This window comes from Spinacia oleracea, chromosome 3 (genome assembly GCF_020520425.1).
Source record: "Spinacia oleracea cultivar Varoflay chromosome 3, BTI_SOV_V1, whole genome shotgun sequence".
Taxonomy (NCBI): Eukaryota; Viridiplantae; Streptophyta; class Magnoliopsida; order Caryophyllales; family Amaranthaceae; genus Spinacia; species Spinacia oleracea.
In genome coordinates this window covers 66675366-66747454 of record NC_079489.1, presented here as the reverse complement: position 1 = coordinate 66747454, position 72089 = coordinate 66675366, and the positions used below count along the sequence as shown (strand labels likewise).

The 72089-nt window shown below is 36.9% G+C and overlaps 6 protein-coding genes across 9 annotated transcripts in view; 2 read left to right on the top strand and 4 right to left on the bottom strand.

Moving 5' to 3' along the window:
- LOC110783480 (DNA mismatch repair protein MSH7-like) overlaps positions 1–980 on the bottom strand; it is a 1299-nt gene extending 319 nt beyond the window's left edge. The window contains exons 1-2 of the mRNA XM_056838072.1: positions 791–980; positions 92–502 (exon numbers count right to left, since the gene is read on the bottom strand). Coding sequence (XP_056694050.1) covers positions 92–502; positions 791–943 — 564 coding nt within the window. The 5' untranslated portion in view covers positions 944–980. The remainder of the gene's footprint in view (positions 1–91; positions 503–790) is intronic.
- Positions 981–9388: 8408 nt separating this feature from the next.
- Positions 9389–14720, top strand: LOC110783508 (uncharacterized). The gene is given in 8 exon segments (XM_021987854.2): positions 9389–9522; positions 9925–9986; positions 10700–10818; positions 11168–11225; positions 11228–11303; positions 12362–12509; positions 12633–12792; positions 14374–14720. Coding segments are annotated over 7 exon segments (672 nt in total). The 5' UTR covers positions 9389–9522; positions 9925–9967; the 3' UTR covers positions 14466–14720.
- Positions 14721–15077: 357 nt separating this feature from the next.
- LOC110783507 (cytochrome P450 89A2-like) lies at positions 15078–19715 on the top strand. 3 transcript variants are annotated; one of them, XM_056840429.1, is made up of 3 exons: positions 15078–15411; positions 17023–18620; positions 19303–19715. In XM_056840429.1, the coding sequence occupies exons 2-3, from the start codon at positions 17065–17067 to the stop codon at positions 19436–19438; spliced, it is 1692 nt and encodes a 563-aa protein (XP_056696407.1). In that variant the 5' UTR covers positions 15078–15411; positions 17023–17064; the 3' UTR covers positions 19439–19715. The 3 variants fall into 3 exon arrangements, with proteins under 3 accessions (XP_056696407.1, XP_056696408.1, XP_056696409.1); XM_056840430.1 differs by having other exon boundaries at positions 15082–15411; positions 19177–19715; XM_056840431.1 differs by having other exon boundaries at positions 15086–15411; positions 19260–19715.
- Positions 19716–19759: 44 nt separating this feature from the next.
- On the bottom strand, positions 19760–23177 carry LOC110783481 (protein GAMETE EXPRESSED 1-like). Its single transcript, XM_021987821.2, has 7 exons — positions 23028–23177; positions 21800–22328; positions 20907–21494; positions 20678–20804; positions 20389–20575; positions 20157–20304; positions 19760–20036 (listed from the first exon to the last, which is right to left on the bottom strand). The coding sequence occupies exons 2-7, from the start codon at positions 22309–22311 to the stop codon at positions 19760–19762; spliced, it is 1839 nt and encodes a 612-aa protein (XP_021843513.2). The 5' UTR covers positions 22312–22328; positions 23028–23177.
- A 2659-nt stretch (positions 23178–25836) lies between these two features.
- Positions 25837–31749, bottom strand: LOC110783509 (serine/threonine-protein kinase BRI1-like 2). The gene has a single exon (XM_021987855.2). The coding sequence runs from the start codon at positions 29635–29637 to the stop codon at positions 26068–26070; it is 3570 nt and encodes a 1189-aa protein (XP_021843547.2). The 5' UTR covers positions 29638–31749; the 3' UTR covers positions 25837–26067.
- A 2816-nt stretch (positions 31750–34565) lies between these two features.
- On the bottom strand, positions 34566–42137 carry LOC110783510 (uncharacterized). 2 transcript variants are annotated; one of them, XR_008930583.1, is made up of 8 exons: positions 41341–42137; positions 38456–38599; positions 37874–37946; positions 36936–37041; positions 36759–36855; positions 35861–35956; positions 34876–35057; positions 34566–34841 (listed from the first exon to the last, which is right to left on the bottom strand). XR_008930583.1 is itself a non-coding variant. In XM_021987856.2 (7 exons), exons 1-7 carry the CDS (start codon positions 42058–42060, stop codon positions 34926–34928), a joined length of 1368 nt encoding a protein of 455 aa, XP_021843548.2. In that variant the 5' UTR covers positions 42061–42136; the 3' UTR covers positions 34566–34925. The 2 variants fall into 2 exon arrangements, 1 of the variants encoding a protein (XP_021843548.2); XM_021987856.2 differs by having other exon boundaries at positions 34566–35057; positions 41341–42136.
- Between the last annotated feature and the right edge of the window lie 29952 nt (positions 42138–72089).

Genomic DNA, 72089 nt, shown 5'->3' with positions numbered 1-72089 from the left:
AGATATGTATAACCATCCAGAAAATGACAGCTCATAATAGATTGGATATAGGCAGTCTTTTTCTCTATTCAAAAGAAGAAGAAAAAAGAACCTGTGCCAATATAACTGCTAGACAGGCAGCACGCAAGAGAGTTGATTTTCCCCCCATGTTTGGTCCAGTCAACAGCAGAGTCCGGGGATGATGGCCATTTGTACCCTCTCCCAGTATCATATCATTTGGGACAGGAACTCCATTTTCTCTTAGAGCAAATGGATGCCACAATCCTTTAATATTCAGTATAGGTCCTTTGCTATTTTGGCAAACCGTATTAGAAGTAGATTGTGGTAGAATAGAAGGCCGGCACATAGATCCACTTGAATCAATTGCGATGGCAGAAAACGATCTTAGTACATCTATGCAACATAGGGCAAATATTACTTGAGACCATTGACTAGCTTTCTCAACAAACAACTCAATCAAAATAGAAAGTGTCTCAGCATCGGCTTCTGTTGCATCATGGTCCTGAACAATTTGATAAAGTTTTTATTAATCCCTAAAGATGTATGAACAGAACTGATTTCAGGCAAATAGACAAGATATATTATGCATTATGAAATTCCTGAGGAAGCATAGCAGTCAAGGTGACTTGTTCTGCTATATGTATGATGATGGCATAGGTATTGCAAAATTGGAATATTTCTAAACTTAAAGCAGGCAAGCATTTTGGAGACCATTCTTGTTTTTCATGGCTCAAGCACCTAAAGCAAAATTTTCAAAATAATCATATGCAGCAATCTGAAAGAAGCTGACCTGATATTTGGGGAAGTCACTGTCAATAGCCGCTTCAAACTGGCTAAGAAACTCACTAAGGGCATTATGCTCACTAAGCTGCGGGATGTCCAGGACTTTTGATAGCAACGACATGAGATGCTCGTCATTGTGTAGCAAAATAAGTAAGTTCATCCCAATTCGAAAACCTTTTACAATCGATCCAAATACTTTCACCTTCTACTAGTGTATAGACGAAAAAATAATGAGTAAGCCAAAACCCAAAGGAAAAGGGCACTACATTTCTTGCTTTCTTTTTAGAATGGAGAAAGGGGAAAGAAGAAGAAGTATAAACCTAGTAAAGCAAGAGTGAATAACCACCTATATATACTCAAGAGGAAAGTAAAGGGAACAAACAAGTGTAGGACAAAAGAGGATATTTGAAAAAGGAAAAAGGGAAAAATAAAAGTAATAAGGCACATTGGGCCTGGGGCTCTATAATAACAGGTACAAAAATAGCTAAACATAAAAGTTGTCTTTTTAAAATTAACAAAAATGTAAATACAACAAGAAAAGAGTTTGCAGGACAATGACCACTATATACTTAACCATAAATGAGGGCTACTTTGTCTACAAACCACAAATAGCCATCGAAAGAATAGAAAGTAAAACAAAAGCTGAGGAAAATAAAAGGAACAAAAACTAAGGAAAATAAAAGTAAACAATTGCACATGAGTAAGACATGACTGTAACATTAACTAAGACATAAGTGTTACAGGAATATCAAGAACACTAATCACCCTAATGAATTAAAAACAAGAATATTAAGACCATAACCCTAACTGAGGATGAAATTAATTGAAACAAGGCAAAAAAAACTTTAACAGGTTTAGTACATTAATAAACGGCATCAATAAACCTGTTTATTAATGTACTAAACCTATTTCCCATTTCCAGAATGATAATCTGATTACCATTTTCAGACGTGATATGGTAAAGAGAAATGTGCATTCATAAAGTTGGCACTCACTTGTATTTTGTGGTAGAAGAGGGACTCAAGACAAGCCAAATCCACCTAAAGTATAAGCCATTCATCAAAAGGACTCCAGACAAGCCAAAGCCACATTTTTTGCACCCTTCAGAGCAATTTTGTGTGTCAGTCGATACACTGTACAATTATTTCTTTCAAGCATAATATTCACGGTAATGACATCTAACATCAACTACAGCTACACTGTACAAGTAAAGTAAAGTAATTAGCAGTCGAAAGGCATGATAAACATGTATAAGTAAAGTAATTAGGAGATGTAAGGTAGGGGTGCTAAACGAAGAGCTCTTCCAATTAAGAATGGAATTATTCCCTGTAGAGACAAAACATATATCTTATGATCAATTATACACTGAGTACAAAAATAACAACAGTACGACTTAATTTCCCTCTGATGCATCCATTAACCACAAAACATCTTATACGCGACTTTTAGATCGGTTTTTAACAAGTTCGTGTACATCTAGAGCATATAAACTCGGACCACCTGATTAAGGCTAACCACTTATATTATTTCGAAAGACGTTATGTCTTTTAAGGTTCTTGCCAAAATTGAAGAACACATTCAAGAGTCGTATGTTGAAATCAAATCGAAGAACAAAAGCAAGCATACTGAAGAACATAAGCAAGCATACTGAAGAACACCCAAAGAAACCTGTATCCTGATGAACAAAATCTTTTTCTGGTTGAAACTAAGTGCATCAATCTCATGTAGTTGGCCAAATTCTACACAAATATAGAAGCATCCAACAACAAATCATACCATTGTTTTAATCTGACAACCACAAACACAGAAGGTCCTTGCCAAATTAAACGGGAAATCTAAATCAAAACACATAACAAATCATACATCTAAACCAAAACGTAAGGCTATAAAAAAATAAAAAATACACAACCACTGTTCATTTATCGTAAATCCAGAATGTAAATAAAGAAAAATAAAAAAAAACATCACATTTATCTGGCAAAATTGAAAAAGTCAACCATTAACAGGAAAAAAAGCAAAGCACAAAATAATCATGGTTTTGAATCAAAACTAAGCCCATAACTAAATGGAAATGAACAACCCCTATTCATTAAGAAAAAGAACCTAGAAATATAAATAAAAAACAAAAAAAATGTATTTGCCCAAATTGAAGAACACAAAAAAGTCTAAACACGTAAATATTCATGGATCTACATCAAAACTAAACCACAATTAAATGAAAATAAACAAGCACTGTTCAACAGATCGAAAACCCAGAAATCAAAGCAAGAAATCGAAGATTGAAACCACTGTCCATCAACCGGAAAGCATACCATTATCTTTAATCTGACAATCACAAACGCAGAAGGTTCTTGCCATATTGAAAACTCAGACATCTAAATCAAAACGAAGCCCATTAAAAAAAATGGACAACCACTGTTCATCAACCGAGAACCCAGGACGGCAACAAATAGAACAAATCACATGCATCTGGCTAAATTGAAGAAGACAACCATAAACAGGAAAAAATCGAAGACATTCAGAAACAAATGGAAAACCAGGAAATGAAAGCAAGTTAAACAGATCGAAAACCCATAAATCAAAGCAAGCTCAATAGATCAAAGACTATCACAAACAAATCGAGAACAAAAGAATGAAAAAACAAAGACAATCACAAACAAATCGGAAGCCCAGAAACCAAAGCAACCTGAACAGATCGAAAACCCAGAAATCAAAGAAAAAAAAAATCAAAGCAAGCTTAACAGATCGAAGACAATCACAAACAAATCGAAAACAAAAGAACGAAAAAGCAAAGACAATCACAAACAAATCAGAAACCCAGAAACCAAAGCTCAAAAACCCAGAAATCAAAGCAAGAAATCGAAGTTTATAACGAATCGAACGAAAACAAAAGAATTACCGTAGTTGAAATCAAAGCAAGAAATCGAAGTTTAAAACGAATCGAACGAAAAAGAATTACCGTAGTTGATGGAGACGACTGAATCAAAAGAACACCATAAATTTTGTATCCCTATAACACATTAGATACTCTAAGGCAAAACAAATGCTTTGCATGTGGGTTTTGCATTAGAAGCACCTAAGGTATTATCGGAATACCTAAAATGTCGACAGCAGCAGATCGGTTGCCGTTAAAAGGAGAAGGATACCTATAACACCTTCGATGCTCCAAGGCAAAACAACGCAAGACAAATGGTCTGCATGTGGGTTTTTCCTTAGAAGCATCAAAGGTGTTATCAGAATACCTTATTGGAATACCTAAAAAAGCCCCACAGACACAGATCGGAGAAGGAGAGGGCCTTGGTTCACGAGATCGGAAAAGGTCGCACTTGAGGGCAGTTGGTGGATCGAAAAAGGCTTGCCCATAAGAGGAGTGAGGAAAGAAAACAGAGGAAAGAATTGAAGAAGTGCTTTTGAAGTATCTATGGTGAAGAAAACCAAACAAAAAGAACGGAAGGAAGAAGATGAAGAAAGTGAGAAAGGGTGAATCAATGAGAAAGTGATAAAAGAGGTAGGGTGGAATCAGTTTTAGTTGAAGTGGGAAGGATTTAAGGGTCATTACTCTATTGTTAAAAATAAGACAAAAAAAACGAAGAAGGAATTTAGGGGTATTTAGGTCACTCTACTATTGGGTGAATAATAAGACATGTTTAAGGCTTTATAAGTGTAAAGATTTGCCAAAAATAAATTGTGGTTTTGTGGAGGGGCAAAAAAGAGCGATTTCCTTCAATATTGGTTAAAGAACGTCAAATTCCCAAAATGCGCCACTTTCTAACTTAATTCCCACCATACCGTCCACGCCAGCATTAAAATCGGTCTATTTTTTTTAACAAAGCGGCACTAAACCTCTATCTCAGATAGCGGTTGACATAAGTAAACCGCCATCTGAGATAGCGGTTTATGTAAACCGCTATCTGATAAACCGCTACCTCAGATAGCGGTTTATATATTCCCTAAATCAAAACTTACAGTGAGCTTCCAAAACAAAAACTTACCGTACCCCCGTTATGTTTTAAAGCAAACCGACATCTGAGATAGAGGTTTTGTTTTAAAGCAAACAATAGCGGTTTATAACATTGAACCGCCATCTGAGATGGCGGTTTTCTTTAAAATAAAACCGCTATCTCAGATGGCAGTTCAACGCTGAACCGCAAAAAAAAAAATTACTTCCCTTTCTCTCTTGCTGACGTGGGCGGTATGGTGAGAATTAACTAAGAAAGTAACGTATTTTGGGAATTATTAGATCTTTATTAGACATGTCAAACGGGTCGGTCGGGTCGGGTCGGGTTGTAAAAAATTATTTCGGGTTCGGGTTGTATTGGGTCGGTCTCTTTCGGGTTCGGGTTTACAAATGCTTGTTAGAACTTTCGGGTTTGGGTCGACCCAACGGGTTGAGAGAATTTGAAACGCGCATTATATTTTCATTAATTTAGGTGATAAATATACAAAATATGGGCACAAATTAACAAAATTTCCTACACAAGTTTATATTTATTCAAATACAACCATAAAATGGCGTATAATTCAAATTAAATTCATATTACACAGAACAATAGTAAAAGAAACGTGTCTATTTGTAATACCTCGTATTTTTATAATATTTATAAATATAATTTATTATATTTATGAAGCATTTTACGATTTTTAGAATTTATTTCGCATTTAAATATTATTTAAATGTATTTTAATTAATTAGAATATTTATTGTTTTAATTAATTACGAAACGAATTTAATTTTCGAGTCGGGAAATTTAATGGGTCGCAAGTAATTTTAAAAGGTTTGGGTTTTATTAAACGAGCCCTATCAAAAGAATTAATTCAAAGCCCTAAGCTAGCCCAATCATTTAATTCCCTAAGCCCAATACTAATTTCCTGAGCCTAGCCCATTAGAAATTTGGGAGCCTATAAATGGAAAATTTGGTAATATTAATCCAACCTTTGACCGATTTTCTTTTATTAAGCCCACCTACGACATATTTTTTAATAATCCCACCTTTATTACCCAACAACTTTTATTGGGCCCAACAGGTCATAAAACTGTTGTAAGCGGCATTATTTCTCTACATGGCAGTACTCTCTCTCGATATATTCAGTCATCATCATCAATTCATCACCATCTCGTTGACTTTTTCACCGATTACCGGCCACTTAAGCCCAATAAAAGTCGTCGGGTAGTAAAGGTGGGATTATTAAAAAATATGTCGTAGGTGGGATTAATAAAAGAAAATCGGCCAAAGGTTGGATTAATATTACCAAATTTTCCCCTATAAATAGGACTCCCCTCATTAAATGATCCCCTTATTTCGCCTAAACCCTTTTTCCTCTCTTGCTTACCCCTCACTCTTCCTCTCTCCTCCTTGCTCGTCCAGCCCTCGTCCCGCACACGAGTGACTGTTGCTGCTCGTGCCCCTTGCACGGCACATCACCCCTTCCCCCCTTGTGCGCGTGTTGTTGTTGTTGTTGTTGTTGTTGTGTGGTGCTGCCTTGCCCAGCCGCACGCCCACACTCCCTCTCTCTCCCCCTCACGCCCACACTCCCTCACTCTCTTCGCCCGCGCCCAGCGCGCTGCCCCTCCTCTCGCTCAGCGCTGCTGCGCGCCCCCCTGCTGCCCGTTCCTCTTCGTCGCTACACACACACACACACGCCCACGAGTAGTGCGTTGTGTGTTGACGTTGTTGCTTGTTCGTTCGTTGTTCAATCTTTTTTCGCCCAATCACAATAATTCGTGGTTGTTCCGTGCTATAGGCCGGATTGGTATAATTCTCTTCGTCCTTACCTATTCTATTTCAATTCCGTATTTTAAATTATATTATTATTATTGTTTTGAATAATTAAAATGTTGGGAATCGGTTATGAACACCGTACTTTGAGGATTTATATGTTGTGATTCATGAGGCTTGTTTTAATTATTAAAGCATGAATTTTCAGATTCGTTTATTTAATAAAGAATTGATTTTTATGATGTTAAATTGGTTTTATTGGGAATTTCAAGTTAGGGTTTTAACCTAGACCTAATGAGTCAATTGATTAGCATAATTAGGTGATGAATTTAATTATGATAATCAATTATATTTTCAGATTTATAAAAAGGTCTAAAGTGTTGATTTTTATCGATTTTAAGGGTGGAAAAAGTATGTTTTCATACTAGGGATTAGTTTTTCAAATTGAGACGATTATTTTATTAAAGAACGATTGAATTCTAAAGTTTAAACAAGGTTGGCAAATTTGCCAAAAAGGACCTTTTATAACTCAAATTTTGCGAGAAAGGACCTTATATAATTTTTTTTTGTGAAAACACACCTTAAAGTAAATTTTTTTGCGAGAAAGGACCTAAGGGAAGTTTCCGGCATTGACTGAGCTTTTCCGGCCATTGACTTGCACGTGAGCAGCATGTGTGGCTTACGTTGGCTAAAGACGTTGATTTTCCCGAATCTTGAATTTTCAAACGTGATTTTATTTCGATTTTTTTTTCAACTTTAGGTTTTAAAACTTGAATTTTGGAGGAAAATTGGGTGTGATTAGCAAAATAATGTCACACGTGCTTCTCACGTACAAGTCAATGGCCGAAAAATCTCAGTCAATGCCGAAAATTTACTTTTAGTTGTCTTTCGCAAAAAAAATTATATTAAATTGTGATTTCACAAAAAAAATTATATAAGGTCCTTTCTCGCAAAAAAATTTACATTAAGGTGTGATTTCGCAAAAAAAATTATATAAGGTCCTTTCTCGCAAAATTTGGATTATAAAAGGTCCTTTTTAACAAATTTCCCAACAAGGTTTAATATTTTATAAAGTTGCTGGAAATTTAATGAACATGGAAATAATTTAAGTTTCATTATTTTGATGATAGGAGGTGATTTCTAAGTGAGTGCTCGTTATTGCAAAGTGGCCCCTACGCTTAGAAAAATATTCAAGGTACGTACAAGTCTAGGGCGACCACACCATTTGTCAAGGACATTACATGATTGTTGTTGATGTGAATTATATTATGTGGATTCATATTTGTTTTGGTGAACGATCATGTGGATTATTATATTGGCATTATTGAATTATTGGTTGAACAAGCATGTTGGGATTATTATGAGTATGGATTTCATTGTCAATCATGTTGTTCAATATTTATGCATGTATGGTTTGGTTTCACATGCAAGGGATGAATTATTTATTGTTATGCTATTGTACGGGATGTCTAGCATACTTTTGAGCCAATTATTCGTACCACGTTGTACTATTTATTTTACCACATGTGAAGGGTTAGCTCACGTAAGCCACCGCACATGTAGGGTTCAGTTGGGAATATTGTGTTTGAAATGAATTAGGATTTGTCGTGCAAGGGCACAACCCTCATGTTAATAGGCATGATGTGGAATCTCACCTTTTGTGAGAAGGAACCTGGTAGTAATTTCACAGTGTCTTGCTTTGTTGATCACAAGTCCTAAAGCATTAAAATAAGATTATTTTGGTTGTTGTTTATTAATTGTATGTGTGTATGTTTGTTGAGTCTTGAGTTCGCTTTTAATAAAATATTAATAAACGTAAAGTGCAACCAGAACAAGCTTCAAAACTCTTGGAACGTATATACCTTGAGTATGAACAATGGGGGGAGTCTTGCCGGAAAGCTCATTCTCATACTAATGATACAAGACGTTGTTTCATTTAAATTATGCGCTGGAATTCCGTCGGTATGGCCCGACACTCGGTATGACCCGATATTTATTATTTATTATGGTGTTTGGTTGGCTCCCAACACCCTTCCTTTTATGGAATATTCTTTTGGCCCGTTCGAAGCTTATTCTAATTAAATTGTGAGTCAAGAGTCGAGTCAAGTGTCGAGTCTTGTATTCATGATTTACTTGTTATTTATTAAATGGCTTTTGCATGTTGATTAGTACTTAGTGAGTGACGCATGTTTATAGTTTTGTTTCACTCTATTCTTGTAAGTACTCAGCTTTTGCTGACTACGTGCTTTGTGTCTTTTGGTCATGACCTTCGCCTTAATGACCCTATGATGATCCATCATTTGCACTTGCATTGTTGGGGAGTAGAATAATATAGCAGGTTGGTAGATCGAAGTACGATCGAAATCATGTGGCTTGGGATGATTGAGAGAGTTGCATGCTTTCGTACTTTAAAACATTTTCTTTATTTATACTTTAATTATGTTTTGATTTCGTTCAACTTTTAATACTTTGGTTTTTGGGCCATTACGGTTCCAATTTGTAGGAGGCCTCGATAATTTATTATTTATGTTTTTGAAAAGTTAGTTGACATTAAATTCCGCTGCGTAATTCTGGTAATAGCCTTAACCGTTATCACGGTGGCGGTAATACTTTAGTAATTCCTTTATTTTAAGTTGGAAAATGGTTTTATAAAAGCAAGGAATTATTAGGGTGTTACACTATTATGCTTAATTTTCTCATAATCTCATTTATTACAATAAATACAATGATTTTCAATCGGTCGGGTCCAAAACGGGTTCGGTCGGGTTTTGACCCATTCCTTTTCGGGTTGTTTGGGTTCGGATACAATCGGATTACGGGTCAAAAAATCTTATTTCAGGACCCAGTATTTTAGGGTTGGGTTCGGATCGGGTCGGTTTTTGACAGATCTAGATTCTTTATGCAATATTGAAGGAAATCAAATTCCCAACATTAAACTCGATCCATCATTTCCCACCACTTTCTCGGGCTTTTGTCGCTGACTCGCTGCTGCATCTTACAATCAACTTCGCCGTCGTCAGAGGTTCCTCTCTCTCTCTCCTTCTCTCTCTATCTCCATCTAGTTTGCTCGTTGTAAATTACGTAACCGAACTCTCGATTTGATTGAACTTTTGCGATTCATTAATCAGTGATGATTTTAGGGTTTTTGAGCTGCACTCAGTTAAGTTAGCTCAGTCAATTGAATTACTATATAGATGGGACTTTAGAGTTAAGTTTCCGAATCAATTATCTAATTTTATTTATGCGGATAATTTACTGAGTTGTAGCATAGGTTTTTGAAAGATTGGGAGTTCGGGATTCCTTAAATAAATTCAGTGCTCTGTAATTGCAGTATTTAAATCCTCGAGTTGGTTGTTTTCTTTTGTTTATGTTTTCAGTTATACCAAACAGCAGTATGTATTGATTTCTGTATCTGCTAATTCAGGAATTCGCCTGTTCGATGATCTGCTAATCTGCTAAACGAGCATATGAACATGGAGGACAGGGGTAAGATTTTTACGATTTAGAGTACGTAATGCTGATGATCTTGAGTCGGTTTTGATACTATATTTTCTGAATTGAGCAGTGATAGCATCAGTAAGTGCTGAAAGCCGAATCAGTCATAATTCAAATGTGTTGATAGCAACATTACCTAATTCTTTAATCACCCAGCGAACCGAAAAGGTGAATTATAACATGAAAATGGTACAATTTGGTCTAATTTAGCAAATTAGTTAGCGAATTGTGTACCCGTACCGAATCTCCTACAGTCCTACTAGTGAATCATGTAACAGTGGTTGATAGTATAGAATCGAATTTTCCTGAGGATGTTTGTTGGTCAATGGTAAAATTGGTAATAGTTATCATACAAGACATAAGTATGTAGGCATTGGATTTTCTGTAAGGAGTGACTCTGATGATTGTTCAAGTTTTTGAGTTGTAGCATAAGTTGAATTATATGTTCAACATGGATGAATACTTCAAATTCAAACAGCTACTCAGCACTAGGGTGTGTTTGTCTATGTTTGTATGTGTGTGTGAACTGTTCCGTTGAGAAATCGAGAGAACGACGTAGAATCCTTTTGCATTAAAGGTTTTTGGAAATAGGATTTTCAAATTGGGTTCTTCTTGTACAAAACATAACATTACTCTTGTTCGTACGGCTTGGGTTTTTGTTGGATTCGTGGCCAAGTATAATAAAATGTATGATTTTGATTCAGAGGATGAAGCAGTGCCACAACTTCTCATAAAGAATCAACCGATAAGTAGTTGGGATGATGAAGATGTTGATGATGACGATGTGAAAGAATCTTGGGAGGAGGATGATGAACCCAAACCGGTATGTTTTCAGTGGTGATGTCTTGTTATTCTGTGCCAATTTTGAACAGTGCCGTCGACAACATGTCACTACTCATCAGCCCTTTTGAGCTTTTTTTTTATTTTATTTTTTTTTTTATGTCTGTTCACGTTTTGAACTAACCACATTTGTTTCGACCGTGGTTTACTATCTCAATCACATTATCTGGTTGGAGACTATGACAAGTAGTGTGTTCTCTGATGACTAATCTATCATTTTAGTTTAAGGGTTGTTGTCTTTTTATGTTCTGAGTCATCTCATTTGATCGGCATCCTCCAGTTCTACTCATGGTTCGGTTTCCTTTCCTGCCCTCGTCTGCGATGTTTCTCAGGCACCGTCACCAGCAAAAGCATCTGAAAAGCCTGTCAAGAAAGCTGTATCAAAGGAAACTGGAAAAAAGGAAAAGATGTAGAGTTAACTAAAGAAACAGCACTGGATCCGGTAGCAGAAAAATTGCGTCAGCAAAGGTCAATTTCCGGGTCATACCACCATATACAGTTGATAAGGATTTAAGAGGAATGTCTAGCTTCAGCTGTGTTTCTAGCCATATAATTTTCTTTGTTTCTTGGCGTCTAATACGGTGGACATGCTTACAGATCCCACTACAAGAACACTTGGATGGAGGAAGTGTTGGGGCTAGTATTGATTTCGTACTCAGTATTATAATATCAAGTAGGCTAAGAAATAAGGATTTCCTGCTTTTTTATTGGTTAAGTAGAACAAAGAGAAGGTTAGTGTTCTTCAGCAGCGCTTAGGTTTATCCCTTCGATTTAATTATTAGCACTATGTTTATTCTTCTTTTTTTTAAAGGAGTCATCCATTTTTATACACATCGATTATCATTTGCTGAAACCTGAAAGATATTGCTTCTCCAAGCAGAAATTAGAGTTCCAATGTTCTGTTTTATTCCTATGTTCGTAATAATATGCTTTAGTTGACGAGGCAGTTTTCGACATATCTACCACCCTGGTAAGTTGGTTTGTTGCACCAAGACCAATACTGTTGTGTGTAACATCGGAATCATTGATATTGGGCTCACTGGACTAAGAAATTTAAACAAATTACGGGAAAGATGTATAATAGTATAATACCAGTAAATTACCTTTCCTACGACCCACCTTGCTAAGTTCGAGAAGATAGAATAGCTTTTCATGAATTTAGGAATAGTAATTTCTTTATTACTGGATGCTGGTATTCGGAGTTAAGAAGGCCAGAAGAGGTCTGGAGACTAAATGTGGAGAAGTTTGTTAGGCTTTTCTTTAGGGCTTTCGCGGTGGTTGTTTTTTCTTTAGACTAGTTTGTGTCTGCTACTGCCATTGTCAGTTAACTTATATTAGCAATATTGCCAAGATAGAAAAACCTGCAATATAGACTTCTTGGTGTCCTGTATGCATTTTCATTTAGTGTCTTAGAAGTTCTTGGGAAAGACTGCAAACTAATTGTAGGCTCCTTAGCAGCTGAGGGTAGTGATAGAATTAGATTTATTTTGGGACTGCTGGTTTCATTTAATTCTTTGTGGTTGCAGGCTAGTGGAGGAAGCGGATTATAAGTCGACAACAGAGCTGTTTTCTAGAAAGAGTGATGAGAGGACCCTGTACAATTTCATACCTAAATCTGAAAGTGACTTTTTAGAATATGCTGAACTAATTTCTTACAAACTTCGTCCATATGAGGTGTGTTCTTATCAGCTCATTTCATTCCTTTTCTTCATATTGTTTACTTATATCTTCTCTTGTTGTTGATGGATGTTACAATGCTCATAATTCAACTTAAGATTGACTTCTTACTCAATGCAGAAAAGTTACCATTATATTGGGTTGCTTAAAGCAGTGATGAGACTGTCAATTACTTCTTTAACAGCTGATGATGCAAAGGAAGTTGCCTTCTTGGTTACAGCGATTGCAAATGAAAAGCTGAAGGCAGAGAAAGAGGCTAATGCTGGTAAAAAGGAAACAGGTAGTCTTCCATGTAAAAGCTGAGTATAAAGTTTTGTGGCATATTGTTTATATTCCAAATTTCTGTTTCACTGATTAGTTTATATGGAAGAACTTAGAGCTTTAACCAGCATAAATTTACCATACCAAAAATCAATACCACCACCAAGGGGATATAGAAATTATGTAATTCATGCCTAAGCATATGAAGGGTCTCAATTTTATCACTTCCTTGAATAGTTGAATGTATGAATATGGTAATTCTGATGCTGTTATTATGGTAAGATTAGGAATTTGTTTTGTGATGTGTTGGTTATATTCGTGTTTGTACTCTTTAATTGGTGAAATAAAAGATTTATTTGCCAAAAAATAATAATAAATAGGAGATACCGTGTGATGAGAATATAAAACAAGTCAACATGTTTCCGATTGAGTGCAAACAGGTGGCATGGTATGAATTCTGTAGCCAAATATCAGAGTCCCTGATGCTATATAAGATTTATTAAGTTTGTGGGTGATAAATGAAACTGTTCAACAATTTAGTGACTGTTTGTCCTGTAAATGCCTTCAAGTAAAAGTGACTTAAATAGTTAAATGCTTGAATCTGCAAGGATTTCTAGAAGTTCCCTAGCTTCTTTTCCAAGGCAAACCAAAACACTGATAAAAGAAGTAGCTTCTGCTCTTTAGAAGTTCATTTGTCCTTTCAACCCTCTCTTCAAATCTACAAATGCCTCTTCAATGTTTCAAGTTGTCCCCTGCCAACACCAAAGGAAGGTAAACTAAAAGGGTACAAGAAGAGTACCTAGAATGTAGAAGTGTTGCTTATTGTGTGCTATCCATATCTCTATACAGCCAATGTCTTAGACTTGGAGTTGGGACTTCCATACTTTGAGTAGACTGTATTTTTCTTCTTCATATCCTCCTCCATAGTATCTTATGATCTTATCCTACAGTGTCGCTAATTTTGTCTGTACCCCCTCATTTCTTTCTTGGAGAATACGCCCTTCTAAGTGGAACTAGCAGTTAAGATGCAATAGATTGAGCCGGGAACTAAGAAGGCTGTTGCTAGTACAATGCCTTGGATTCATGATTATTTTCTCTTTTGTTGTTAAGTTGATTCACAAGTTAGTCCGTTGTAGAGTATGTGACAATCGTCAGAGGTTATTTTATTCCTCAAGTACTTGCCAACATGCTGGTTAGGTAAGATGTGGAAGAGGCAACAGAACTAGTGAACTTTTTGGCTGTTGATGTAAGGGTTTTTCATCCTTGACTTTGACATTATCTTATGCTAAATTTTGTTGGATTACTTTGTTTTTGGCCAATCTAATTCATTTTTACATTGTGTGGGTAATTTCTGTGTTGCTAGGCTTGAATTTATGTTAGAACTAGAGAATCTGCTCTATCCCACCTTAGAATCACCTTTGCGTTGCCTTTTGTGTAGTCAGTTTTCCATGTTCCTATTGATCATTTCAGTTCACTATCATATTATTGAATTTCTTGTTAACAGGAGGTTAAGTATTCATATTAGTACCCCGTCCTCTTCAGTTGTTCACGTTTTGAGATTTTTATTTTTTACGAACAACCTTTGGATTCGCTCTTGCAGGGCTAAAAAAGAAGCAGCTTCATGTTGATAACGCTGATGATGATTTGGCTGTTGCTGGCTATGATGATAATGATGATTACGATTTTATGTGAACTCGTAATGATCTATATTTTCAAGCATTTCAACTCAAAGTACTGTATGTTCTTTGCATTTTGATGTAGTTTATCGATGTATCAGTGTATGTGCGGCTGAATCTAGCAGAACTTTTAGTCTTTTGTGGTAGAGACTGAATAGTGTAGAAACCCAATTGTTGCAATAAATAAACAACAGAGGAAGTACTTCGTATATGTTTGTTCTACTAACTCTCAAAATTTTATTCAACGAATTAAGTTTAGTTCCAAAAATAATGATTTTGCACTCAGGATTAGACTCCAAATTCTTGAGCAGCGACGACGACGACAACAACAACAACAATACTTAATTACTAATCACGTCAAAATCCAGATTGTTTAAATAAGTTAATGTTGCAATTAATTAACTTATCTGCTAGTTTCAAAAAAATAATAAAAAAGTAATTAACTTATCTGCTTCCTTTTCGTTCGTTGCAAGCAAGTTTGTTTGCGTTGTACTTGTACTCCGTATCACTTGTGTGGTTCAAATCTAATATTGTTAAATTATTATTCTTGTATTTTGTTATTTTAGACTTTCAGTTGGAGACGCAGCTGCCGACGTTTGCCAAAATGTCATTATTTTCAAGTACTTCTTTTGGTTCGGATTTAATTTTTAAATAATTTTTTTTTATTTATTTAGAAATTAGGCACGAATTTACTAAAATGATCCTCTAAGAAAAGTCTACCGCTATGTGTTTTCATTCTTAAAATTGCAAATCATAGAGGAAAGTACGTGATTTTTAATTCCAGATGGATAATGCTTGGGAAGAAAGAAACCACCGATTGTTTTTTTTATAAAACTCGAAACCGAATTAATTTCTGAGCAAAAAGGACTTTGGAAAAGGTCTCTTCATCTTCTTCTTCTACCTGCGATTTAACACGAAGACTTGCTCCTCACGACTCTGTTTTACATTTCTCCAAACTTAAGGTTACCTCTTTTACCTCTCTTCCATTGAACTTTTAGAAACCATAATTCAGCTTAATTTTAATTCTCTGTCCACTTTCTGATACTTATTTCTTTCATAAATTCTATTCTATATAGGTTAATATGTAAATTATTAATCCGTGCGCATTATCATCTCATGTCACTTATGATTGTTTGATTATGATAATCTGTATTTGAATTAAACTTTGTTAGTCGGGAATGGATATTGGAGGTGACGGAAGTTTTGATTGTTTGTTCATAATTATTTGAATGAAATTTTCATCATTTTGACATGATTATACTGCTTATTAGTTTAAGCTAAATATGGATCACTTGGATAATGTTTTCGGCTATTTTTGTTTCGACGAAAAATACTTTTCCGAAAAATGATTTTCCATTTTCATTTGTTTGTTTTCTCTAAGAGCGGAAAATAACTTTCCGCAGAAAAAAAAAAACCATATTTTCCAATCTAATCGTTCGCATTTTCTTTTCTCCTCTTGTTTTCACTTTTATATTCTTTTTATCTCTAATTTTTTGTGTGATGAAATAAAGGGAAAACTATTTTTCAGGTAAATTTTCCGTTGAAACAAACAGAGTATTTACATTGAAATATATTTTGCCTTCTGGTTTCATTGGACCCACTACCTATGTACACCTTGAATTGAGCTATGCGCATCAAAATTACTTACCCTTTTCGGCTTAAGCATAAGATTATCAAATGAGCAAAATATACCCTTAGAAAGTGGGGACATCTGATAATTTTTGTGTGTATAAGGCTGCCGTATATTTGGACCTTTTCCAAACCTTTCGCTAAAGATAGCGGGAGTCTTGTGCACTTCTTTTTATATGAATATATGATGTTTAGAAAGGAAACATTGCTGTGTTTTTCTTCTTCTTCAATTAAGTAGCTTTAGTTTCGATTATATTACTTGATTTGTGATGCGGAGCACTAATTATTCTACATGGGAAAAAGAAGGCACGAGCTTGTGACTGTAAGAACGTGAGTAGGTGTAATTATACTCCCAAAACTATAGGATGGAACTTGTAGTTCAGATAAGGCAGATTAGTTTATATTAGTAATTATAAATTTAGTACAGAGTACTTCCTACTCTGTAGTTAATTTTTTTTTATTAACAAATTTATCTGATCCCCATATGGAATTTATGACAAGAAAATGGGATGATGCAATATTATTTTTTATAATTAGTTAGACTGCAGTTTAAGTCAAGTTTTTTGTATTTTAAAATGTTTTTTTGGTGTGTGCAACAGGATTTGATCCTGTTACTACCCCTAATACTTTAACCAACTAAGCTGGTACTCAGTTGACATCCACTTGGTATTTTAAAATGTTAGGGTGCTAAAATTTACACATAATGCTATGTAGAAAGGGACGCTAGAGATCCCCATACAGCGCCTTTGTTGTTGTCTTGTTAATGTAGGGCCTGAGGAAAGTCATTTTGTCATGTTAAAGAGGTTTCTATGCCTTCTAACTGGGCCAGATCTTCCACTGATTCTGTTTACAATGATGTTATCAGCACTGACGAAAGCTGTATGTTTGCAATTATTTTTTTGATTCTATAAAAAATCTTAAATCTGAATTACATTTCTAAACAGATAACTGAAGAGAGGATCAGAACATTTTGGAATTTGCAGACAATGGAGGCTTGGTTTCTGATCATTGTAACAGCATGCATTGCAGCTCTGCTTAAAGCTTTGGTTTCCTCGGTTTTGTCCAAATCTAAACCAAAAATTCCTCCGGGACCTCGTGGTTTTCCCATCATAAGCCGCTTCCAATGGCTCGGGATATCAACCACAGATTTAGAAGCAGCCCTCAGAAAACTCTGCACCAAGTTTGGGCCTATCGTCTCCTTACCCATTGCTCGATCTCCATTCATCTTTGTTTCCAGCCGTGCTTTGGCTTACCAGGCCTTGGTTCATGACGGGGCTGTATTTGCTGAACGTCCTAAACCACTCCCTACTGCTGAGATTATCACCAGTAACCAGCACAACATCAGTTCAGCAAGTTATGGGCCTAATTGGCGACTCTTCAGGCGCAATCTGACAGCACAAATCCTGCATCCTTCTAAGGCCAAGGAATTCTCCCATGCTCGGACTTGGGCTCTTGAAATCCTCCTTAATCATCTAAGGGTTTCCAGTGGCCAAGATCATGCTGATGCTGTCAAGGTGATGGATCATTTTCGTTTTTCCATGTTCTGCTTGCTTGTGTTTATGTGTTTTGGGGATAAGTTGGATGAATCCCAGATTAAAGAGATTGAAGCAATTCAGCACAGGCAACTCACTTCCTTCAGATACTTTGCAATACTCAATTTGTGGCCTTCGTTGACTCGGATTTTGCTTCGCAGTCGTTGGAATGAGCTGTTCGACATGAGGAAGAAACAGATTGAGGTGTTGATTCCTAAGATTAGAGCAAGGAAGCAGCTACAAGACGAGGCCAAAATCCCTGATAATCAGAACAACACCAACAGGTTGGTCACATGTTATGCTGATAGCTTGTTGGCAATGGAAATCCCAGATGGTGACAGCAAGAGAAAGCTAACTGACGAGCAACTTGTGAGTTTTTGTTCTGAATTCCTCAACGCAGGAACTGATACCACCACAACAGCATTGCAGTGGATTATGGCCAACCTTGTCAAGTACCCGGAAATTCAGGCTAAGCTTTTCGAGGAAATTAAAGGAGTTGTTATTGGTGGAGAAGACGCTGCAGAAGTTGGAGAACATGAAGTTTCAAAGATGCCTTATCTTAAGGCTATAGTATTAGAGGGACTGAGACGGCATCCTCCAGGTCACTTTGTTCTGCCACACACTGTTACCCAAGACGCAGAGTTAGGTGGGTACACAGTACCCAAACACTCGGTCATAAATTTCATGGTTGCTGATATTAATATGGATCCTGAGGTGTGGGAGGATCCAATGCAATTCAAGCCTGAGAGATTCCTATCAGCAGAAGGGAAGTACGAAGAATTTGATATTACAGGAAGCCGTGAAATAAAGATGATGACTTTTGGTGCAGGCAGGCGGATTTGTCCAGGATTAGGGTTGGCTATGCTTCATCTAGAATATTATGTGGCCAATCTGGTTTTGAACTTTGAATGGAATGCTGTGGATGGGGATGAGGTAGATTTATCTGAGAAGCAAGAATTCACTACAGTCATGAAGTATCCACTCCAAGTCCATATTTCTCCAAGGCAAAGGTAAATAAACAGCCCTTTCCTTTAATATTTAGAAATCTATATACTTTTGCACTATTAATTTGCATTTTTGCAGCATAGTAATTTTCCTTGTTATCAACTGTCTTTGTGTTCAAATATTGGCATGTCCATGGTATATAAATAAGTCATATTACTTTCTCAGAGCATAGTTTATTTGCTTTCGCTTCCAAAAGAGTTATCAGCCTGAGCCGCACTCTTGTTATTTCTGGAAACTGATATGCTTCTTATTTGAATCTCTGTATGAAACTTTTGTGTTAATGTGAACATGGGTTGTCTTATATTGGAGAAATGATGAGAGTATGAGAAGGTACTCTAAGGCCTGTAACTAATATAGAAAATTTGAACTTCTATTGTCAATCAGTTATAAAATGGAACTTAATTCAGACTTGTATTATGTCAGTTTAAAAGGGGAGTAACACATTTGTTGAACACGAGTACATATTGACAGAAAATGCATACTTTGATAAAATCTAATTTGACTATCAATTGTGATGTATACATAAGAAAGAATATAGTCATGTTGGGTCTTGATCCGCAGTGTCCAATGTCATCAATTTGTCTGAGCTTGTTGAATAGAAACTTCTGATTAATGCCAAAATGCGTATCATTGATGGTACAAAGGTAAACTCCTGCTTCTTTGAAAGTGCACCTTCTGGTACTCCAGCTGCTGCTGCTGCTGTTCCAACGACTCTTTCGATTTCTTCGAAAGGCTTAGCTTGTATGTTGAGGTGCCTCAGAAGGTTTGCCATTATCCATTGCACTTAACAAGGCTGTCGACGTTGTGTCAGTTCCTGCATTAAGGAATTCAAAACAAACACACACTAAGCCTTCTTCAGTTAGCTTTTTTGTTCCTTCTGCAGTGCTGTCATTTTTACATTGTATTTCAGGTGTCAGAAATGTATCCAAATAACAAGGGCTTGACGTAGTGTTTTGTTCAATAATTTAAGAATTTTTTTTTTATCTATTTCAAGATGGTAAATACTTGCACATACAATGATACAATCATCAGTTTGCCACCATTACTTTTTAGTGGCTAAACATGAACACATCTATTAATAATGGGAAGTATTATGAACAGACAGTAGCCTAACAATATTTATTTTATTATTTACATATCCAAATCATAATTTCAAATGCTTCCGCTGTCGGAGATTATACTTTCGTTCATCACAAGCCACAACAAAGCTTTCTGACTTCCCTTCCTCTTCAACTGATGGTATATAGTTCGGATCTTCATGGATGCTTAAATCTTCCGGTAGTTCAGTTTCCACCCATGATAGCCAATCAACTTCACTATCCACTTCCTCATCATCTGAAGAATAATCTCTTACTTTTTGAATATTGTTTACCTTTTCAATCAGTGTTGTTAGCATCCTGTGATTTAATGCTTCATAATCCCTGCAACAAAAAAACCCAATTAATTTTATAGCCATCTGAATTCTGACATATGTAAATTAATTTTGTAGCAACTCAAAACAGAAAGATTATTTTTGTTTGATAATATGTTTTTCTGCATACCTGTATGTAATCAAAGAATACAAAAGCTGGACAACAGCATAAGCGCTAAAAAGTGATTTCACCGTTGTCCTAAGTCGATTTTTCTGTTCAATTTCTATAGATAGAAGCTGCAGTATTCCGCACTCTATTGCGAATGCAATGCATAGACCTGCACAATATATGTGAAAATGTTCAAGTAAAATAATATATGCATACACCAAAATTGGTTTTAAAGTAAGATCGAAATGCATACTTATGTAAAGACTGCATCTGACAGAGTAAGTCTGCTTTGTACTGGTTAACATGTAAAGGACGACCATTAAGAGGGAATATATGAAGAAAGCTTTAATTAGTCTTGACTCGAGCAACATGGCATTGTGCAGGGCAAAAAGCTTATCAATGGAAGTAAACATATTTGCTTGTTTCATCTCGAAAGTTTCCTATACAATTCAAGTTACACATTATAAATAATGATTTCAATCAATGAATAAATACACGAATATGTCTCTTTTCTTCGAATTTCACTTGAGGTAAATACTAACCTGAGCTTCCAACATTGATTTTGAATTGATAGCCAAAAGGTTGTGAGCCTTCAGTAGATGTTCCTGTTGCTCCTTTAGTTCTTGGTGTTGCCCTTGTGCAAATCCTACTATCTGCTGTAAAGTAACCCTGGAAAAAAGAACCAACAGTCAAGTTTTAGCAAGATAATACTAGACATAATCCACACAAATGTTAGTGTGGTGTATCAGTATATCGCTGGTTGATAGTTACCTGCTCTCTTGAAGAGCTTTAGACTGAAAATCAGTGAGGGACTGAAGACCCTGAAGCGCCTCAGATTGGCTTGCAAGAAGTTGTTGTTGCTTCTCTATTGAAACACCAGTCATATCAGCAATATCATCAGCTTTACCTTGAAGATTTTGCAACTTTGAAGACAATGCCTCTCCAAGTCCAGTAACCTCCTTTTCAACTTCAGTTGCCTTCTTCTGCAAAACATCGATTTCTTGTCTAAGATGACTGTAAGATGCTTCTACTCTTGCAATACTTTCTTCCATTTTCTCCTTCATCAACCCTTGTCCTTCTAATAACTCTACTTGGGTTGAGGAAATGCCCCTTGCTTGCTCGTTAAGCTCTTTTGTGTGCTTCATGACAACGCTTAATTCACTGATCATGTTCCTCAAGTTTTCTCCCACTTTTTGTGTTTGTTCATTGATCGATGTTATTGATTCTTGTATTTCATTCGAGGTGTGGAGAAGAGTATCTGATTTTTCTTCAATGGTCTCTAGTTTTTCTTCTGTTGATAATGCTGAATTTTTCAAGTCATTCACCAAACTTTCAACTTGAAGCTTAAAAGCCTTGGACCTGCCAAGAAAAATAACAGAAAAAAGTAACACCATTTCCTCATCAGATGTCAGACATAATGTTAATGTTGCTAGCTAATCTGTTCCCTTCACCTTATTCTTATTGCTTATCAGATCAGACCAGACCAGACCATACCAGACCAGACTAGAAAAAAGACAAGACCGGACTAGAAAAAAGACAAAACACTCATAGGAAACACTCAGACCAGACTAGATCAAACCAGATCAGACCAGGTCAAGAGAACAGTCTTAAGAGTTGAACATAGCGATTTTCAGATGTAATGAAACGATCTAGTATAACTTAACTGTAACTGATAGCAAATTGAGTTGGTCTCGAGGTAAAATTCCAAGTAAGTCTTATGTTCATCATTGTCCAAATTCCGAAGACAATCAACCATACTACTTTCCACATTGCAAGAAGGAAAAGGACCCCTCCCAGAATCTCTTTGGAAACAATCACTCAGAAGCCAAGCGAGCCTACTTCTCTTTTCCTCTGCAGCAAAAATCTCAGAGCACGAAGAAAACAAGTTCTTATACGCGTAAAACCAACAAGGATTCGATCCTCCCAACTTCATCCTCGCGTTCTCAAGCAGCTCAACTGCTTTAGGATCATCCAAGGCTTCTGTAGAAAACTCAGCAACCAAACCATTCATGTCTGTATTCTTTGAATATCGGTGACTGCTAGAAGAAGATGATGATGATCGGTGGGAGGAATACGAAAACCAGCCCCATGAAAATGAATGGCCTTTTGTCGAAAGTATTGTAAGAAAAATTAACAGAAAATATACACAAATATGATTTCCCATCTCCTGTTTCATGGATTGAGAAATTGATCCTGCATTTGCAAAAATAAGTATCATGTTCTCGTTTTAATTATATGCATTTATATTATTCTTCACAAAAAGTAAGTAATGTTATAGTGTTCTTACCAAACATTACAAGATATGCATTTCATTTTTTCATAACTAACCTTAACGACATCTTTGGTAACCAGTCATAAATGGTATTAATGGAAAATGAATTTGTATGTAAATTTGCCAGGAATATGCATTCTCACGGTAATGCTATTTCACTCAAAATTTTATCGTTTCTTCATGAATTTTCATTATCATCCACATTTGCATCAAGAACAAACAAAATAACTTCACATAACTTCCCATTTTGCTGATAACATTTTGTTTTTCGACAAATTGGATTTAATAATTTATGGGTACATTCTTACAAATAAAATGAAGATCTCGCTAGTATTCTTGAATTCTATGCATTTAAGTTTACCACCCCTCAAAAACAGAATGCATTTTTACGAAATTTAAAAATGATTTTAATATTATAAAGGAAATCAGACAGAGAATTGGCTTGCCAAAATATGCAATCTGATGAACGAACGACATAAGTATGCAATACCAATAAAAACGTACATGGGTACTACGTATATAGCTATATATCAACAGAAATAAAATTACTCGTACTAAACTAACTTGAATCATTTAATAATTTAAAAAGATAACAAGGGTGAGATTCTGTTTTTACGAACCTGATTGAAATGCAAAGAAGTTAGAAAACGGATATACACTTGTGTTTTGTTAGGAAGATTTGTGAACAGGCGCAATGCTGGTTGGCGGGAGAGACGCATCAACGGTTACTTTTACGGTGACTTTTGTTATTACCGTTTGTAATGATTAACATAAAGCTAAACATGATCCACATTTTTTTTATTCTGATAAGCATTTATTACAGAGCAGTCGGCATACTCTGACTTAGGCATCGTAGAGGGAATTCTCGATCATCCCCAAGGCTAGTTAACTATTTCATTGTGCAGGATACAGCCAACATTATATATATATATATATATATATATATATATATATATATATATATATATATATATTTGACATCGGATAAAGATACAGAACAGGAAAGGAAAGGAAAAGCAAAAAAAAGTGAATTAACCATTAGGCCTAACTACAAAAGGTGATGAAAATTGCAGTCCTTCCTTTGACGCCTTGCTTGCTAGATCATGAGCAGAATGAACATCACCTCGTTCCACCTTATACATCGTGCAACTCCTAAAATTCTTACCTATATTTAAATTGCGTTAACTGTCCAACGAACGCGGATATCAGACATAACCTTACCCTGCAAGAATGAGACCAAGTTCGCCGAGTCAGTATGTAATGCTACGTCAATCATTGACGAAATTTTCGCCCATTGTAAAGCTTGCAGACAAGCTATAGACTCTGCATGTAAAGCTGAATGGCCCAGACCATAGTCACAACCCCCAACAATTCTCGAATCAGATGTTTGTTGTAGTTGAAGAACCCATCCCGTTCCAGCTCTTGAGTTGACTTTGTTCCATGCACCATTAATGTGTAAAACCCATCTTGACATATTAGCGATCTCCCTACCTATATTTGCGAAGTAAAATCCTGGTGGGTAAATTGGCATGTGCTCTGGTGGATGTAAATAAGTCAAATTTTCATCATCTTTCTTCCTGTAGATTGCATTCTGCTGCATCGCTAAAGTAAATTCCGCCTTAACTGTTTGGATATTCCCAGTCTCAAAACGAAAAACTCTTGAATTTCGCGAAACCCATAAAGCCCACAAGATCCCTATGAAAGTAACCACTCTATCACTAAACTTGCCATCCTCGCTAATAAAAAGCTGGATATAGTTGAGAATCCATTGTTGAAGGGAATGGTTCTCATTGAAATTTGAGTATATGCCTAGCACACTACTCCTCCACACGTCTTGAGCCAATTTACAAAGGCGAAACGTATGTGCGCATCCTCACAAAGGTCGCTGCACAAGTCACAATTGACATCTAACATAATTCCTCTCCGCTCCAGATTAGCTTTCACTGGGATCCCGTCAACCATAATCTTCCAAATAAAAAGTTTCCACTTTGGAAGAACTTTAAGAGCCCAAAGTAATTTAAAGAAAGGTACCAATCTATTCTGTCTGAAACCCATATTAGGATCCTGGTCGATGCGATGCTCTTGTAAAAAAGCATAACCAGTTTTGACTGTGAAAATACCAGCAGTATTTCTAGACCAATATAACCGATCTGGAATTGAATCTGAAGGAAGTTCAACAGACAAGATAGCATTTGCATCACAAATCTCAAAAGAACTTCTAATTAGGGCTGCATTCCAACGTAGTTCCGAACCCTGAATAAAATGACTGACTGTCCACACTCTTGCATCAGTCAAACGAATATGGGAAGCAAAATCAGGTACCTTACAATGAACCCAATTATCCCTCTCTGCTCTGATATTACTTCCATCCCCAACCTTCCTAGCACAACCCTGAAGGTCGTATTTCATGGGGTATGCGAGGTCTACGGACAACCAACATTATATCGTGAAGGCAATCCAACCTAATACAGTTCCAACTCTTCAACCGGAACAGTACATCTAACCTTAACTCTATAAATGACATAACTAATGACATTTTGCTGAGTTTTGCATCTCTTCAGAGATCAGTTGATTTCTTTGTCTCCAAATCTCATACACAGCTTCAGTGAAAGATCATAACAAAATGTATTGATCAATAATGCATTATGAATCGGATTATACAAAGTATAACGTTGTACTCCTCCCTTTTTTTCTTTTTAAAGTTACCATTAGTATGTATACACGAATTATTAAGAGTAGGTGAGATACAGAAGTTACTCCCTCCATCCTTTTTAAATTTTTACGTTTAGTGTTATGCTCGAGATTTAACGATTACTTAATGAAGATTGTATTTTATGCATCTCCTTCACCAAAAAAAAAAAAAAATGAATGCGCAATGAGATTCATTTCATTTTTTATCCAAACAATGTAATTAATCTTTATCTTTCTTTCCTTTAAATACTTTAACACCCTAACTACCTTTTATTATAATTGTTTTTTCTCCATTTACCTCACTTATATCTTATTGTAATAAAATCTACTCACCTTCATTAAGCTTCGTGTCAGTCAAAATGCAAAAAAAAATATTATACGGACATAGTTATTGATTTTCTTTACATAACATCACATGTTGATTTTACATTATATTTACACTGTCTGATTGTCATATCCAAAGACACTTTAGCATCTAGTCACCAGGCAGTAGGAGGTAAAATCGTTGAGACAAAATTCTGAAGCTTATACACACACAAAAAAAAGACTTTGTAAAGCTACACGTTTGCAAAATAAATTTCACTATCTTTTTTTAAATCGTTGTGATTGATTTATAGCCGTGATTGATTTATAGCCTTCTTCAACAAGGGTGTTTATGGATCTGTTCTAGCTGCGATGAAAATAATTTACATCTGGTTCATCTTATTGTCCTCGAATCTCGATTGATTGAGCTTAAAAAACAATCAAGTAATTCATATTCTTTACATAACATCATATGTTGATTTTACATTATATTTACATTGTCTGATTGTCATAATATCCAAAGAACACTTTTAACACCTAATCACCAGGCAGTAGGATGTAAAATCTCTGAGACAAAATTCTCAAGCTTATACAAAAAAAAAAAAAAAAAAAAACACTCTTGATTACAAACAGAAGAATGTTTATGCTGAAATTGAACTAGTTAAATCAGCTACTATGGCTAGAACTAGAAGAACCGGGCACCAACTCCCTCAACATGGCAACAACCTGCAACATATTCGGCCTCTTAGAAGGGAAATCATCCACACATTGCATGGTAATATCAAGGTATCTCACCATTTCCTTCACTTCCTCTGCTTCTGCCTTATCATTTTTAGTAACTGACAGCAACTCTGAATCAATCACTTCCATTCCTTTTCCTTCTCTGACTTTCATCTTCACCCAACCAACCAAGTTTGTATCCCCAAAATCATCCTTATCAGTTGGTCTTTTCCCTGTTAAGAGCTCTAACAGGACAACCCCAAACGAGTAGACATCGCCTTTAGCAGTACACCGGAAACTCTGATAGTACTCGGGTGGAACATACCCTGGAGTCCCAGCCAATGAACTAACACTCAAGTGAGTATCTAATGCACTTATAAGCCTTGCCATACCAAAATCAGACACCCTAGACTCCATTTCATTGTCTAGTAACACATTACTAGACTTCATATCACGGTGTATTATATGTGGAATGCAGTTATGGTGAAGGAAGCATAGACCTTTGGCTGCTCCTCGGGCTATCTTCTTCCTCTCTTCCCATGTCAGGATTCTCCGGTCTTTCTCCTTTTCTTTTCCATGGAGCATGTCTTCTAAACTACCATATTCCATGAATTCATATACAAGAAGTCTCTCTTCCCCTACCTTACAATATCCTAATAGTGGGACAAGATTTTTATGCTTGATCTTCCCTAAAGTTTCCATCTCGGCCATGAATTCTCTATCTCCTTGATGACTAAGCCTTATTAGCTTCTTGATTGCTACACTCGATCCATCCTTCAATGTAGCCTTGAAGACCTCTCCAAATCCTCCATGACCAATCATACTTGCCGCTGAAAACCCATTAGTAGCCTCAATAAGCTGAGAGAATTTGAGCTTCCTTAGCTGCCTCTGAAAAGTAGCCACATTGATGCTTAATGGTTCCCTCTCTTTGTCTATCTTCCATGTTGTTGCAGCATGGGATGCTTGTAGTCTATGCAGCATCTTAGCAGCGTCTTTCTCCTTCCTCTTCACGCGCATTACAATAGCTGAAACAATCAAGATGCATACAGTTGCAATTGAAATCAACAGCCCAATTACTATGCTGTTAGTCAATGATGATCTAGATGATCTTTCTTTCTCTCTCGCTGAATCGTCTCCAACAGGATTACTCCCTGCACTGATATCTCTGCATTCAGGTAAAGGCACTCCACAAAGGCCAGGATTATTTGCATACTGGGTGGCTGGAAGTGTACTAAGCTGCCCTCTTTGTGGAATTTGGCCTGTTAACTGATTATTTGACAAATCAATTTGCACCAGAAATGAAAGTTGGGAAAATGAATCTGGGATGTTCCCCTGCAGCCTATTATAAGATGCATCAAAAACACCCAAATTCTTCAGATTCCCAAGAGTTGAAGGGATTTCCCCAGATAACTGATTTTGTGATATCTCAAGCACTTGTAATGCAACCATATCACCAAACTCATCTGGGATTTTCCCATGGAGTTGATTATAAGAAAGATCAAGGTACTCCAAAGTTTGATACTGAGTAAACAAACTTAGGATCGGACCCGAGTACAATCTTGTAAAATCACAGTTCTTGAGGGAAGGTACTTGACGTAACCTCTCAGGTCGAATCCCTGCAAACTCAAGCAACCCACCAACACCTTTACAAGAATTTCCAACATTTCTGACAAAAACCAGGGTATTTCCTGATAAAAGGCCATACAACTTAGGATTCCCTGGCTGTCTTCCAAGCCTAGGTGGGATTTCACCAGTGAGATTATTGCTATTCAAATCAAGCCAAACTAAAGTCCTACAACTTGCCAACTCTGTGGGTATTTCTCCAGTAAACATGTTGTTCCCAAGCTGCAAAACAGCAAGCCTCTGCAACTTCCCAAAGTCTTTTGGGATTTTCCCTGTGAGCTGATTAAAAGTCAGAGAAACCCACTCCAAGTTACTAATATCAAACAACTCCTTTGGAATCTCTCCACTTAGACGGTTGTTGTTCAGTATAAGATCCTTCAACTTACTACATTTCCCAATTTCTGGTGGAATTTCGCCTTCCAACCCATTATACCATGCGAAAAACTGCTCAAGATTCCCCAACTTACTAATCTCACCAGGGATTGTTCCATTCAGATAGTTCAAGCTAAAATCCACTGTCCTTAAACTTGAGCACTTAGACAACTCTGGCGGTATTCTGCCTGATATGAGATTATCAGGCAGCCGAAGCTCCTCCAAAGAAGTACCTTCAGAACATAAGTCTGGCGGGATTGATCCTGACAGTCTGTTAGAACTGAAGTCCACTACTCTCAGCTTTGTGCACGACGATATAGTCTCCGGAAAAGATCCCGTAATGACGTTGTTGCTCATCACTAGTGTGTCCAGAGACTGCAGGCCTAACAAGGGTTGTCCGGGGAACGGCCCAGACAAGTTGTTGTTTGATAGGTCCAGAATCTGAAGCCACTTACAAGATGAGAAAGAATCAGCAGGAATTGCACCTGATAAGTTGTTGTAAGCCAAATGAAGCTCAGTTAGGGACCCACAAGACTGCCATACCTCTGCAGGGATTAGTCCTGCAAGAGAGTTATGGGACAGATCGATTACCTGTATGGTTGGTAGGCTACCCAAGTAAGGAGGAATCTTTCCACTAAACAGGTTAATGGAAAGATTCAGAGTCTGAAGACTAGTACAGGAATTAGCAGCTATAGCATCAAAAAAAGGAAGAGGCCCAGATAGTTTGTTAGCTGACAGGTCAAGAATCTGCAGTTTACTATTTTTGGATGAGGAAAAACTGAGGAAATCTTTTGACAGCAATCCAGTCAAGTTATTAATAGAAAGATCAAGAGTGTTTAGATTTGGGTATAGAGTCAGTAGATTGACAGGAAGAAGTCCCTGTAAGCCAGTCGACGAGAGTAAGAGATGGTGAAGCGAAGGCGGAAGTTGAAGGAGGGAAGAAGAGTTGATGAAGAAAGAATTTCCTGACAAGTCCAACAACACTAACATGTCTAAACTGGTGAAGGGTTCAAAAGTGATGTTTCCGGTAAGGAAACGCCAACTGAGGTCAAGTTGCGTAACACGGCCTTCAGACGAGCAGTTTACGGCTAGCCATGTACAAAGGGGAGTTTTTTTGCTCATCTTCCAGTTTTCAAAGACTTTTGTTGGATCACTGTCTATGGATTTCTTCAAGGCTAACAAGGATTCGGCATCGGTTAATGAAGTTGTTGCAATGGATAATGGAGCTAAGAATGAAAATGACATGCATAGAAGTGAGATTCTGAAAAGGATTACTTTCATGTTGTTGAAGAAGAAGAAGAAGAAGAAGAAGAAAGAAGATGATGATTCTAGGGAAGAAGAGTGAAGAAGAAGCAGGAGATTATGAGTAGAAAAATGGCAATTAAGAGAGAGGGAGAATAATAATAATAATAATAATAATAATAGTAGTGGCGTGGATTGTGGGAGGGGCCTTGGGCGTGGTAGAGACTGAGTGAGTGAGAAAGAGAGAGTGCATACTGCATAGTATGATGACAATTCCATATGTTATTATGCCAAAGTAAAAGGGCCATTTTCATATTGTTGCTGAAATGTAAAAGCCTTTTTTACAAAAAGCTGCCTTCTTTTTCTCTAAAACATTCTTTTATACAGTACCAGTAATTACCTACGGAGTATCAGTGTATGACTTGAATCACTGAATCAATTAAATCAGATAAAATCAATGTTACCTCTACGCTACATTTTACCTTAAATATTCTTGTCAGATTCTCGATACTCGGACATGGATATGGACACTTCATTTTGGACCAAAATCATGCAACCTTTTCAAAAAAATATCCGTGTGTATGACTTGAATGAATTAAATTAGATAAAGTCAATGTTACCTCAACGCTACATTTTATCTCAAATACTTGTGTCGGATTCTCAACACGTACTCGGACATGGATATAGACACTTCACTTTAGACCAAAATCATGTAACTTTTTAAAAAGTATCTGTGTCGGACACTTGAACATGTACCCGTATCTAATAAGGATATCCGAGTCCAGATAACATAAGAAAGATTGCCAAAAAAAAAGGAAAACTACACAATAAGTTTAAGATACAATAATAATTTTAACATTATTGTATTATAAAGGTCATCCTGAAGTACACAAGTCACTTAAATACCAGAGTTCATAAAAACATCGTGGAAGAGAAAAGTCACAACATGTACATTATTTAGCCGATTTTCAAAACGAGTTACGTTTTTAATAGAATTTGAACCCTAAACACGCCGTTCATTTCCAACTTCTCCCTATAATAGGAGTGAGATATTTTCTTTGGAACATTATTTTTTTCTTGGTCAATTAAAAAGTTACAGCATCACGTCTTATTCTGATTTCCCATATCAAAGAAATGAAAACTAAAAAACAAAAAGTAAAAGAAAAAGGGGTGAACGTGAGGAAGAATAAGAAAAAGTTGAGCAGGTGGTTAGTGACATGGAATAATTATGATTAGTAAATTTTAATACGGATTAGTAGACCAGCGGTTTATAGACTAACTTTAGTTTAAAAGATTCAAGTTAAGTAATAGATTATGATTATAGAAATTAAGTGCCAAATTTTAAGGAAAAATTAGGAAACGAAGCACTATTTCTGAGATTTCAAGGGATCATTTTCTGGGCGGATCTTTGGTGGGTCAAAAGCTTTACCGGGGACCCTCCGACAAATTCAATCTAAAAACGGCGCCTTTTTTTGTATTTCCCATTTTATCAAAAGTAAGTATTTTGTAGTTAAATTTTAAAATTTTCCCAAATTTCTCTAATACTACTTACAACTATAATGGTTGTTGTTTATTCGCCTCAAATCACATAAACTTGTGAAGTTAAGTTTTCAATATTCAACGGTTCTTTATCATAGACTCATAGGTTAGTATTTTGGTTACCTACAATATACGAGTCTTATATGCACATAATACGTGCGTGAACATATGTACAGAAAAATTACACAAACTTGACATTTTAGCGTGACCAGAGAGGTAGAGGTATCTTCTAACGTGCTTTCACTGCCAATTTGGGTGTTTGTACAGCTTATAGAGCCGAGCTCACAGTTGCTGCTTTGGAGTTGGATATGGGTAGAGCCTAGAGGTATGAATATTCAGAAGCTGGTGTTACAAATGGATAAGGAAGCATGTATTCAAGTTATCAAAAGTGAGAGGTGAATGCCATCATATTATTAATCCTTGTAGGAATTTAATTGCCTTTTCAGATTGGTAAGGCGAATGTGAATGTGAATGTGAATGTGAATGTGTTTGGGTTTCAGGGTATTTTTATACTCTGCAAATTGCTAGATTCAATTTATGTGATGATAGGAATTGTATAAAATGTGATAAATTCATCATCTTCTAAATAGATCATAGATGGTATGAGTAAAAACAGTAGTGCTCATAATTTAAAGGCCCACATATTCTTGGGCGTCATCATTTCAATGCTTGACCATCATAAATCTAAAAAGGATAAGGCAATTAATCAACACTTTCTATTTACTTGATAATTATGTATTAATTGACATATAATATGTAGTCGTAGAGAGTTATAAAAGGCAAAATTAAGTATAAGAGCAAACTTAAAAACAACTAAAGGGTTTGGTCATTCTCCATTTAGCAATCCTGTTATTACCTTGAAACCCTATCAATAACTATAAAATTTGACGGTTTAGCCATCTCTCGGTCGCCAATTATAATCTTTCTTTCTTTGGTCACGTTTTCCTCTTCCTTTTTCTCTATCTTTTCTCACAATCTCAGGAAAGGGAGTATGAATAAGATGACTACGGCAATGATTACGTGAAGTTTGTACGAACACATAAATAAAATGCAGTCGGTCACATGTTACCGGAAAAATGTAAGAGATGCACCTATAGAACATGGTACACTTGGGTGTATAATACAGTAAATGTTTAAGTACATATTGGTTATCAACAGGAACACTCAGCCATGCATACAATTTCAGCATAGATCCTTGAAAGGGCCAAGATAGGTGAATGGTTGAAACGCAACTTTATTGTTATGCATATGAAAGCAAATAGATATTGCAAGATTAGCACTTTTAAAAGGAAATCCTAACAGTCCCATAAACACAAATAAAAACAAAAAAAAACAAAGACTTGTAGAACCAAAATTTAAATATTCACGAGCTACAATCCAATAGACTTTTTATCACTTTGAATAATAATTTAAAGTTGAACCCAAGTGTGATGTGGGACCCACAGATGAAATTACTACTGGTTAAGTAGACTTTTAGTCAAATTAACAAAGGGTTAAACAAAACAAAACAAAAAGAAAAAGGAGAGTAGGTCCCATGATCATCAAGAAAAACATCAATGAGTTAGTGTGGCTTGTGGAACTGGATTGTAGAGACTAGAGAGGGTGATGATGCCACCAAATTGGCCCAAAGCTTACTTTTAGCTTTACTTGATTAAGTTAAATGCTGTAAAGTTTTGTCTAAAAGTAAAAATACTTGAGTAATCTTATCAACTTAATTGAATTCTTTGTACCATCCATATCATAACTTAGCTAGTTTTCACCTCAGAGTTATAGGTGTAGTTATTCATATAAAATTGGTAAATTATGAAGCACATATCATGAGAATGCGAGAGGATGTAAAATTATACTCGGGATTCATAGATATGTCATGTTTTGGTCTTTTAGATGGTTATTTGCGCTATTATTAGGATTATGCTACGTATAACTATTTGATAAAATTTCCCTTTTCAGGTGAGGCCAAATCCAAATACTCAATCGATTATATAGGGATATGTAGGATAAATATATGGGTTGTTATCGAGGATGACAACGGGTCCATGACCTGTCAAACCTTACCCTAAAATTAAGGTGTTGATTTTAATTTTGTAAACCTTATAATTAAGATAAGGGTAGGATATGTGTATATGAGGTATCGGATAGGGTAGGATAACAGTCCAACTTTTTCAGACCAAAAAGCCTACACATACACCCTTAAAACTCATACTTTACCCACAACCTAAACTAGACTTGCACAAATTTTATTAAATAAAATATAAAATAAAACAAAATCCTTAACAATTCACAAAACCACCTCTACTCCTCCAGCAGTTAGCCGACAGTACCACTATGGTACTCTCTTAGTCAATATGTAGTTGAGATTAGTAATTTGTGAACTTAGTACTTTAAATTATAATTTGTTTAAGGAAATACATGGATAATTTTGGAGGCTAGCAATTTATTTGTTTTAAAATGTCAAATTAGTTGTTGGTTTTATTATTTTTTGTGAATTACCACCCCTCTGCCACAAATTAATTTTTATACTTTTATTTTGGGAAAAACTCCACAATTATTTTAATATATCGCTCTTGCCACTACCATAAAGTAAGGATCTCACTCTTTCTCATATTGCATTAAAATAAACTCACTCCACTACTTTTCCATATACTTTCCTAATAAAATAACATTTGATAACCAAACAACATTTCCTAGAACTATGTGCCTTGATAAGAATCAAAACTAATCTGGGACAGAGAATATAATTGTATATAAAAAAAAATGCGATAAAAGTTATAGAAAATACAAATTACACGAATTCGCTCCAGACCCTAGATTTTAGACCCTACATGGTAACTGTGGGATAGGGATATATGTCAAAAAAATTAGGGTCCGGATATTGCTAGATCCATTGTTATCCCTAATTGTTACGAAGAATTTAGGAGGAATAATATTTTCAAGAAAACTTCAATAATTACACTGCATTGTAAATGAATAATATTGTAAATGAATTGTAAATGATAAGACAATTAACATCCCATTACCCCTTAAATGACTTAATGGTTAAGGACTTGTGTACAATGCCACAAGTTTGATCCCTCCTTCCCTCATGTGTAATTTACATTGGGGGTGTTGGGTTACGAGAGGTCCGGAGAAAAAAAAAAACAGCTTTTGAGGTGAATTAGACATTTGACCATTTGAAAAAGCTAATGAGAGTGTTTGATTATGAGAGGGTTTGAAAGAAAGAGTTTGGGTGAAAGGGTGAATTACAACCAAAGTCCAGTCTAGTGAAAATTGAACAATGTGATAAGTCATAAAATGATAGCCATCCCAATAAAAATAAAAATACTAAAGTAGCTGAATGACTACCATAGTCCAGTCTAGTCTGTTGGAGTATTTGGTCAGAATTTGACAAAACGTACATGTAGTTCACCTTCATTTTTAAAATGTAAAAATGAGACTGTATGTGAATCATCCTGTCACTTCTCAATGTATGAGTAATCACACTCATGAACCCTACATTTGGTTTTTTGGTGCAAACGGAAAAACCATCTTTTGACTAGTTCAATGTTCACACACAAGACTCATACAATCCTTAAAAATATAACCAAAACGACAGCTCAAGTACTCATCGGCGTAGTTGGTGCTCCCCAAACCGGCATGTAGACACATGTTCTAGTACTGCACAAGACTCGTACAGTCGTACCTGTGTTATGCTTATACATACCAGATGGAGAATCCTCTCGGTACTCCCAAGTGCATGAAGGATAAGGTCAGATTACAATTATGCTACTGATCAGACAAGTAGCCAGAAAACAACACCTAATGAAATAACCAGTCGTTTTCTATTATTATATACATGTTAAAACCCTGATGTAAACAATCGTAAACATATTTTTCTTGAATAACTTCTACTCCGTAGTATACATAAGAAAATGAGGATCATACTTCTGTATATTATATATATATATATATATATATATATATATATATATATATATATATTCAGCTTTTTAAAACAATGTGGGGTGGGGTGTCAAAACTCACATCTACGCCTAGGGTTTCTCCTGTTGGAGTATTGAATTCACCGGGTTCTCCTTTGCCCAACTAGCAGCATCCGAGTATCCAAACTCAAAGAGTTTGTCAAGCATTAAATCCTCTGCTGGCTCAAGCGCCCAATTAAAAAGCTACAAACATTTACCATTAACCAAATCAGTTCTCCTACAACAACATACACTATCATCCTCTCTTTCTCTCCCAATCTGTACCTTGCTCAACACGTCTATTGAAGTTTTAATTGAGATTCTTTTTTCGCAGACATATCAAAGGGGCAAAGGGTTTGATATCATTTTATATAAAATAGCCTAAAATTGGGCATTCTGATATAGGGAAACCTGATTTTAAAATCTAAGAATTTTCTTTTAAAAAAAACAACCGAATAACCAAACCAAAGAAAAGAAAAGACAGTAAAAACATTGTGTTTCAAAATCAAACAACAAGGTTTTTAGTTAGTCTTCACTTGAAAAGGGTGATTAATTTGAAAACAAATTGTATCGATATCATTTGGACTGGTAGAAAGTTGATCAAAGAATAATGGAGGAGAAGGAAGAAGGGAAAACATTAAATTTGAAAATTAAGGGACTTACATAAAAAAACCCAACTTTTTTTTTTAAGGTAAGGTAATCACAGCTCCCTATCATGGAGAAGGTAGGGTGCACCCTGAAAACAGGTCTACGCCAAAGCGCGCACCTCACGGTGCAAGTTCGACCTTAATACATGAGTGAAGAAATGACGGATAAAAAAAATCTCAGTGGCAATGTTAGACCCAAAATACAAGCCCCCCTGAAATTCATTAGCGGGGTTCGAGCTAGGACAAGCATGAGAGAGCAAGGGACCTCAAAGAGAGAACAAGTTACCCAAAATCCGTGACTTTAACAAGGAAATGTTAGCATTTAACAAAAACCGACAAACGATTTTAAAATAAGCTCACCTGTCGAGTACTAAGCCTATTCTCAGGGTTACAGTCTGGACTAATCCCAATGCCTGCCATTCGCAAAGTACTAGCAGGGAAGGCACAAACACGGACCTGCCAGTCACCCAAAAAAATAAGGAACTTGATGAAAGTTATTTATGCAATTCAGTATGGGTATATGACAATTCTAGTGGGCAAATCTGTAAGTGATACTAGTATATGATTTGACAATGACGCGCTACATTCCTTATTGGGCAGAACAACCAACCCCCAATGCCTGTTCACGGAGATTGAAAAGTTGCAAACTACAGATGCTGAAACCTTCTATTCCTCTCTTCTAAGCAGATCCATCATCCGTATCATTTTCCTCGTCACCAATAATTATAGTTATCATCTGCTTCATCCTCAGTTTTCTCACAAGTCAGAACTGTCTTCCCGTCCTATTACTAAATGATTCACGTTACTTATCTCGTGATTGAGAAATCACAAATTCGGATCCCAGCACTAGGGGTTTTATGGGTGGGGATCTCCCTTATCCTTAGCCCCGCCCTCCCAAAGGGTTGGTCTATGTAGCTGGGCAGGGTTGGTTCTTGAGGGGTTACGGTCTAGTAGGGTCCTTCTCCTTACATTAAAAAAATATTTATCAATATCTCCTTCACAGATCATCTTATACTTCATTATCCATTTTTATTGCTGGTTTATTCCCAGATGAACCCTATCTACTTGCTGATATAAATCAATTAGGAAATTCCAATATATTGTTCTACTCACTTCTACTACTCCCCATTCCATGATTCTGCTACCCCTTGACAACCACGAAAAAACCAACAAAGATGACAGAAAACAACCATGCCATAATAGTATAATCACATGGACAAGTGGAATATCACGCAAAAAAAGAACAATAAGAACATACCGTCTGAGGAGCAGAGGTAGGTGGCATGAATAGTGTCAAGCCTCCATCTATACAGAGCCGGTTCCTAAACATAGTTGCAGGTCTTGGAGCAAGATAGCTGAATCCATATATCAATTTGCTTTAGCATTCCAACCAACATATAGCAGCTTCAAGAAGGCAATGTCATCTGTTACTTACCCAGGAATAAAAGAAGAGGTGAATAATGCATTGATGAGATCTTCATTGGAGTCAAACTGATCTACCAATAGTCCCTTTGGTCTCCATACAATTTGTGTTATGGCCACTGTAAAGTATAAAAAAACATCACAGGTTATAGAGGTACATGACCACTTGTAAGTATCAAAAACTCCTAAAGCACAACAACGATTACACCAAGAGGGATACCATCAGCTATTAAGGCTATCCCAGAATATGTTTATATGTGCATATCTACTCCTCTAAAGGGGTCCCCAATCACCCAGTTCAACAATTCAGGGATCAAGTGAAACTTTGGTTACGTCTCAACTCTCAAGGCTTACTTACTCACCCAAGTCTAACCACATACTGACAGTATGTTTTCAATAAGTTCCTTCTGGGCCAAAACAAAATGTGATCACTAGACATATTTGTACAAAGTGTTGTCTCTGGCACTCAAAAAGCAAGAGAGAGAGAGGGGGAAAAAGGATAAGATTATAACATTGACACAAATCTGAGACACAAACTAAATTTCCTCCCAACCCTGATATTGGTAAAACATTCATTCAAACAGCACTTTATCATTGTAAAAAGGTCATTTTGTTTTTCTATCAAGAAGAGATACACGTAAATCATATACCTCCTACAGAATTCATACGTAACGCCATCCACTTAAACCTGCGGCCCAGGTAAGAAAACTTATGCCATTGTATAGCCAACTATGTTCAATAGGTTATCAAAAGCCCAGAGGCCCCAGGGACTTAATGGAGAGGCTTGGACAGTTGGAGGTGATAAAGAAAACAAAGGCCAAGGTGTATCCCTACTTGGCTAGAGTAATGCGGTGGAGGCCAAACTTGTACACACCCCTTGCCTATAGGCACTGCCCAAATAATAACAAGTACATAACCATGATGACAATAGACAAGAGGCTATATTCTTACCCCGCACTCGTCCATTGCACCTGGTATAAGCATCGTCTGGAAGGACCTTTTGTAAGACATCTCTAAGAACAGCCTGCATCACAACATAAGAAATTAATTACGATCTTCATTGTATTTATATAATGTTATTAACTATGACTTTGGATCTGCACAGACTACAGATTAACTCATCCGTCATCCCCAGGCCTGAACTTCTCTTATACTGACATGCACGCTTTTCCAGTTTTCCTAGAGAAATTTAAGGTTTCAGAAAATGGCTCTGCATCATCTTTTTCCTTATGAATTAAAACATCAGACATTAAAGGGTCCAAGCACCTCTCTCCATTAACAGTACAATATCAACCAACACTGTGGAGCCATGTCTCTAACAAATACTCTAGACAACAAATCAAAAGCTCGAAAAATTTGAGACTATATGGGATCTTTTAGTTTTTTCATTAAGAGCCTAGTTCTAAAAATGTTGTTTAGAACTTTAAATAAAGATCATGTTTCAAAGAAATGAAACAGTCATAGAATTGGGTACATAACCTGTAATGATCTAAAATGATACTCCTAATGCATTAATTTAGGAAGCGTGTATACCCCAAGTCGAAATGCTGTTCCATTCGTCCGGCAATCTTCAGCCAAAATTTTGGTAGCTTGTAAAGCATCCTGCATGCTGCTTCCAGAGGCTATCACTGCACAAACAATCGCACCAGCTGAGGAACCAGCTAAAGGTGTTGTTTCCTGTTCTAAGCAAATATATAGGAAAAAGAACCTGGTTATTATATTAAATACAAATGAAACAGCAATCTCCAGAATCAAAATGTTTGAAAGATGATTTGAGATCATCGATGTACCAAAATAAGAAGTCATTGCATTAGTAGTGACAGCTAGTACAGTAATGCAAACAAATAGTACAGTCCTACAATGCAACCACACAAAATATACTAGGGCCTGCCTAGAACCTCGGAAAAAATTCACTAGACCTACAAATGAAGCATATAGCAAAAGGAACAGCAGTCACATAATGCCCATGCATTAAGGCTCACAATCTTTATGAAAGCTGTATTAGACTGAGGACAAATTGTACTCCGTCCATTCTATTATTATACTGTAAGCCACTTCATCTTTTACGGTAAAAACTTGTCAGAAGTTTAACCATTGATCATCAGTATATATTATTCAACATTGTTAGCAGAATGAAATACTTCTGAAAATAAATTTACAACTGTTATTTTAACAAACATATAGTTTGACGTATTTCTGGTCAAAGTTAGTCAAATTTTATTAACAAAATCATATGAGGCCAAATACTTTGACAAGGTGATGGTATAATTTTCAACATCAAGAAGTCTACAGTCTACATACTCCTTCAATACATATGCACACCAGGTCACTAGACTCTTTTATTTTTTAAGTGATTGAACATTTGTGGGGGTGTTTGTTTTGAGGGTTTCAACAAAGGGAAAGGCATTCGACAACCTTGATTCCCTTGTTCGTTAGACCAATTTAATCATTCCCTTTACCTCATGGATTCTCCAACTTTCCTCTACCATGATTCCCCATTCCCCCCCCCCCCTCCCCACCGAATCATCATAACCATCAAACTCCTCTCACCCAACCAACTTAACTAACAATTTGACCATCCCATTATACCACACAACCCAACCAGCAGCCAAAACTACTCCAATTACCAATGCCGCCCCACCAAACCCCTCCAAAACCACCCAACGACCACCAAAATTTTACCCAACCTCCTCGAAACCACACAAGCACCACTAAGTTTACCGAAGCTCCTCGAAACCATCCAACCACCACCATAATTTTTCCAACCTCCACGAAACCAACCAACCACCACCGAAAATCTACCCAACCTCCTCGAAACCACCCTTCTCCCACCATGACCCAACCAAACCTCTCCAAACCACCCTCCCTCCATCAAATTACATTTCCAACCCCCCGAAATTCCCCCCAAACACCCCAAAAACAAACCCTAACCTCGCCCAAAAAAAAATCACCCCACCACTCCTCCAAAACAACTTCAACAACTTGAAAATCACACCATTTACCCTAAACTAAACACCAATCATTAAAAAAAACCTAGATCTAATAGAGACATGAAGAGAAAGAGGAAGAGAGATAAAGAGGGGAAGGGTCATGGCAGCGGAGGGTGGATGACCTGTAGAGGCCGCGAAGGAGGGTGACAGAGTAGGAGAGGCGGCGGAGGAGGGAAGGGGTGGTGGGCCTGGTGGTGGTGGTTGTAGATTGAAGGGAAGGGGTGGTGGAAGTTTTATGGGATTCCTTTTGTTATTTGTAAAACAAACAACTTATGAGAAATGAGGGATTTGCTTTCCATTTCTATATGTCCTTACCTTTCCCCTTTGCAAACCAAATGCTCTGCGAATGTACTTCCTTTCATATGCAATGAATAACGCATTGTCCAAGATATTATTGCCTTTAGGCTTTAACAGATTACCCATCCCAAAATCTGCAGGTTTCTTTCACCCACTGTTACCAGAGCAATTTCTCAGTTAGGGTAAAGGTGCCTTTCTGCTGTTATTTTCCGTTGGGGTATTGAAATGAAAAATTTATGTTGTTAATACCCAAAACTACAAGAGGTATATGGTCAAACTCACATAATTCTGAAACAAAAGTTATTTTCTCATCCAATTCAAGAAAGGTGTTCATTCTCACAAGTAGAAAGAGGAAAATCGCAATATGACATCAAAGAAACTTCCCCTCAGCTAGACCACATAAGCTAAAGCACCCAGTGCCAGTGTTCACAAACCAACACAAGAAGCACATAAATCCAGATGTCTTTCTTAAGGGAAAAAAGACCACCACAAAATCTATCCTGCACATAAATCTCGTGCTTCAGTTATAACAAAAATCAACTTGGTATGTTTCACACTCTATAACACAACCATCCACCCAAGCACTTAAGCAACAGTAACTTGTTTAGAAACTCTAGCACAACTGAATATACTTTACACAACGGTGATGCTTAATCAAGTATACTATGCAGTATGCATTTGCACACCGAAACCCTGAAAGTGTTCAATACCCCCACCAACCAGTCAATCATGCAGCTGCTAGCTTGTTTGAAACCATGAACAATGCTCAATCTCTTCATGAATTCTCAAATGCCACTACCTCCACCCTTATGACGAGCACCTGCCAAACCACCACAGAAGGCCAAGCAAGTCGAGGCAACTAATACCATTCCTCCCATCATATCAATTTCCCTATAGAATGCCCTCAAGTGCCCGACTCACCCTAGTTTCAATCAACAATAACTACAGGTTACTGACATTAGTATTCAATTAGCAGCTTTTCAATACCACAACTAATTTACTTCAATCAAACATTGTAACATTGTAACATTGTCCAACACAAACCATTAATACATATATAAAATAAAAACCAATCAAACAAAAATCAAATCACATAAACATAATAGAAAGAGGAAGAATCAGCAAACAAACCTTGATATATCCATTTTCTATAAGAAATTGAGCAACTCCGAGATGATACGGAAACAAAAGCCCGGCGGCAGAGAAACTAAACCCTGGACTAGTCACCGCCTTCCTCCGCTTCTCCGCCTCAACATCCTTCTCCCTCTGTTCCCAAAGAACCCCTGGTTCCAACGAATCCTCGATCACTGCCGCAATTCTCTCTCCGCTCTCCGATTTCTCGCTGGCATTGTACCTCGGTATAGTCGAATCCTCGTCCATCGAAATCGTCGAACTTTCACTGGGACTATTGATTTTCCCGCGGAAATTCACAAGGCGGGAAGCGATCCCGATAAAAAGCTCGCCAGTAGCGACCGCGAAGGAGCGTTTAGAGGAGGTAGAAAGAAGAGAAGTTTCTCCTCCACCTTTCCCTGGTTGATGTTGCGGCGACGGAGGCGGTGGTGGTGGTGGTTCGTCGTCGGTTTCGGTGGGAGATTTGTTGGAATGAATGGGAGAGGACTTGAAGGTGCACCTGGGAATGGTCCGAATGGAGATTTGGAGGGATTTGTGAAAGATATAGTTAGGGTTAGGGTTAGGGTTGAGTTTGGAATGTGAGGAGGAGAGAGAAGGGCGAGAGCGGGAGATGAAGATGGAGGAGAGAGAAGATGATGAAGGAGAATGTGCAGCCATGGCGGAAAAACAGCGACGACGAAGAAAGTGGGTGGTTTGGCGGCATATACGTACGTTTTGCATTGCTTTCTTCTTCTCCACCCGTTAAACTATTTTTTTTTTGTTTTAAGACGTTAGTTTATTACGGAGTCTCTTACATCAAACATTCATGCCCTTGCATTTGGGGTTGCAATGGTAGTTCTTTTCTCGATTGTCTAAATTATCAAAGGTATACTCTTACCTGTTTTTGATTTGTCAGGTGAATCATATTGGAGATTTTCTTGTGGCTCATTTGCACCAAAAAAAAATATTGGAGATTTTCTAATAATGAAAAATTTACTGTTAAATCTATCACATATCTAGCTCATAACGTCTCTCCTATTAAGTGGGAATAACAATGGATTTGGAAATTAGATATTTTCTCAAAGTTATAACTTTTTAATGGCGACTTTACATAATGGTCTTCCTACAAAAGAACAACTTTTTTTGAGGGAATATAAAGAACAACTTAGTTTACCGTAACATTGGTATTCCCCAATTGTTGTCCTTTTTGTGCCACTCAAATTGAAACCCAACATCACTTGTTTTTACAATGCCCTGTCAATAAAGACTTTTGGAACTGTTCTTTAACTATTCAATGGTTTGGTACTTAACTTCAAGCAAATTCAATTTTCTCTTTGTTCCGTACCATGAGAAATATTGTTGGCTTACCAATTAAAAAAATTGTAACTTGTTTATGGAGCATACGAAAAAGAAGAAATTCTACTACTCCGTATTTTTAAACAGGCTTATTTCTCTGTTGTTAGCCTTTACACTAGAGACTTTAAAATGTTTAATGAATGGAATATGCGTACTTGTCTTGACTCTTTGGAAATGCATTCAAATATAAATACTTCTAAATGTCTGCCTCGTTATATTTAGGTTGTCTGGACACCTCCTGCCCCTGATACTTTTAAACTCAACTTTGATGGCTTTGTTCGTCATAACTCTGGTGTCGCAGGGGTGGTTATTAGTAGGGGTGTTAAAAAATACCCGACCCGCATTACCCGACCCGCTGACCCGGTTCAAATAGGTAATTTGTTGTTTTTTAAAAAATAAATGGGTCGGGTACCCGACCCTGTAAAAATACCGGGTACCGGGTCGGGGCATGGGCCACTCTTTTTCTTAAACGGGTACCCGAATACCCGTTAAACAAAAAATAATCGCGTTTTAAATTTTAATACAGCTCAAAATGAAGGAAATATGTCCTTCACCCAAGGTGAATTAAGTCTAATACCAAGGTTCAGATTAATTGCGAACAATTAAATCAGTGAGATCAAGTGATCGGAACAGCTAGCTGGAGCAATGCTTCCGATCAGTGAGTTCTAATGGATATTGAACTCACAACTTACTCTTGACTGGACCTACAAGGTCACACCAATGACACGTAACAGATCACCGGATTAAATGAATCGGAAATTCATTTAATAGCTTTTCGGGATTTAAGTTGGAAACGTATTATACGATACGACCTTGCATCGGAATCGTATATCGTATCGCGAATATTCGTAAGCTAGGAGAAACGAATAAATCGTATCGTACGACGGTGATTCGTCGTATACGAAACGATAAATAATATATCGGAAATATATTAAACGCGGATACGAGGAGCGGCCCACGAGCCGAGTGCACGAAGCACTCAAGGCCCATGGGTGCGCGCGCTAGGCAAGCAAGCAAGGCGACACAACAGCGCTGGCCCATGGCCGAGCAGCTGTGTGCGCGCACGGGCCAAGACCACGACACAGCAGCAGCAGCGCGGCCCACGGCCCAGCTCGCTGTGCGTGTCCGTGTGATGCTGCGCGGGCTTGCTAGCCGGCCTTGCCTTATGGCTTGGTCGGTTAGTAAGGTTATGTAAATAACCTTCTAACCAATTTTCCAACAAGCACAATTCATTATTACTCAAACCCTAGAGACACAAAGAACCCTAATTCTCTCTGTGCCTCCAAAGTGAGTTATCCCCAAAAAGCAAAGTATCTTGATCAATTGTCTAAGCTACGATTATCAAGACGGATCTGATCGTGTCGGTGAACCAAGTAGAGGAACGACAAGTGGAGCTCTTTGTTCGTGTTCGTTGACATATTATTGTGGAAAACACGCTTCGAATGTAAGTTTGTTTAATCTGTGCTTTATACATGTTTCCTGGCTTTGGAGATTGTTCCGCACATGTTATTATGTTTAACAGTATTCCCCTACAGTGGTATCATGAGCCTTATGTATTCAAAGCATGAATTAGCATGATTATTATTGTTTTTGCATCTGTCGAAAATTTGGATTTTTTGTTGATTTTTCGGAAATTTTTACGAATTATTGGATAATTACGTATAATCAGGTCCGAAATCAAAAATCATCTCTTTTTCGATTTTTAAAACCCTAATCTGATGGAAAACGATTTTATAAGATCAAGTCATGAGAATAGAATTGCGAAAACAGGCCTCGAAGTATCGTTTTTTGGGCGTTTTTGTTAATTTTTCATGAAAAATTAAAAGTGTTGGACATTAATTCAATTAAAAGGTCGACCTAAACTACTCGGAATTGCTTGAAATTATGACACAATGTTCCTGGGTACATGCTTGATCTATGGTAAAATTTCAGATTTTTCCGATAAGTATAAACCCTAATTTTGCCTTTCCCCAATTCGTAAAATTTAAAAGCCTAATTGAATTTAAATTAATTTTGGTTTAATAATTCGGTTAATTGGGAAAGGGGATATAATTTCTTGGGTCAGTGGCTAATTTTAAAAATTATTGGATTAAAATTTTGAATGGTTTCGTTAATTTTAATCGCACTTAAACCAAATTATTAAAAATCTGAAATTTAATTGTTTATGTACGATTTAAATCTTAGGATTTTATTAATTAAAATTTCAAACTTTAATGTTGATTCGATCGTTCTTAAACGTTTGAATATTGTTAGCCCTTGATTTATTAATTTTACGAAATTGGATTGTCGTTAAAGTTTATTAAATCGTTAAAAATCGTTGTTTTTCGAAAATAAAAATCGTAACTTTTTGAAAAATAAAATTAATGCAAGTTCGTGAATTAAATTTAATTTTAATTAAGTTGGTCCGTATTACGAACCAAAGGCACGAACATGAGCATGACGGAAGTATGGCTCGTCGAGCCATACGAGGCCATTGCGCTTAGGCCGAGCCTTGCGACACGGGCAGCAGCAGCTAATGCTGCGTGCCTCGTGCGCGCTAGGCGAGGAAAGGGCAGGCGAGGGAGCTTGCGGGGCTGCGACGAAGCAAGGCGCAAGCCTTGCGACGTCCAGCACACACACGATGCACAACACGCAGCGCAGGGGCAGCATGGCTGCGGGGACGCGGTGCGCGCGCGCGATGGGGCTGGGGGTGTGCGAGCTTTGCTCGTGCGCTCTTGGGCCTCACGCAAGGCCGAGGTGGGCGCAAGCCTAGCCCGATTAAGCAATTGGATATTTTTTTAAATCGTTTAATTCGTTGGGCTTCGTATATTTGCATTAATTTGGGCTAACGGGATATTTAATTTTTAATATTTTATTTGCTTGGGCCTGGCCGCGAGTTTTAATTTAATATTTCATAATTAATTATCCGGAATAATTATTGGTTTGAGTGGGAGCCACTAAATGAAATTAAAATGAAATAATTAATTTTAATTATTTTCGTAGGTCGCATTATTTTAATTAAATTCAATTTTAATTAGAATAAAGTCTAAGGATTAATAATTTGGAAATTGATTAATCTTTTAGGACGCGTTTATGTGAACGTGAATTTTAATTAATTCACGTAAATACTTGCATATTAACATGGGCCATTCGTTTTAGCACACGAATGGGTGAATGCATAGAATATATATTTTATGTAATGCAGGTACTCCAAGTGACTAGTATGGCCAATTTATGATAGTTAAATACGGTCTGCGTACCGTTCTATCTTTGAATGTAAAGTTTTAAATATGGTCTGCGTACCATGGAAATTTTGATGTAATTTATTATTTTCAAGTATTTCTAAGTTTAGAACTTTAAGTATTTGAACGAAGATTCAAGACGATGCCAAGCTAACAAGGAGGTGATGAAGATTGGATGCTTCAAGACAAGATGTTTTGGGCCATACTAGATCACCATTTATTTATGCAATTTAATATATATATATATATATAAGAACAAGGGCAAGAAGGGTAAGGGCAAGGCTTCGCCCTCATCCAAGTCCAACGGCGCCAGTTCTGGTAAACAGAAAAGGGCGACTCGTTCTCCTGCCGACTCTGAATGCTTCTACTACAAGAAGAAGGGGCATTGGAAGAGGGATTGCTTGAAGAAGAAGGAAGATGAGAAGAACGAGAACGTTGCTTCTACTTCAGGTATGTATGTTATACATTGTAATTTTGCTAATTCTACTTCTTGGGTATTAGATACTGGTTGTGGCTCACACTTATGTTCCAATTCACAGGGACTAAGGAGAAGTAGAAGGCTTGATAAAGGCGAGATGGATCTACGCGTGGGAAATGGAGCACGGATTGCTGCATTAGCCGTAGGATCTTATTTTATTTCTTTGCCTAGTGGGTTTGTTTTGGAACTAGAAAACTGTTACTACGTTCCTAGTATCACCAGAAACATTGTTTCCATTCCAAGTTTGGATTCTAAAGGTTTTAGTTTTCAATTTAAAGACAATAGTTGTTCTTTTTCTTTGAATGGAATGTTTTATGGTTCAGCACAACAAGAAAACGGTCTTTATGTGCTAGATACGAGCCAACACATTTATAACATAAATACCAAAAAGGCTAAAACTGGTGATTCGGATCTCACATTTATGTGGCATTGTCGATTAGGCCATATAAACATAAAGCGCATGGAATTACTTCAACGGAAAGGAATTCTAGAATCATTCGACTTAGAGAAGATTGATCAATGCGAATCTTGTTTACTTGGCAAAATGACAAAGCAACCTTTCTCAAAGGTGGGAGAAAGAGCAAGCGAACTACTAGGGCTAATACATACGGACGTATGTGGGCCTATGAGTACGAAAGCTATAGGTGAGTTCAGCTATTTCATAACGTTTACGGACGACTTCAGTAGATATGGCTATATTTACTTAATGAAGCACAAGTCTGAATCGTTTGAGAAATTTAGAGAATTTCAAAATGAAGTAGAGAATCAACATGGCAAGAAAATCAAAGCTCTAAGATCGGATCGAGGAGGTGAATATCTTAGCCACGAGTTTGATGACCATCTAAAAGAATGCGGTATTCTTTCTGAATTGACTGCTCCGGGGACACCTCAATGGAATGGAGTGTCGGAACGGAGAAATAGGACCTTACTCGATATGGTCAGGTCAATGATGGGTCAGGCCGAACTTCCTTTACAGTTCTGGGGACATGCGTTGCAAACTGCAACACTCACACTGAATCGTGCTCCGTCAAAAGCTGTTGAAAAGACTCCATACGAATTATGGACTAGGAAACTTCCAAAGTTGTCTTTTCTGAAGATTTGGAGTTACGAAGCATATGTCAAGCGATTAATTTCGGACAAGCTACAACCTAAATCTGACAAATGTTTCTTCGTTGGGTATCCAAAAGAAACTATGGGGTATTATTTCTACAACAAGTCAGACAACAAGGTATTCGTTGCTCGTGACGGTGTCTTTTTGGAAAAAAATCATATTTCCAAATTGACAAGTGGGAGAATAATAGACCTCGAAGAGATTCGAGATGAACAACGAACTCAGAACTCTTTAGAAGCAGTTCAAGTTGATGAACCTCCAAGGTCTTTAGAAGAGCCAGTGGGAGTAGTTCCTCAAAACGTTGTTGCCCCTCGTAGGTCAAATAGAACTATTTTTCAGCCGGACAGATGGACAGGCGTCCTCTTGACTGAAAACTTAGACGTTCTCATATTGGATAGTGATGAACCTTTGACTTACAAGCAACCTATGACGAGCCCAAGCTCCATTAAATGGTTAGAGGCCATGCAATCTAAAATAGACTCCATGTCTGAAAATCAAGTCTAGGATTTGGTTGATTTTCCGGATGGGTTCACACCTATCGGATGCAAATGGGTCTTCAAATTGAAGAAAGACAAAGATGGAATTGTATACATATACAAGGCTAGATTGGTAGCAAAAGGTTACAGGCAAGTTCACGGCGTTGACTACGATGAAACATTTTCTCCAGTCGCGATGCTTAAGTCTATTCGGATAATCCTTGCGATTGCCGCTTTTCATGACTATGAAATATGGAAAATGGATGTCAAAACTGCCTTCTTGAACGGTGTTCTTGAAGAGACTGTGTTCATGACACAGCCAGAGGGTTTTGTCGATCAAAAGAACCAAGGAAAGGTATGCAAGCTTAAGAAGTCCATCTACGGACTAAAGCATGCATCAAGGAGTTGGAATAAACGATTTGATGAAGCAGTCAATAAGTTTGGCTTCATCAAGAATCAGGACGAATCTTGTGTATACAAGAAGGTTAGTGGGAGTAAAATTGCATTCCTAGTCTTGTATGTTGACGACATACTGCTTATTGGAAACGACATTCCTATGTTGGAGTCTGTAAAGACTTGGCTCGGGAAGTGTTTCTCAATGAAGGACTTAGGAGAGGCACAATACATATTGGGCATCAAGATCTATAGGGATAGATCTAAGAGGATGATTGGACTAAGCCAAAGCACTTACATTGACAAAGTGCTAGCTAGGTTCAATATGATGGAAGCCAAGAGAGGCCATCTACCCATGTCACATGGCGTATATCTAAGCAAGAATTAGTGTCCCAAAACATCTGATGAGCGTAGAAAGATGAGTGGAATTCCATACGCTTCGGCTATTGGATCCATCATGTATGCTATGATTTGTACAAGGCCGGATGTTTCGTTTGCACTCAATGCAACGAGCAGGTACCAGTCAGAACCAGGTGAGGCGCATTGGACTGCTGCCAAGAACATCCTAAAGTACCTGAAAAGGACTAAGGATCAGTTTCTGGGTTATGGTGGTACAGATGAGTTGATTGTTAAGGGCTATACGGACGCAAGCTTTCAAACCGACAGAGATGATTTCAGATCACAGTCTGGGTTTGTGTTCTGCCTCAACGGCGGAGCAGTAAGCTGGAAAAGTGCTAAGCAAAGCACTATTGCGGATTCTACAACTGAAGCCTAGTACATTGCTGCCTCAGAAGCAGCAAAGGAAGCTGTTTGGATTCGGAAGTTCATCGAAGAACTTGGTGTTGTCCCCTCCAGTAAAGGACCAATGGCTTTGTATTGCGACAATAGCGGAGCCATTGCCCAGGCAAAGGAGCCTAGGAGCCACCAAAAGTCCAAGCACGTACTGCGGCGATTTCATATACTTCGAGAGATCGTTGAAAGAAAGGAAATCAAGATTTGCAAGGTTGGAACTGATGACAACGTCGCGGATCCATTGTCTAAACCGTTGCCACAAGTGAAACACAACGCACATGTAGCAACCATGGGAATCAAGCATGTTGGATAATGACTTTGATTTTCTAAGTATTGTTTTAGAACATCTGTTAGATCTATGTTTAAAACAATTGGTTTAACCATTTCATATTTATGAAATTTATTTATTTCATATTCATTTAATTGTGGTTTAGAATTAAATGATAAGTCCATGTGATTCAAATCATTCAAATGGGATGTCAAGATGGATTCTTCGACAAAGAAACACCCATAAGTGAACTTGAATATTGAAGTCACAAAGGATCCCTAATCCAGGTCATTGAAAGGTGGACGACCAATGACTAATGAAGATTAGATTGCAAGTAGATTACTTAGTTCTTTTTCTTGAACTAGAGTGACTGGATGTCAGAATCTTTTGCATAGATACTTATTGGATCTTGTATCGGATTGACCATGAGAACACTTTAAGAGATTAAAGTCATGTCATAGGTAGTTCTCATTAATGGTGATTAGAAACCATTCCATAAAACATGAGCGATTATGTCTGCTCGTTTGAGAATTAGTTCGCTTTGATACTAGCTAAACGTCGCACCGTAAAAGGAGGCTATAAAAGCAGTTATTGGGCGTACTATGAATCAAAGTGAGTGTTCATAGATTGCAAGAATGGATTGTCCTCCTATCTTTGATAGGATATGGTGTTGTTGTGTAACAAGGCCTCTCGGAGAGTTAGATACTGTAAAATGCATGGCCGTGCTCAGAATGGTTAGGCTTAACCTTCTGCAAAAGTTTGACAGTTGAACTCTGTAATCCGAAAAACACTTCTGGACCTAATAAGGATGGCTTGGATCTTACCTTATGTTCAGTAAGTAACACTAAGTGACAAAGGAATGTGGATGCACACTTGTCTGAATGACAAGTGGGAGATTGAAGGTAATATGTCCTTCACCCAAGGTGCATTAAGTCTAATACCAAGGTTCAGATTAATTGCGAACAATTAATTCAGTGAGATCAAGTGATCGGAACAGCTAGCTGGAGCAATGCTTCCGATCAGTGAGTTCTAACGGATATTGAACTCACAACTTACTCTTGACTGAACCTACAAGGTCACACCAATGACACGTAACAGATCACCGGATTAAATGAATCGGAAATTCATTTAATAGCTTTTCGGGATTTAAGTTGGAAACGTATTATACGATACGACCTTGCATCGGAATCGTATATTGTATCGCGAATATTCGTAAGCTAGGAGAAACGAATAAATCATATCGTACGACGGTGAATCGTCGTATACGAAACGATAAATAATATATCGGAAATATATTAAACGCGGATACGAGGAGCGGCCCACGAGCCGAGTGCACGAAGCACTCAAGGCCCATGGGCGCGCGCGCTAGGAAAGCAAGCAACGCGACACAACAGCGCTGGCCCATGGCCGAGCAGCTGTGTGCGCGCGCGGGCCAAGACCACGACACAGCAGCAGCAGCGCGGCCCACGGCCCAGCTCGTTGTGCGTGTCCGTGTGATGCTGCGCGGGCTTGCTAGCCGGCCTTGCCTTATGGCTTGGTCGGTTAGTAAGGTTATGTAAATAACCTTCTAACCAATTTTCCAACAAGCACAATTCATTATTACTCAAACCCTAGAGACACAGAGAACCCTAATTCTCTCTGTGCCTCCAAAGTGAGTTCTTCCCAAAAAGCAAAGTATCTTGATCAATTGTCTAAGCTACGATTATCAAGACGGATCTGATCGTGTCGGTGAACAAGTAGAGGAACGACAAGTGGAGTTCTTTGTTCGTGTTCGTTGACAGATTATTGTGGAAAACACGCTTCGAATGTAAGTTTGCTTAATCTGTGCTTTATACATGTTTCCTGGCTTTGGGGATTGTTCCGCACATGTTATTATGTTTAACTGTATTCCCCTACACAAAACACAAAAGCCCAACGTTAGTCTTTAGTCTCTTTACACAAAAGCCCTAATTAGGGTTTCATGACACTTCACTGTCCGCCCACACAAATTGACCTCCCACACAAAGTCACAAACTGATCGCCCTACTCTCCTCACTCTCTTACGGCCTCACCAACTTACGGTCTCACCCGCTCACCGCCGGTCGGATACACCACATCACCACGTCGGTCAGTTTCTAGAGTCCCCTCTCCTGCTCTCTCGCTCAGTGCTTCGCCCTACTTCCGGTCAGATCACCACATCACCACACCACATCACCATCGCCGGTCAGATCTTCACTTCACCGGCTTCACATCACCACCGCAAGATCTGCCTTCACTTTATTTCAAGTTATTATTTTGATATTAGGTACAATAATTTTGATATTTCAAGTTATTATTTTGATATTAGGTACAATAATGAATTAGGATTAGAAATTTTGATTTATTAGCTTCATTGGTGTTTAATTATTGATTGGATAATTCCGATAATATGGTATTAGAAGTTTAGAATAGTTTATGAGTTTTATTTATTTATTAGCTTCACGAAATTAGTGTTTACAGAGATTTAAGATTTTTACTTCTTGTTCGATGCTATCTCTCTCATGTTCGGTTTTCTGATGCATATCAACATAATCACGCTTATGTTCCAAATTCTCCAATGCTCTCAAGATAGAAATTCAATAAAGCCAAGCAAAAAGCAGCACATTACACAAAAAAAGCTCTTCCTCTAATCAAATTAACATCAAAATTGGGTTGAAATGATCTTACTGTTTTCAAAGACGATTTTACAGAGATTGTGATAAATTAGAGTTTCTAATAGTTGGTGTAATAAATTATTAATTATATAGGATAATTTTGTTTAAGGCTTAAAATCTTAAATTATGCTACATTAAGTGCTTAAAATCTTAAATTATGCTATGAGATTTTTTTTTTAATAAAGAAACCGGGTACCCTGTGACCCGATCGGGATAACCGGGTACCCGTTTAACGAGTACCCGGTTATTCCGGGTCGGGTCATGAGCCGACAAAACGACTACCCGGAAATCCTGGTACCCGCATTTCCGGGTACCCGTTTAGCCGGGTACCCGGTAATGAACACCCCTAGTTATTAGGAACCATTTTGGAAATAATTTTTCTAGTCGCTCCTAAAATCTAGGAGACACGCATGCCTTTCGCGCATAAGCTACTGCCCTTCGCAACGGATTAATTTTAGCAATTGAAACTAATATAATTTACTAATTATTCAAATTTTGCGGCAATATGCTACTTGTCCATGGAAGATTAAGTTACTCATGGACTATATCAAACACCCTCTGCTTAAACATTTTAACAGTTTTACTTCGTCCCATATTTATCGGGAAGCTAACCGTGAAACAGACTATGTTGCAGGTAGGGGTGTGCAGAATTTGACTGGGTCCTGAATCTGGTCCGAAACCGGACCTGAATTGTCCTTTTGTTACCCCACGCGCACAAAGATGAACATTTCATAACCATGAAAAGAAGTATGTTTGCTTTTAGTTGAGTTCCTTTTAGGGTTTTTTTTGTCAAAATTGACCTTTTATAATTAAAAAATTGTGACAAAGGACCTTTTGAAAAAAAGTTGTGAGATAGGACCTAAAATTGATTTTTTTGTTATGAATTGGGACCAACACTCATTTTCCGGTGGTCAACTTAATTTCTCCGGCGTTGACCCGTGCGTGCGTGTCACGTGACTAATAAAAAATGATTTGTTTTTCCATTCAGATTTTCCCTCCACTTCCCCCTTAACTACCTAAAAAATGCCCTAAAAAAACCCTTGCACTCTCTCTCCTCTGTTCTCTATGCACTTCATCTTCTTCACCAAGCATCTTCAATTTGTGGATGATTCCTCAAAAAAAATAAAAAAATGTTGCATCCCCTGACAAGTCATTGCTATTCGTACAAGGCAAGAGCAAAAGCCCTAATTTTTTTGTTTTAGTTCGTCCAATTTCAGTATTGTGGAAGTTAGGGTTCATGTCCATTTTTTTTGGTTAGAATCTTGCCGCTGCTTGTCTCATTCCCTTAACTCTTAATTGTCAGGAACCACGTAATCTAGTTTACAAGGAATCAATCTTCCTCTTCTTATTTTGAAGAATTTTCCATCAGCAATTGCCAATCTCTCGTCAGTCGCCACCATTAATCACACTCCGGTAGCACTTCAACAGCTAGAGATTAATAATTGTGAGGAACTCCAACATGTAGAATTTGAAGTGTAATCCCCCGTATATTTATAAAGTTTATTAATATAGTTTTACGAATAATTAATTATATTTAAATTATATTGGTGAATTTTAGTAATAAATATACATATTTAATGTATATTTATTTATTCAAATGCATTTTAAATATTTTAAGAATTTATGAAATCAAAAATAATTTTAGAATTTTATTTTGAAAAGAATTCGAATTACAAAAACATTAGAAATTGAAAAACAATCCTAATCGGTTTTGGATTCAAATTCTTAAACTAAATTCTAATCCTAGCCCATATTGATAAAGCCTAAAACAAATAACCCATAATCCTTCACCCTTGTTCAATCCCATGTGAAACACAATTCCCTCAACTTCACGTGAAAAATAACAAAACTCTCTCAAACCCTTCTCATCATTCACGTGAACACACACTTCAGCCACCGCCGTCGACCATCGTTCCCTCCACCAACGACCAACCACCGCCGGCGTTGCTACGCCACCACCACCTCCGTCGATCGGTAACTCCTTCTCTTCTTCTCTTGCTTCGTTCTCCCTCTCGTTCTTTTTTCAATATACTTATTTCTTTGTTTCTGTTTACTCGGCAGCCACCACCACACGCCACCAGCCTTGCTGCCGCCTGTCACTACTGCCACGCTTCCCAACCTCCGACGGTCTCCCTCCTTTCTCCTCCACGCACGCAAGCAGCCTCCCCTTTCTTCTTTTCTTACTTCACCATCAGTACAACCACCACCGTCGCAGCCACCTAACAGTCGTGCCGCGCCGCACTCCTGCACCCGCGCTGCACCGCCGTGGCCGCCGCCGCTCCCTGCCCAGCCGGCGCCCTTTCTCTTCACTCTCTTCGTGATTTGGTTTTTTCTTAAACCCTAAGTAAATTAAATGTTTTAATTAAATGTTATTAATTTAATTTAGTTTTGGATTGAATTAAATTTATGATTTTTTATGATTTATTATGAATTTCAGACTTCATGTTTTGCAATAATTAAATTATTAATTTTCAGATTATACGATTTGATTGAAATAATGGTTTTAATTATTAAAGTATGAATTTTTAAGGTTTTTAATGATTTAAATCATGGTAGGATGATTATGAATTACCAAAGTTATGATTTCAATGTTCTAAGCATGTTAATTTGGTCTTGGCAAAGTTTTTAAACGAGTTATAATGCTGGAAATTTAAAGTACGATGTTTTGAGGAGTTTTCAACGAATTCAAATCTTTAATTCAATAATTATTATGCTAGAAAATCAAATACTCAAGTTTTGATATTGGAGAAAGTTCTAAATATGTTTAGGATGTATTTAGGATGCTTGTTTATGGCTGCGAATTATTAGAAGTTGATTGGGAATCTTTATTGGTTGTTTTAGGCGGAGAATTCTCTGTAGGCGACTTTTGAAAGTGTTATAGTGGCCGATCAGTTTGTTTACACAAGGTACGTACATACCTGTGTGTTTGTGAATGTGTGCTATTGTTGAAACTATGTTGGATGTATGTGTGGACTGGTTTATGTTGGAAACTTCATGATTCAATGTCGTTGAATTAATGCATTGAGCATAGAACTTTATTATGAGAATCATAACATGTTAGTATGGATGATTGATGCAAACATGTTGGTTGGGAACACTAGATTATTTTATATATAATGGTTTAGATCGATTGATCGTTGTTCCCTTTTAGCTTTTCACTACTTTATGAGGGCCGAAAATCTTGTTAAGTAAGTTGAAACTTTATACCCATATACAGGGGTTGATCATTGTTAAAGGAAAGGTTGAATTAATTGGAATGAGTCTTAGTTGATACCTTTGTGATCACTTACTTAATTCCAAGATATAAACAGTTGTGAATAATAGTTGATTGTATGACTTATGTGATTGTTGAGTCATAACATAGTTTTAATCTATAAACCATGTAAAGTGAAACTAAGTAGCAATAGCTTTAGACTGTGCACGTCTGAAGTGACGGACAAACATGAGTTGGGGTTCATGGTGGTATACCATGGCCTTTTTGGGACCAGATTGATCACCGTGTTCTATTTTTTATTCAAAAGTTCCTCGATATCGTCGGTCACTGAGTTTACGGAGTCGCGCCCGTACCTCGTCTTCCTTAGTGAAGCTTCTAGCTAGACAACTCGGTCCATTGACTATTTCTATTAAAACAATATTATTGTTATAAAATTTCTAGTCTAATCTAGCCTAGTCTAGCCAAGTGTGGTCTTCAAAGTAATATGTTTTGTTTGCCCTTACTTATGTTTTATTAGTATCATGTTAGGATTGTTCGTTTAATAGAATCATGTTAGGATTGTTTGTTTAATAAAATCATGTTAGGATCATTATTGATTTAGTATGTAGTACTCACCTTTGCTGATTATGTGCTTTGTTTGTGTGTGTTGATCATGGCTATGCCTTATTGATCTTGTGATGACCCATTTTGGTGAGCAGTCTCTAAGGATCAATAAGCGTTGCCCATCTACAGGTTTGAAGATGATGCATCATTGGGATCGGGATTAGAGAGCTTGTATTTATTTATTTTTGCTAAGTGACTTGGGTTTGTTAAATTGGACTTTAAACTTGTCGTACTATTTACATTTCTTTATTTTCGTGGATTGGTTTTTGGGATTAAATCTGTAATCGATTATTTATAAACCTAAAGTTAGTTTTATGTTTTCCGCTGCAAAATTCTGAATAAGCCGTTACGTTTTCACACGGGCGATAATACTTTGATAATTCTCTATAGTTATATTTATGAAAAGGGTTATTTTAAAAAAAGGGAATTGTCGGGGTGTTACAAAGTGGTATCTAGAAGCTTATGGTTTTACTTCAATGATTTTTAGGCGCCTAAACTAGCTAGTTACCTAAAACGAATTTCCTAGAATTGAGCTCCTACTCATTATATCATTAAAAAATGCGTACTTTTTTTGGGGGACCAAATTAATTTTATTTTGTTTGAAAGTATATTCATATTTCTTATTTATGTTCGAAATTAACTTATTTATTCGAAACTTTTCGTTTATGTGAATTAAGTACGTTTTTTTTCTTTTCGAATTTAAATTAAATATATTCGATTTTTTTTTTAAATCTTTATTTTATTTATTCGTTTAATAAAATTATTTCTTACTAATCGTTGTTGTTTTATTCTTTAAATTCTTAAATGTTTGACCTATTATGATTTATTATGAGAGATGGGTAGTGTAGGAAAGAGCATATAGAATAGAAGCATTATGTCTGCATTATGTCAACATGATTGTATTTTCTCTGTCTGCTAATTGTTTATGTCTTTCATATGCTTTACAATTGCTATTTATTCTTCCTTATTATGTATTGTAGGATCGTACGGTAAGTGAGAGTACTAATTACTAACATAAATTATGTTTGATTGCTATAGATCACTAATCATGTTTGACATAGAAAAAAATAGAATAGGGAGCAACTCTAACCCTATCGTTATGAGTGATGATGACTCCAACCCTATCGTTCTGAGTGATGATGACTCCAACCCTATCGTTTGAGCGATGATGAAAATGTGATGAATTATGAATCTGACAACAGTAGAATTCGTGAGCTAGAGCGCACTTGGCGCGAGGTAATGAGAGTAGGTGTGTATGATAGTGATGATGAGTCAATTCATGAGTATGACCGTGATGTGGGTCAACAAAAAGGGATATCTAAAATGCTTTTCTAAGGGTTGAAACTGATTCTGAACCTAAGAGGACGAGTACTGGTACGTTGAGGAGCCTCAACTTGAAGTTCCGTGGAGATCCGCAAGAGGAATAAGACGAGTTTTTTTTTATTATGCCGACGATGAGGATGAAACTGATTATGATCTATTTATCCCAGCAAATTATGATGAGTCCAAAGATAAAGTTTCTCTCTAGATTGTTTATTTATTTAGTTGTGTTTGAGAATAAGGTTGGACAATTCGCCCAACCATAGTTTATGTTTATATCATAGAACTTTTTATTTTATTTTGAGGACAGGTGTGTTGTTGATATTTAGGATTGTTATTAACATTCTTTTGAGGAATAAAGTTAGATTATTGATTATCCAAATGATCAAGAGTTTATTCTGGGTACGCAAGGGGAATGTTTTCTTCTTTTATGCTACCTTGTTATTCGTGATGATTGGATTTTGTTCCTTGTTTCTCAGTTGAATGTCCTGTATGTGAATACCATTTATAAATGATCGAGGGATCACCTTCGTAAATAATTGTTGCACATTCGTACATGCTTGTTTATTTACGTGAATTCTGGTTGTTGAAGTGATATTACGTTGCTAGGATACTATTAAGTGAAGTTTCGAACCTAAAGTAGAATATATTAATTCCAGGCCGTGTTATAGAATGGCCAACAATAATGACCTAGTTGTTGCTATTTGCCTCTTGGCGGAAAAGCTGATTTATGGTGGAGAAAAATAGAGCTAGGCTTAGCGCTGCTGAGAGATTTAATTGGGACTCATTTATTGTTGCATTGAGGGGAAAGTTTTATCCTCCTTTTATGAGAAAGCAAAAAGCACAGGAATTCATAAACCTTAGGATGGGGAGTATGACCATTGCCGAATAATATAGCAAATTTATAACACTGTCGAGGTTTGCACCTGAGGTTGTAGCTACGAAGGAGCTAAAGGCTCAAAGGTTTGAGCAATGGTTGACTGATGAGATCCAATTGGGATTAGGTGGGTAAACCTTTACATCTTTAGATATTGTGTATGGGAGAAATGCCCATATTTATGGTTTGCAGTCCATAAGGGACAAGAAAAATGTTGTTGTTGGGGGGAAACGAAAAGAATTTAATGCTGGGGAAAACCAAGGGAATTTCAAAAGAAATATGAATGAGAATAGGAATGGGAATGGAAATGGAAACTTTCAAGGAAGGAACAAACAGGGGCACAACAATGGGAACCAATCTGAGAGAGTGTATCACTGTAAAATGTGCAATAACAACCATCCTGGTAGAAACTGTAAGGGAGAATTAGTGACCTATAACTATTGTCGGAACAAGGGACATAGGGAGTATGAGTGCTTTACTAAGCAGAAAAAGGAACAAAATGGTAATGGGAGTGGTAACCAGGTGAAGTAGGGATTTAACCAGTCAGGAAATTAGGGTTCGGAGCCTGTAGGGGCGCAGAACAACTAAGAGAACCTCCATAAGTCTGCTAATGAGAATAACAACCATAATAAGGCTCCGGGTAAACTGTTCGTGATGAGTAGAAATGAAGCTGAACGTTTTGCAGACGTAGTTTATGGTACTTTTTCTATTAACTCCGTGCCAGTTAGGTGCCAGTTAAAACATTTTTTGATTCAGGGGCAACTTGTTCTTTTATTTCATCCTCTATTGTTAAAAGTTTGAAGTTAGTTGCCAGTTAAAACATGGTTTGATTCAAACATTATTTGATTCAGGGGCAACTTGTTCTTTTATTTCATCCTCTATTGTTAAAAGTTTGAAGTTATTAGATTTTGAGGTGATTGATTTACCTGTTAGTCTACCTACTGGTGTAACCATAAGGTGTATCAAGTTGTTTAAGAACTTGTTTTGGAAGATAAAAGATTGCGTTTTTCCTTCTGATTTGATAGAGTTTAACCTAGGAAACCTAGATGTAATTATGGGGATGGATTGACTAAGTTTTTACAAGGCTAAGATAGACTGTGAAATTCAGAGAGTAATTTTAAGGAACCTTGTTGGGAAGACCTCATATAGACGTTTTGAAAAGTCCAAGAACCTTGGGGTTATTTTCGCAATGCAAGTGAGAAATCGATTAAGAAGGGGTGTGAGTTATTTCTCTGTAGTTTGTTAGAGTAATCAAAGAAGTTGGTGTGAAAATCGAGGATGTTCCCATTGTGAATGGGTTCATTGATGTGTCTACGAGTGGAATTGCGAGTATGTCACCTGCTAGAGCCCTTGAATTCATTATAGAGTTAAATCCTGGAACGACACCTATATCCAAGGCACCTTATAGCATGACACCTCCTGAAATGAGCGAATTAAGACACAGTTGCAAGAGTTGTTTCGTTAAGGGGTATATTAGGCCTAGTGCATCACCGTGGGGAGCTCTTGTGTTGTTTGTTAAGGAGAAAGATAAAAGTATGGGATTATGCATCGATTTTAGGGAACTAAACACCATCAAGAACAAGTATCCTTTGCCTAGGATAGATGACATATTGGATCAATTGAAGTGGGCGAGTGTGTTCTCGAAGACTGATTTGTGTTTGAAGTATCACCAATTGAGAATAGCTGATAAGGGTCTAAGACCTCATTAGAACTCGTTATTGTCATTATGGGTTTAGAGTAATGTCTTTTGGGTTAATCAATGCACCTGCCATAATTATGAATTTGATGAATAAGATTTTCCACGAATTCCGAATTAAGTTCGTTATTATGTTATTGTTGATATCCTGATTTATCCAAGGAATGAGAAAGAGCATATAAACACTTGAGGATTATTTTGGAGACGCTTAGAAAGAATCTAGTTTTTATTAAATGAAGTATACAAATCGTGAAGTCATGTGTGTATAAGTGACACCGACGGAAAAGTGAAGGACTAAATTGATTGAAAACTACGTTACGTAAAGGAATAGATTTAAGAGAAGATTCGAGTGGTCCAGGATCGTTAGTAATCATTTGGTGTCTTGAAAAGATGGGAGGAATTATATGAATTGGTGAAAGAGCTAAGAGTTAAGCCCAAAAGTTATGCATCCATGAAAGGCGTGATGAGGTTCGATAAAAAGGAAAAGTTGAACAAAAGGAGTTTCTAAGATCCTGCTAAGATTCAAGCTGTGAGTGAGTGACCTACTCCAAAGAACGCGTCCGATATCTGGAGTTTTCAAGGCCTAGATGACCATTATAGGAGGTTGTGAAAGACTTTTGGAAGAAAGCAAAACCAATGACCAACTTGTTGAAAAAGGAATAGAAATTCAAGTGGAGTGAGAAACATGACGAAGCCTTCCAGATTTTAAAGGAGCATTTGACCTCTGCACTCATTGTCGCGTCAGTTGAAACCTTATGAAACTAATTACCCTACCCATGACCTAGAGATAACTTTTATTGTGTTCGCCTTGAAGATTTGGAGACATTACCTTTATGGGGCAACAGGTAAGATCCTTACCGACCATAAAAGTCTGATATTTTGGCAAAAAGGTCCAGTGAATCTTGGGGACGACATTGAAAATGAGTATTTCTTTACACCCTGCAACCGATAGACTGACTGAGATTACTAACAGATATATTGAGAACCTATGCTATTGACTTTAAAGGACAGTTGGGAGACCATCTAGATTTGATAGAATTTTCGTGCATCAATAGTTACTATGCGAGCTTTAAGATGGCACTTGTTGAGGCATTGTGTGGAAAGAAGTGTAGAAATCCCACTTGCTACGATTTTAGTGGAAATATAGCATTGGGGACATGATTTGTTGAAGTAGAAATATCCAAAGTTATTCCCTAAGATGAGTTACGAGGGCGTAACTCGTTTTCTTTAAGGGGGGTAGAAGGTGATAGAAATTCACGCTTTTTATCTATTTTTAGGGGATTTTTATGCATTTTATGCTCATTTTTAGCAACTTATATACGTTGATGCAAGTAAATAGATTCTCCGCATAAGAAAAGGTGTTCTTGAGTAACACAAACAACTTTAAGTTGGCAAAAGAGTGCACATGAGTGGCACAAGTATTTCTCTAGTAAGAATGAATTAAAGACTTTCGAAAAATGTGTGAGTTCTTGTGTCAAGTTTCGGGACGAAACTTCTTTTAAGAGGGGTAGATTGTAATCCCCTGTATATTTATAAAGTTTATTAACATAGTTTTACGAATAATTAATTATATTTAAATTATATTGGTGAAATTTAGTAATAAATATACATATTTAATGTATATTTATTTATTCAAATGAATTTTAAATATTTTAAGATTTTATGAAATCAAAAATAATTTTAGAATTTTATTTTGAAAAGAATTCGAATTACAAAAACGTTCGAAATTGAAAAACAATCCTAATTGGTTTTAGATTCAAATTCTTAAACTAAATTCTAATCCTAGACCATATTGATAAAGCCCAAAACAAATAACCCATAATCCTTCACCCTTGTTCAATCCCATGTGAAACACAATTCCCTCAACTTCACGTGAAAAATAAGAAAACAAAACTCTATCAAACCCTCTTATGCATTCACGTGAACACACACTTCAGCCACCGTCGTCAATCACTGTTCCCTCCACCAACGACCAACCACCGCCGGCGTTGCTACGCCACCACCTCCTCCGTCGATCGGTAACTCCTTCTCTTCTTCTCTTGCTTCGTTCTCCCTCTCATTCGTTTTTCAATATCCTTATTTCTTTGTTTCTGTTTACTCGGCAGCGACCACCACACGCCACCAGCCTTGCTGCCGCCTGTCACCACTGCCACGCTTCCCAACCTCCGGCGGTCTCCCTCCTTTCTCCTCCACGCACGCAAGCAGCCTCCCCTTTCTTCTTTTCTTGCTTCACCATCAGCACTGTTGGGTTATGATACGTATGAACAACATAAATCATACGGAAAATCCTTAATGCCAGGAATCATATTAATTGCACATAATCATATAATTAGTCTAGGATGCATACACTTTGAAGCGTGCCCTACCTAGCTGCGCCCGAACCGAACAAGAACAAGTCTTTAGGACTCCAAGTGTCGTCCCTCCGTAGATAGTCCACAGCACGTCCGGATCCGCCTTAAGATTGACCAACTAGAATCGCCCTTAAGGTACTATTATTTTCGGCTAAATAGGCAAGTAATATGGCTGATTTTTCTGCTTAAAAATCCTAGCTTTTAATGTTTGAATACTTATTAAACTCGCATATAAATTTTGTGACCCTAGGCACATATTTATAGAATCATGGAAAAGGATTTAGAATCCTATTAGAATACTAAATTAATTAATTAGAATCCCTTTAGAACTCTATTTAATTAATTTCTATCTTCTAGGATTAGGATTTAATCATAGAACGAATTCTGATAGCTTTAGGATTCGTATAGCACGCACACGAGCACGAGCACCGCACAGCCCGCGCGCATGCCTCGCGGCCCACACGAACTGCACGGCGCCCAGACCATTGCTTCACAGCCAACTTGCTCCGCGCGCGCGCCACGCCTTGCTGGGCCTGGCCTTGCGCTGGGCCTGGCGAGGCTTTAGCGTGTGGTTTGATGCGTATGGCTTGCTGGGCAAGGGCCTGGCTTGGTGCTGGGCCTTCGTCTAGCAAGTCTCGTCCGATGGTAATTCGTACGATACGCTTCCGATTAAATTCCCGATTCCGGAATTCATTTCCGATACGAACAATATTTAACATTTCCGATTCCGGAATTAATTTCCGTTTCGAACAAATATTTAATATTTCCGTTTCCGGAATTATTTTCCGATTCCGATAATATTTCCGATTCTGACAATATTTCCGTTTCCGGCAATATTTCCGATTCCGGCAATATTTCCATTTCCAATAATATTTTCCGATACGTACCATGTTTCCGTTTCCGGCAACATCTACGTCTTGGATAATATTTATATTTCCGATACGATCCATATTTCCGTTTCCGGCAATATCATCGTTTCCGGAGTATTCATTTACTTGCCTTTGACGATCTCAGCTCCCACTGAAACCAAGATCCGTCGATTCCGAATATCCATAGATGGAGTATTTAATGCCATTAAATACTTGATCCGTTTACGTACTATTTGTGTGACCCTACGGGTTCAGTCAAAAGTAAGCTGTGGATTAATATCATTAATTCCACTTGAACTGAAGCGGCCTCTAGCTAGGCATTCAGCTCACTTGATCTCACTGAATTATTAACTTGTTAATTAATACTGAACCGCATTTATTAGACTTATCATTAAATGCATACTTGGACCAAGGGCATTATTTCCTTCAGTCTCCCACTTGTCCTTAGGGACAAGTGTGCATTTCCTAATTCCTTTGTCGCTCGATGCTCGCTCTTGAACATAAGGTAAGATTTGTCATCCTTATTATGTCCAGAGGTGTTTCTCGGTTTCAGAGTTCAACTGATCAAATAAACAGATAATCATAGCCTATGGTTCATCTAAGCACGACCATGCATTTTACAGTTTCTAGCTCTCCGAGTGGCCTTGTACAACTTTCAGTATCTCATCCCGATTTATGGGAGGACAATCCCAATCTAGCGATCTTGAGATTAGACTTTGTTTGATAGGTGATTAGGTGAGCGTTGCCTTTATTACCTCCTTTTACGGTGCGACGGTTGACAACGTCAAAGTAAGCAGTTCTCAAACAAGTAATCTCAAATCACTCAAGTATTGAGGATTAGTGTCTAATAATTTTAATGAAATTTACTTATGACAGATTTTCATTTCTTACAGTAAAGTTTCATAGGTCTGTCCGATACTAGTCTTCCCAAAGTAAGTATCTATGCAAATGATTATGACATTGCCATGTCCACATAGTTCAAGAAACAGAACTACTAGTCATCTTGCATTTTAGTCGTCTAACGTTTTCTATGCGTCCATCTTTATAGAAAACTTCGACCAGGGACCATTTTCAAATTTTGACATTCAAGTTCACTTGATAGACATTTCTTAGTCACAAGACTGGTCCTGACAATCTATCTTGAATATATCGTCAAATTGAAGGGACTCATCATTTAATACTAAACCAAGATTAAAATGGAATATGAAAATACATTTCATATATGATAAATGTTCAACCCCAATGTTTTACAACCATGGGCCTCGAACCCATCTTTAAAAAAAACTAGTGGAATTCAAAACTATGCTTTGATTTCCAGTGCCACAATGTGAGTGTTGTTTCTCACTTGTTGCATAGGTTTAGTTATCATGCTTTGCCAATCTTAATATCCTTTTCATCGAATGTTCTTCGAGATATGATGATAAGATCTTTTGAGTTTGTTTATTATGTGATCTAGTCTTTCTTACTTCGATAGTGGTTCTACGCATTTTGCAATGTAGAACCATCAGTCAGCAGACATGTGATCCACCCAAGTTCAGTGAAGAACTCTTTAACTTAAACAACCCTGTTTCATTGCTTCTTAGGTAATAATTACTTTTATTTCAACTGTATAGGTTGCTAGTAATGCTTTGTTTGGATTTACTTATCCAAGCAGTCCATAGATATGTGGAAGACTTTCCATCTGTATCTTAGAACATAGAAATTATTATTTTAATTTCCCACGCAACAACTCATGGTCTCTAATCCATGTTGCCATTTCAAAACACGATGCTCTATAGCTCGTCCTTGCCAATGGTTAACTCCAAAGGGATCTTGCTTGATCCTTTGTCAGTGTTTATACGTGTAGCATCAATATTTAGCATATCTTTATTTCCTTGAATCAAGAACTATTCCTATGTACCTTTTCAAGTACCAAAAGTTTTTTTTGATCTCAATCTAGTTGATCTTCACTTAGATCAATTAGAGATTGGTATATGTTCGTCATGCCTAAAGTCATACGATACGTTTTTGGCGATCCTTATATTATATCATACATGATAAATTCTTTTGCAGAATAATTTACAATTGAATTCTATTCGTGTAACTATAGCTTATCTAGTTTCAGTAGATACTAAATCCAGCTAAATTCTTTGACATATAATATAGGTTTAAGAATCTCATTTTGACTCTTTGATGTTTAACTTAGTAAATGCTTATACATAGTTCAAACATCATTTACTTAGATTTATTCATATGGGTCGAATGTCTCCAATGGAGTCTTTCATGTTTGATTTAGTAAATGCCATTACTTAATCCAGAACAATATTATAAGATCTTTGTGAATGGATCTTAATACCCAGTATGCACTAAGTTTCGCCTTGGTCCGTCATTGATGAAAAATTTCAAATTTAAGTCATTAGCATTTGAATGTTATTTCACAATAGAGAGATATGTGTGTGATACACATAGGACCAATTAAGTTTTATGTACTCCCACTAAACCTCTTATATATCTATAAGAATCATGTACATTTTATGAAACTAAAATACTTATTAGCTTCACTAAAATACAGTTCTAAATCCCAATTGCTTGCTTAAATCTGTACTTAGATTTTATAAGCTAGCTTTCTTTTTCAAGTATTTATTTGGATCCACAAATCCTATGACATACCATGTACATAGTTTATTCCAACATTTGATTGAGGAATACGTTTTGTCATCCAATTGCCATATGTACCAATATGCAATCATTGCTTGATTTATAGACTTGAGCATTATGATTATGCATGAGGTTTCAACACAATCCATGCCATGAATTTGCTTGTATCCTTTGGCAACTAATCTAGCTTTGTGTTGTGAACACAATTCCATGCTTGATGGTTTTTATCCTTAAAACAGACTTGCAACAAATAGGTGTGAAACTATTCTTGCAAATCAACAAAATTTCAATTTTGTCATCAAAACATTGGTTATGTTTTATGGCCTTTAACCATCTAAAACATCTGAGTCTATATATGGCCTCTAACCATTTTAGGGAATCTAGGTTTCTTCATAGCTTTCTTACGAGTCACAAACTCATTAATCTACATGATAATAGTTTGACTGTAAGTTGTAGGTTTCTTCACTATCTAATAGAAGAATTGCATAGTGACCTGAACTCCATGTTTCTTCACTATCTAAAAGAAGAATCTCATAGTTTCAGTGACTTGAACTCTATGCCTACTAGGGTATTGAACATCAAACAATAGAATATCAATAGCCACTTGAAAGTCCTTTGAATATCCTGTTCTCCTTGAAGCACTTGTAAAGTCTTCTAAGAGATGTCTATTCTTTAAAGCCACTTCTAAAGTCCTTAAAGAATACGTGTTCGGATTTTCTAAAGAACTTCGAAAAGCCTCCGGAATGTCCGTTTATGTTTGTTGTTCGCCTTGAAGACTTTCGAGGTCTATTTTCTCCCACTTGTCATTTTGGAAACGAATCTCCAAAAGGACATTATTTCGAGCAAACAAACATTATGTTCTCAAAAAATTCGTGGTAGAAACAATACCCTTGTGTCTCATTTGAATAAATCACAATGAAACATATATCTATACTTGGGCCTTAGTTTGTCGAATAACAAACACTAAGCTCCCACTGAGTTTAGCAACTCTTTAGATATATAATTTATTGAAAAGATATTCTGAAATTACTTTTCAATAGCTTTGACGAATTTGGTTTAGTTTGGTGGTAGTTGAGCATTTTGTTTTAGAAATTATAGGAAAAGTCTTTATGATTCATCATTGATCGAATCAAGTACTAATTGACTTCGATCATTCCAACTTAGATATTCCATATCTTATGGAGCTAGATCGTGAAATTACAACACACAATCATAGATGATCATATTTGGTCTTAAAGTAATCATCAACATGATCTAATCTAGATCTTTATGATTTTTTGCCAAGTGGTCATTTTATACTTCTGAATCTTTGAATTAGCCAAACAGATTCAAACTTATATCACTTTGAGTAAATAAATCCATATTAACTCAAATCCAGGTGAAATAATAAAGTCATAAAATCTTTCTTTAGCTTTGAACTCTATTGTCTAGGCGTTCTAACAATAGTTCATATCTTTTGTTACTTTCAACAAGTAAGACTACCTTGTCTTGAATGATCTAGAAATCAATAAACTTTCAAAAGTCCATCGAAATAGAGCTTGTGAATGTTAACTTGTTGATATGGTCTAAGAAACAATGCCAAAGATTAGTGGAACTCAAATCAAGAGATTGATTTGAACCCAGTAAAGTTTTTATTGTTAAAGAGTTGTTTGTTTTAATCAAGCATATTGACTCAACCCATAATTGACCATTTCATTCAAATAAACAAACAAACATTGTTTTTGTTCTTCTGAATGTGAGTCTTTCTGTGTTTGAAAACAGAAATTTAGGTATGCTGATTGTGGAACAAAATAGCCATTAAGTTCCAGCCTTTGAAAGGACTTAAAACAAACTAGATGACCCTACAACTAATGTAGCATTGCCATGCTTCATTTCCCACTTGTAGGTCAATAGTGTAGCCTAGCTTCCATTGTTTGAGTTATTACCGAAGTAAAAACCTCAAGCGGTATATGATACCAAGGAAGTTTGATTGCTAGGTCACTTCTCTTTAAACATAAACTTATAGGTAGAAACGGAATCGTAAATTCCTTTCATTTGTTCCTTGTTTTTCTATTTCTTGTACCCTTTCTTATAGTCTTAAGAATTGAATTCTCTAGTGTTGACTTTTATACTTTGTTAGACATGTCCAATGTCACTCCAACAAGGTTCTTACCATTTTATGTTGAACATTAAGTTTCAACTAGATGATCTTACCAGAAGCTTCTAAAGTTCTCTAAGCATCGATCTATTCGAATGTCTAGGGACTAGACTCATTCGAGAATTAAATGGACAAAGATATTAGGTTGTTAACCATTGGTAAAGCTGAGCGTTTAAACTCAATGCTTTATGATCTCAAAACTACATTCTATTTTTGAATCCACAAGCACCAATCGGTTTGCCATTCAATTTTGATATTCGAAAACAACCATAAAAGTCGCTAAAAGAAACGTACATTTTAAATTGCTCATTTTCTCTCATTTCCGTGAATCGTTCTTGGATTTTACCAATCGAGGAAATTTACTGTTACCTTTCTAAAAGGATTTACTGCAGTGCAAGATATTTAATTATAAACAATAATTAAAACATACATTGGAGCATGCAAAGCCTAAACATTTATCATGAATAATAATAACTTGAAAATTAAAGCATTCATGCAATTCAAACAAGTTATTAGCATTTTATTCGAATTTATTGTCCCGGCAGGTGTGAATAAAATGATTCCAAGACCCTAAAACCATTGAAGAATTAAGCACATTATGTATTTAGACTCAATTCTAAAATATTTTAGGTAAGCAAAAGCCTTTTGCTAATAGTCTAGAAACTACTCTTGGTTGATAGGTACGTCTAAGAACTTATTAGGTAAACCTATCGAATTTGCCACGACATAAAAGGACTCCTTACTTATATGGTTGAGTTTCACCAAAACTAACATGTACTCACTATTATTTGTGTACCTTACCCCTTTAGGATCAATAAGTAACATCTCGCTGAGCGTAAAACTATTACTAGATTGATGCAAAGGTTATCCAAGTAAGTGTTACTTTGGCATGGCACCTTTTAACTCAATTTTTAAGTTTGGAACTTAAGGCTCTTACTATGTTGGTTAGATTTTAAGTGAAATGAAATCCTTAATCATGCAACATAATCAAGCCATAATCTCATGCATAATTAAGACATATTTAAAGCAATAAATAACTTAAAGCATGCATAAGATAAATGTGATCTAGTATGGCCCGACTTCATCTTGAAGCTTCAACTTCAAAGTCCGTCTTGAAAATGGATTGGAAACTCCGTCTTGAATTTCACCATGGGAGGCGCCATTTTCTTCAAATAGGATCAACTATAATTAAACTAATTACAACTATTTGATGGTACGCAGACCATATTTGAATTGAAAAAAAAACTTTGGTGCATTAGACCAATTACATTCAAATTAATGGTACGCAGACCATATTTTCTATCCTATTTGGGCCATACTAGTCACTTTCAATAACCTGCAAAACAGTACATATACAATATATACCATTCACCCATTCATTATCATGAATGGCCCATATAGCTGGTTAGTAAAACACATTGTAATGCATCACATAAATATTTGCAGCAATTAATCAAGGGCACCAATAATCTACCAATTATTCAGTCCTTATTAATTCTAATCAAGTTGTTTTAACCTTAAAGGATTTGTAGACCTAATCAAGAGTTTATGACTAAAAATGCTCCCACTTAAACCAATAACTTTATATGCTTTACTAATTTTAAACATAAAAATGTATTTCTAGTCTAACCGGAAACATACAAGTTTAATTAAAATTTAAAGCTCATATAAATTATAATCGAATCCATTAATTTAATTTATTTTCAGTTGATTTAAACGAATTTAAATTAATTCAAGATTTAATTTTAGTAAAATAATTAGTATAAATTAAAATTTATAATAATTATAATAATCAAAATTAAATCCCGAGAAAATAATTTAAATTCTTAATTTTAAAATCAATTAAAATTATTTCCGAACTGAAAATTCAAAATTAAAACCAAAACGTGTCAACCGTCGCAAGACGAGGCACTTGGGCTTGCGCCCAAGCCCCATCGAGCCACGAGGCCGCATCGCCCAAGCCCCATCGAGCCACGAGGCCGCATCGCACGAGTAGCAGCAGCCACGCGCAAACGCAGCAAGCCAAGCCACGCTTGCGCGCAGCCTGCCCGCGCACATCGCATCGCATCGCAGCAGCTCCCTCGCGAGTCATCGCTCGCTGCACGCGAGCCATCGCTCGCTGGCGCGAGGCAGTGCGCGCTGTGGCGCAGCACGCTTGCTGCCCACACGCCCACTGCTCGCAGTGCCTTGCCTTTCGCCCATCGCTCATCGTCCATCGCATAGCACACACGACTAGCACCATTGCCTCGCGCGCGCCCCATGCTATGTTGCTCGCTGCATTCGAACCGCATGGGCGACGAGATCCTTTGCTCGTCGTCGCGTGCCCGCACTATACAACACCCCTTAAGGGTAACATGTAGCGTCCTTTGATTTGTGCGTGCAACATTTATGAGCGTTTTTCATAAAAATTTAAAATTTTTAATTCAAAATTAATGACAAATTAATAAATCATATTAATTTCATAATTTTAGGGCGAAAAATCGAAAATTTATTAATCAATTAATTTTCGATTAACATGGATTCAAATCTAGGTCATAAAAATTTAAAATTTATCATAAATTAACAATTTTTATGGTGGTTTTTAATCATGGATACCTAATTAAATTATTAATTAATTATGAAAATCAAATCAATTCTAAATTATTCGAATTTCAACAAATTAATCATAATTACAAATTAGGTTGTATAATTAACAAGTCTAGGCATTCAAATTTGTTAAACATATACAGTAGGTCAATCAAAAATTCAAGATTTATCAACAAGAATCGCAAATATTCAATTTAACATCTTAAATTTACAAACTTTTGCGTTCGAAAAACTAAAACCTCCGAAAAGTCATAGTTAGGCTTCGAATTTGGGAATTCTGGGTTCGGCTGAAAAATAAAATTTTTGTCAAAATTTTAGAATGCCTTTTACATGAGGAATTGACACAAAAATCACTCGATTTGGTTGAGTAACGAATAAACTGCCGAAAAACTCCGTACATATAATTAAATAAACGCAATTTGCAATTAATTAACAATTACGAAAATTAATCACCCCTTTTTAATTCTTTGCAAATTTGTAAAATTTAACCATGTTTAAGCAATTATAGATCATGCAATTAATAAGGGGCTCGTGATACCACTGTTGGGTTATGATACATATGAACAACATAAATCATGCGGAAAAACCTTAATGCCAGGAATCATATTAATTGCACATAATCATATAGTTAGTCTAGGATGCATACACTTTGTAGCGTGCCCTCCGTAGCTGCGCCCGAACCGAACAAGAACAAGTCTTTAGGACTCCAAGTGTCGTCCCTCCGGATCCCCCTTAAGATTGACCAACTAGAATCTCCCTTAAGGTACTATTATTTTCGGCTAAATAGGCAAGTAATATGGCTGATTTTTCTGCTTAAAAATCGTAGCTTTTATTGTTTAAATACTTATTAAACTCGCGTATAAATTTTGTGACCCTAGGCACATATTTATAGAATCATGGAAAAGGATTTAGAATCCTATTAGAATACTAAATTAATTAATTAGAATCCCTTTAGAACTCTATTTAATTAATTTCTATCTTCTAGGATTAGGATTTAATCATAGCACGAATTCCGATAGCTTTAGGATTCGTATAGCACGCACACGAGCACGAGCACGAGCACCGCACAGCCCGCGTGCATGCCTCGCGGCCCACACGAACTGCACGGCGCCCAGCCCATTGCTTCGCAACCCACTTGCTCCGCGCGCGCCACGCCTTGCTGGGCCTGGCCTTGCGCTGGGCCTGGCGAGGCTTTGGCGTGTGGTTTGATGCGTATGGCTTGCTGGGCAAGGGCCTGGCTTCGTGTTGGGCCTTCGTCTAGCAAGTCTCGTCCGATGCTAATTCGTACAATACGCTTCCGATTAAATTCCCGATTCCGGAATTCATTTCCGATACGAACAATATATAACATTTCCGATTCCGGAATTAATTTCCGTTTCGAACAAATATTTAATATTTCCGTTTCCGGAATTATTTTCCGATTCCGATAATATTTCTGATTCTGACAATATTTCCGTTTCCGGCAATATTTCCGATTCCGGCAATATTTCCATTTCCAATAATATTTTCCGATACGTACCATGTTTTCGTTTCCGGCAACATCTACGTCTTGGATAATATTTATATTTCCGATACGATCCATATTTCCGTTTCCGACAATATCATCGTTTCCGGAGTATTCATTTACTTGCCTTTGACGATCTCAGCTCCCACTGAAACCAAGATCCGTCGATTCCGAATATCCATAGATGGATTATTTAATGCCATTAAATA

Bases quoted from the DNA above. Each gene is read 5' to 3' on its own strand.
- LOC110783509 (XM_021987855.2), bottom strand. From the start codon at position 29,637: ATGGAATTGTCATCATACTATGCAGTATGCACTCTCTCTTTCTCACTC.
- LOC110783510 (XM_021987856.2), bottom strand. From the start codon at position 42,060: ATGCAAAACGTACGTATATGCCGCCAAACCACCCACTTTCTTCGTCGT. The intron at 38,600-41,340 runs GTTTGTTTGCTG...TGCTTAGAACAG, and splicing joins TAGAAAATGGATATATCAAG to GAAACAACACCTTTAGCTGG. The intron at 35,058-35,860 runs GTGAGCTTATTT...AAATGTTTGTAG, and splicing joins ATAGGCTTAGTACTCGACAG to CTTTTTAATTGGGCGCTTGA.
- LOC110783507 (XM_056840429.1), top strand. From the start codon at position 17,065: ATGGAGGCTTGGTTTCTGATCATTGTAACAGCATGCATTGCAGCTCTG. The intron at 18,621-19,302 runs GTAAATAAACAG...CTGGTACTCCAG, and splicing joins CATATTTCTCCAAGGCAAAG to CTGCTGCTGCTGCTGTTCCA.
- LOC110783481 (XM_021987821.2), bottom strand. From the start codon at position 22,311: ATGAAACAGGAGATGGGAAATCATATTTGTGTATATTTTCTGTTAATT. The intron at 20,805-20,906 runs GTAACTATCAAC...TCTTTTTTCCAG, and splicing joins AAAGCTCTTCAAGAGAGCAG to GGTTACTTTACAGCAGATAG. The intron at 20,037-20,156 runs GTATGCAGAAAA...TTTTTGTTGCAG, and splicing joins TATTCTTTGATTACATACAG to GGATTATGAAGCATTAAATC.